Source organism: Vicugna pacos, chromosome 2, assembly GCF_048564905.1.
Source record: "Vicugna pacos chromosome 2, VicPac4, whole genome shotgun sequence".
In the NCBI taxonomy this organism is placed as follows: domain Eukaryota; kingdom Metazoa; phylum Chordata; class Mammalia; order Artiodactyla; family Camelidae; genus Vicugna; species Vicugna pacos.
In genome coordinates, this window is record NC_132988.1 from 97,960,956 (window position 1) to 98,033,044 (window position 72,089).

The window sequence follows — 72,089 nt, forward strand, 5'->3', positions numbered from 1 at the left end:
CCTTCAGGTTCAAGACGTCGCGCCCCGGCACAGCCTTCAGGCCAAAGCCGCCTCCCTCCGCAGGCCAGGCCTCCGGGGCGATGTGATGCTCCCCTGCGACTCTGGGCACGGAAAGTGGGGTGGTGGCACTGAGGAGGTTTAGCATTTTGCTTGATAGGTGGCGTGAACCACACTACTGAGAGGACTCTAGAACCCCCAGCCGCCGCGGCTGCCGCTGCCTCAGCCTCGGGCTCCTCTTCCCAGCATTCCCCCTGCCCGCCCTTTGAGAGCTCTTGAAATTCCGCGAGATCGCGCTTCCTCTCGCGTCAGCAGCGCCTCAGGCCAGATTCAGCTATTCTGGAAGCCTCTCGGAGCAGTGGTACTTCCTGGCCCGTCCTTTCCCTGTTCCTGCAGCTGCATCCGCGCTGACTCTCCGACACACCTGAGGTAACACAGCGCCCTTGGGGCTTCCCGCTGTGCCGTTTTCCTTCCTGGGAAATCCTGCCTTCAGCCCACCCTGGACCAAACCCAGGACTTCCCTGGCGACCATAATGGTTAAAAATTTAAATAGATAGGGAAATAAATAGAGAAATAAAATTTTCTGGTCATGCTGCATTAGACAGTCTAATACTTTTGACACCATTTGCTAGCTAGGATGGTATTTTTGCCATCACTTTTTGCTTTTATATGCAGTTGTAGAAAATCCATCACTAAAACTGGCTTTCCAAGGCAGAACATATGGAATCTGGAAAATGTTTATCTGGCGCGAGTTCGCCAGCGTGGTCTTGTAACTTTGAAGCGTTTGACCACATAAAATCACTGTGCTGCTCTTAGCCTTTATGTGAGTTGCAGCCACTAATTGTATACTCCTTGTCTCAGCAAAATTCGATTCCAGCATTGAATGTTTTCCCTTAATCCTGAGGCCATCAACCAACCCAAAGACTCTATGCTTCCAGTGTTGCATACTAAGAACGTCTGACTAAACTACAGCAAGAAATCCTGTGCTGTCACTTTTGCTAACAAGACACCATTTTAGACTTGCCTTTTGTCATCATCCTTATTTGACTAACAAAAGATTCAGTTTGCTTATAACTGGATTTTCATTTGAGGTAGGAGGTTTTCTGTTATTTCAGTAATTAGCAAGACTGAATTAGGCAGATGCTCTATATAACAAAGTAGCATCTTCCTTATAAATTTTAGTTATGTTTTTAATCTAAAAAAATTTATTGAAATTTTGTTAAGGATTTCATTGCATTCGGTAGTATGAACATTTTAACAATATTAATTCTTCCTATCCAAGATTATGGGATAACTTTCCTTTTATTTGTGTCATCTTCCATTGTTTCCTCAACATCTTAATAGTTTACAGTGTACAGGTCTTTCCCCTCTCTGGTTAAATTTATTCCTAAGTATTTTGTCTTTGATGCTATTGTAAATACGATTATTTTATTAATTTCTCTTTTCAGAAAGTGTGTTGTTAGTGTATAGAAACACAACTGACTTTTGTATTTTGATTTTGTATCCTGCAACTTTACTGAATTTGTTTTTGGATCAGTAAGTTCTCAGTATTTAATGTACACCATGGCTAATACTATATTAAATACTTGAAATTTGCTGAGAGTGCATCTTAACAGTTCTTATCATACACACACAAAAGTCAACTATGTGAGGTTTTGGGTGTGTTAATTAACTTGATTGTTGTTATCATTTCACAGTGTATGCATATGTCCAATCATCATGTTGTACATTTTAAATATATACAATTTTATTTGTCAATTATTCCTCAATAAACCTGTAAAAAAAATAACATTTTCCCTTAAATTGTGAACTTTTAATCATATCATAAAAAAGGGTAATTTATAATTTCCAATTGCTACTCTTTGCCCTGATATTTTCCAGCATATATAAATTAGAACATTCCTGTAATAGAAGCTCTTGAATCAGATTTTAAAGACTTCTGGGAATTGATTCTATCTGTTAAAGTTCACAAAAATTTAAAGTCTATATCACTTTAAATTATTTTGCCTCAATTATATCATTATGGCATCATATTTAGCATGAAGTAAAATGCCCAAATCTCAGATTTTGTCCTCCTGCTAAAAGAAAAGTTATTTATGAATATTTAATTGCTTGACCGTTGAAAAACAGACACACATTGCCATTTACTAGATTTGCATGGTAGGTGGTAATTCTTTTTTCTGTTAGTGCTTGGAGCTGTTTATAGACAGTAATAGAGATAAACTATTAGTAATTGCTATTATAATCAGCGATTTAATTTGATTAGATGGTGATGAAATCATAAGGGTTGATGAGCTATTTTGAGGAATTTTCATGTTGGACAAGTGGTAGTAAAGAAAAATAACTAATGAAACCTGTTTAGATGACCAAACTTAGTGCCAAATGAAGATATATTGATGAAAAAGTATTGACCTTACTTTAGAAAGAGGGAGCAGTACTAATTAATTGAGGATTGTCTGAAAATGAGCGTTAGTAAAAAGGCTTTCCAGATAAAAACCTTACCTCTATTAATGATTATTTTATATAAAAAATACTTTAACAATTCCAGATGAAAATTTAATAGACTCCATAGTAGCAATTGGAATATACATTTCAATAAATGGATTTTATACTAAGCGTTCCCAAACAGCCTGCTTCTAAGTGCTTTTACAAATTTTTCCTGTTTTTCTTCCTCTTTCAAATACAATACTGCATGCTAATTTCTAGTCTCTTCTCTCCAAAGGACTTTGAATTTGGAAAATAAAACATAAAACATAATTGGCTTTAAATGAGTGACTGCAGAGAGTTCCCAGGATTATAGAGCATGGCATGGTGCGTGGATTTAGTGATTTTTGTTTTCACTTCTCTGTGCCATTTTGAATATTTATGAGTTTGTAAGTTTAGCTCTCTCCCAAGCACTGAAGAGAACAGTTTAGTGAAAATTAATATGTTTATTCTTCTGTCATTCTACAATAGTATGGATCTATTATGTTTTCTAAATATCTCCACCTCCCAGTATTTACCCTGTTGGATAATCAGTTCTCCTTGAGTGTTGCCTGGGCCTAGCAACTCATTCCTAATGAACAGATCATGGCAAAACATGCCACTTTCATGATCATGTTACAGTTTTAAAAAAATCTGTCTTCTGTCTTGGGTTCTCACTCTTATTCTTTTCTCATTCTCTCTCTTTCTCTCAGCCAACTGCCATGTATGAGCTGCCCAGTGGAGAGGTCTACCAGGCAAAGAAATGATGGGGACCTTTCATTCACAGTCCTTGAGGAACTGAAGACAACAATCCATCAGCCCACAGAGAACTGAATCCTGCCTACAACCACGTAGGAGCCTGCAAGCAGATCCTCCCCTAAGGGAGCCTTCAGGTAAGACCACAGATCCAGCTGACACCTTGATGGCAGCCTTGTGAGACAGCTTGAGGCTAAGTCACAGTTGTATTCCTAATCCATACAAACTGAGATAATAAATGTTGTTTTCAGGTGGTGGATAATCACTATCAGAGATATTTTATTATCTTGGTCCCTTGTGATTTGAGGGTTGCATTTTCTGCTTCACCTGGTTCACAGTTCTTGATTGCATGCTAGATATTGGGTATAAAAGATAATAGTGAAGTAAATAATGTTTATCATTAGCAGACACATAACCTTGTCTCTGTCGGCCCTCTAAAGTAGGACCCAAATCAATCTCATGTGTAGTTGAGCTGGTTTTAGGATTTGTTGAAACTATAGTCAAATTTAGATTAGCTCTGTCTTCGTAAGTTGTGAATGTAGTATCAGGAGCCTCCTTTCAGAAGGGCTTGAGATCTAAGCACAGCTGAGAGAGTCTCAAAAGATGACTGACCAATCTCTTCTTCTCTCTCTTTCTTTCCATATTTATATATCTTATTGGTTTTGTTTCTCTAGAGATTCCTGATGAACACACTACCTATTATCCATGTATATTTTTATTTAAATGTTTAATTTATATTTCCCTCTACCAGAACGTAAGACTCATGAGGGCAAGGATGTTTATATGTCTTGTTCATGGCTATGCTTAATACAGGACAGAATTATAAAACAATGTTTGAGGCATTTTTGTCTTCAATAATAGAACTCATGTACATTTATTTTGAAGTTTATTCCAGTTTATCTTTTGCTTGCTACTGTGAATGATCCAATTTTATGTCAAATTTTCTACTGCATTGCTCTTAGCATATAAAGTGTACAAGTGGTTTAGAAACGTATTGAGTCACATGGAAAACTAATAAGGGTAGGAAGTGCATATTACCAACAAACATGCTCAAACACCGTTCTGAATATTTGACATATATAACTGTATGTAATTCTCACAATGTTCCCATTTCACAAGTGAATAAATTGAAGTAACTTGCCCAAGATTATACAGTTGCTAGGATGTAGAGAAAAGACTTGAAGCTGGACAGTCAGGCTTTGCAGTCCATGGTTTTACCACTATGCTGTACATGCTATGACTAAATGTCTTGTGACCTCTCTGTGAGAATAAATTCCATTAGCAAGCAGGGCACAAATCCAAGCTTGTTTTCTTATCTGTTATTGTCCAAAGTTATAGAAATTGTTTGATATTTAATTAAAGCATGTATCTGGATAAGTGCTTGCTATGTACACAGGTGGCACATAAACCTGTCTTACTCCAGCTGCTATAACAAAATACCATTGACCGCATGTTATAAACAACAGTCATTTATTTCTCATTCTTTTGGAGGCTGGGAGGCTGATCAAGATGCTAGCAGATCTGATATCTGGTGAGTGTCTGCTTCCTGGTTTGCAGATAGCTGTTTTCATGTTGTATTCCCACATAGGCAGAGAGAACAGAGAGAAAATGAACTTTTTCTTTTCTCTTTTTATAAGAGCACTAATCTCATTCTTCAGGACTTCACTCTCATTACTAACTACCTCCCAAAGGCATCACCTCTGAATATCACCACATTGTGGGTTAGGGTTTCAACAGATGATTTTGAGAGGGATACAAACATCCAGGCCATAGCACCTTCACTGACTTCTAGTGGGCTGATGTTCTGTCAGGCCAGTTACTCTTTAGACCTTCAAGTTATTAAAGTAATATCATTGCTTTGTCTGGTTTCCAAAGTGTGTACATCTTTTCTTATTTATCCTGTATTTAACAGATATTTTTAAGTGCCTTTTATAAACCAGGCATCATTCTACGTGTAGAAATATAAAATACTTTAGAAACATAAAACATCATTCCTCAGGCACTTATCCCAGAATAAAACCAAAAGCTATTTGCTATCCTCATCCTAAAAAGCCTACCTAAAGTAAGTGAACTTTAGAAAGCTAGCTGAAAGGACATGTTTTCTACGTATTCTTCTAAATAATCTAAGTTCTACCCCATTTCAAGGTTGACTCTAGGAGGTACACGTACTTGGTTGTTATCCTTATAACATTTCTAGTTGACAATTAACTAAAAAACACTTTCAGAGTATGTGCTTGACTTGTCAGTTATTGCTTAAGGAGAAAGTTATATAAATCCATCTGTATTTTATATGTAATGTTTTTAAGAACATGCCTATTACTTCACTCAGAGTCTTTCAAGTACGTTAGAGTGCAGTAAAAATATAGAGATGTTTACGTTGTGGAAAGAGCATTAGTTTTGGAGTTAAGTATATGAGGGTACACTTGTAAATCTGTATCAAAAATATAAAAATAATTTCATTATTTAGTAATTCTTCCAGTAATTTTTGAAAGAAAAAACTTTAAAATGAACAGAGTTTATGAACACAAAGAACATTATATGTAAATTGGACAATTGGAAACAATATAAACATTAGCAATATTGGAATAAACAAAGGAATATGAACCATAATATGAAATACCATGCAGCTAGAAAAATCTTATGGAACATTTATAGCATAATGAAAATGCAGGATGTAAAATATATATTGTTTTGATTTTGAAAAAAAAGAAAAAAGTCATTTCAAAAGATGTGGGATTAAAAAATAAACATATAATTGCTTCATGTACATTATTTCATTTGAATTTAAAACAATTCAGTTGTAGATGAATTATTCCTACAACAAAGCAAGAGAAATGTTGTTTTCAGTTGTTAATCAACTTTCTCAGTGCAAGAGGGCTAATACAAAATTTTGATAAATTGACCTCAATTCAGTAGTAGTCCTAGTCAACAGTTCATCATGGAAAGACTATGCCCAAGTCAATGAGTGTCTGCTTTGGAAAATTCTTCCTAACTTCAGTAAAATGAGTATGATATGTCTATATTATACTTTCTCACTTATGTATGTTTATCTTTTATCTGAGGGTAAAAATTTCTCTTTGCCTTGAGTATAGATTTTTGTTGTTTTCACTTTCTTTTTGATGTGCTCTCATTTGTAGACTATGCATTGCTTGAGTTCAGAATTAATGTGCAAATCTTGTAGGCACTTGGTTAAACTAATGCTTTTTCATATACATAGTTACAAGACCATTTCACAAATAAAGGAGAACTTTACTAAACTTTCTATAGAAACTGGAATTGCAAGAGCAAACAACTTTATTAGCTACAGCTTTGTTATGGAAGACAGAAATGAGTTAATTTCTCCCTTGAAATATTCTGAAAATATACAACACTTTACATGGGCAAAAAAAGAGAGAAAATTTATACCTCTGACTGGCTTAAAAAATATACAATGTCATATACACAGTATGGAAATTGAATTAAATATTGAAATTGGAGTCCTGAGTAGAATGAAATTTAAATTAAATCAGTTTCAGCTTGATAAAGTTTGTGTTTTCCTAAAATTGGTTACTGTAGACTCTTGGAACTTCATAATAATTTGTTAGGAGTGTTGGTTTATAAATTTTTCTCCCCTGCCGTACTATAGACTTCTTAAGGGCCAAGATCCTATTTTTCTAATTTTTGTATCCTTTGTAATTGTATAAACCTGACACCTGGGAGGATTTGAATGAGTTTTAAGAAGAAAGGAATCAATGCAGACTAGCTGTAGTAAAAATTTAATAACTGATGATGGGACTGTTGATACAAAATGGTGAGAGTATTTTACATTTGTAAGACTTCGTTTTGTTTTTCTCCCCACTGTTGGATACAGAGTGAAACTGTATTCCTGTATTTCCAAAATTATTCTTTATAGAAAACTAGAAATTATTATGAAGCCAGCATATAACTTCTATAGTTTTAGAAAGTATGCCTCTTTTGATAAGTCTGATTTTATATCTCCCTTTGGTGTTAATGCAGGGAATATGCTTTGTGTAATTGAAAAATTTTGCTCTTTGACCTTCTAATTTAAAATCACACTCTATCTGATGCTGAGGGAGGGCTCAAATGAAGAGTCAACATGCTGTAATTGAATATGTACAGGTCTGAAAATAGTAATAAGACCTAAGGTCCTGACATAGACTTAGCAAAATCACAGTTTTACTATTTTATTTTGTATCTAATTTCTTTTTTAGTATTCATTGCAACCTTCAAGAAAATCATTGGGATAGGATAGGTAGCTACACAGTTGTTTAAATCATTTATTCACCAAATGCTAATTTCTTTATGTATGCAGCACTGTGCTAGCACACACATTAAAGTGTAATCTTGGAATTTCATTAGATGACTTTGATGCCTTTTTTTAGGATAGAAGAATATTGGCATACAATGTTAATTTGAGAAAATTTCATTGTTTAAAAATTAATTTGCTGAAGAAGAGTGGTAATTAGATCACTCACAAGTTAAAGAGAAGGAAAAAATAAATATTATTTGATAATATTGTCAGTGGAACTAACTAGTATCTGAGAATGCAAGGGATTAGCTTCATTGGAAAGATAAAGATAAAAGCATGGGAGTCAGAAAGATGGGGTAGCAGAGAAAAAGGAAAGATGGAAAGATAGGCATGGAAAGAGAAAGAGAGGGGCTGAGTATGTGAAGAAAGGGGACCTAGCATCACCACTCTGATTTTGAGATCTTCTAAATCTATCAAGCCAGTGATTAATATTTCCTTCCACCTCCACCACTACCTCCCCCATGAGGGATAAAGCACTTTAAATCTCTGATTATAAACCAGGGTTAAATTTTAATGTCAAAATTAGATTTCAGTTTTTTTTTTTTGTTTTTAATGAGAAGTTCTAGAAGCCAGCAAATATCAACTCCTCTGAAGTCATAGAAGACATCTCTGAATGACCTACTTTCCCACTGAGCCAGAATATGGCCTATGTATCCAAAGCATGAAGCCTTAAATAATCGCAGCCAACAGGCAATAGATGATCTTTGAGGTTAAACTTCTTTTTCACCCTGCAGTTAACAATCTGAAGTAATTATTTACCTTTCATTCATGTCAGCCATTGCCCTATTCTGTAAATACTTACAGTTTACTGCAGGAGACAATACAAAATAATACATAAATAAGATGTCAGGTTGTATAAATGCCATGGAAGAAAATAAAGCAGAAGAAAGCCTATGAGGAGTTTAGAAAGTGGGAGAAGTTGCTGTTACGTATGTTGAAAGATTCATTGATGAGTCCCAAATAAAGAAAGAGTCAGGGGAAATATATCAAGTAGAGAGATTGGGAAATGAAAATATTTGAGGAGAGAGCACACTTGGTACATGCTAAAGGGACAACAAGAAGGCCAGTGTGCCTTTTCCTCTCCTTGAGACAGGAAGTCATTGTAGGGTTTTGATCAATGAGTGACATTATATGACATGTAGTTGAAAGACTCCTGGTTATACAGTTGAGAACATATTTTAAGGACACAGAGAGGGATGAAGAACAGTTTGGAGGCTATTGTAAATATCCAGGCAAACGATAGAGGGGCTATAGTTGTTTAAATCTGGGTGGAGCAGTATATAGTGATGAGCGGACAAAGTTTAAAGATAGAAACAACATTTTTTGGTGATGGATTTGATGTGGAATGTGAGTGAGAAAGAAGAGTCTAGGATAAAAATTCAAGATTTTAGGCCTATCTGGAAGATAAAGTTGCATCAAATTAAAATGAAGAATACGAGAAGAAGCACATTTAGGAAAGTGTACAGACAGTATAGGCTAAGGTATGCTGTGATAACAAACAACTCCAAACTCAGGTGCTAAAAAGCAATGAAAATCCATTGACAGCTATGATAAATGTCCAGAGAAAATTAACAACAAAAGCTTTGTATGTCAGAACCCCTGAGGGGCCCAGGCTGACCAAGACTCCATGTTGACATGTGATTTAACAATCACCATGGCATAGGTCAGGAAACACATTGAATCATGCACTAAATCATAAAGCTTCTTCCCAGAAGTAAAACTCATAACTTAGGCTCAATACTTCATTTGCCAAAGCAGGTGACATGCCCACATTTGTATTTTAAAAGGGGCTAGAGATACACGTTTACCATGTGCATGAAAGGTGTAGACTACACATATTTAGTGAATAACATTGGGAGTTCTTCAGAAGATATTTAAATATAAGTGTACCAAGTTTATAAGTCCGGTTAGATATCCAGCTAACAATACGAAATACAGAGTTGCCTAGATGAGTTTAGGGGAGTGATCTGGATCAGAATTAAGTATTTAAAGCCATAGTCTTGGGAATCAAATATACATAGAGAAGAGTACTAGGCCAAAGCCATGAAACACAAAGACGAGTGGTCAGGACGGTGAAGGAGAAAAAGTGAAAAAACTGAAAAAAGTGTATCCACTGAGAAAGGTAGGAGGGAAACCAAGAGAAAATGTTGTTCCAGAAGCCAAGGGAATAAAATAATTCAGGAATGAGTGAGTAATCATTTATGCTTAATGCTGATAATAATGAAATTGAACTCCACCACTGGACTTAGTACTATGGAGGTTATTGATAACTTTAAAAGAGAATTTTTCTGTAAAGTGGTAATAAAAAAATGCTCAGTTGCATCAGGCTAAGAGAAAATTTCAAAAAAGGATATTGTGACAGTGATTTTAAGAGTTTTGATATAAAAGAAGAAATATCTAGAGAAGGGTTAGGGTCAATGAGAGTTTTTTCTCTCTTTTCTAAGATGAGTGATTTTTAAATATGTTTTTATGCTGATGAAAATGACACAGCAGAGAGGGAAAAACGATGATGCAAAAGAATATTTCACACTTCTTTAAGAGTGAAGTGGAAATTGCATGCTTCTTATTGAACTAATTCTGAAGTTTTAATGCCTTCAGCAATCACACTGTTTTTCTCTCCATTTTTCTTTTTGTGTCATGTAGAAAGAAGGAAAAAAGTATCATTAGGTCAAGAGGAATCTGAGATCTGTTGGATATTATTGCAACAGTAGATTAAAGAGTAGACTCTTAGAAACATTCCTTAAAATAGTTATCGTAAGAGTTATTTGAACAAATGGAAGCACTTTGCATGCCAATCAGTGAGAATTTTTTGTCATATTCCAGGGATAGAAGTAATTGGGCTGACAATAAAACAGAATTAAGGTGACTTAGGAAGGAAATTTTGAGTCAAATTCTGGAAATAGACTACATTGTAATTTCCAGCTAGCTGAGATTTTTCAGAAAGGGATGATATTGTGCCACTGTTGTATATTTGCTCTACCAGATGCTGTGTCTACCCTGCCCAGCTAAGCAGACTGACTCTTATGGAAGTATCACCTGAACACTCTGGCCAGTGGGGCTAATAATAGATGCCAGCCTAGATATTAGTGAGCAGAATAGAGAGGTTGCCACTCTCTCACTGTTTCAGAAACCTTCTAAGCTTCAGCAACCCTCCAGAGTTCCAGCTTTCACCAGGTTCTAAGTAACACCAGTCCCTCCCCTGGCCCATTCAATCCTTTCTATTCCTATTGATTCCTGGGGCCTTAGCATCTCTTCTTGGTTCCTTCAGACTTGTTCTTACTTCCTAAATAGTTCCTTTATTGAAATCTTCTCATTTGAATTATTTGAGTGTGGTTCAGTGTAAATTCAGGTATGATACCTTCAAATATTTTAGAGAGTATATTGTATACTTGACATATATGTTATACTCAGTCACTGCTATTATTGATTTTATGCTCATATTGCTCCTAAGTTGGCCAATGAAGCCCATTCAAGTCGGCGTCTATCTTCTTTTGGCATGTACTCTCAAGTTTTTGAGTTCTTTCTCTCTGGTACAATAATACATTTTGGGTTCACTATGTTTTTTCCCTGCCTTGGTACTGGAAATGACCATTTCTCTAAGGATCTTGGTTCCTTGTAGTAGGAGATATTTTAAAATGAATCAATGTGCTAAATGTGCTCCTTTTTTTGGAGTCATTGATTTTTTGACCCTTTCTCTGCTCTTAGCACTTAGGAAATATACACATTTATGAATTGTAAATTAATACTAACACTTCTGATTCTAATCCAACACAGCAGGATTCTTTTTGCCTGTCTCCTTTCATATTTATTATTCCTTTTTAAAAGAAACTTACATTAATAAAATTGATTTTATGTCTGCTGAGTTTACCTGATGAGCTAGCATAAGTCATGTTCTTCTGTTTTGAAACCACTGGAAATGAGATGCTTTCTCATATCATAGGTAAGCACTCTTAATTCTAGAAATATATCTCATGTTAAAAAGTCTTGCATGGTGAAAGTACAAATTTTATTTATGGAATGATCACATACTGAATTTTATGATAGACTAACGAAATATACATTTCCTAAGGAAGGCTACTGAGTCAGCCTTTATAAAAAGCAGTTTGAAGACTAATGTAATCGAGGTAAGGGATAATTAGGCTCAGTATGCTTAAATCAAGGTAGAGTAATAAATGGGAAGAAGTGGATATATTTGAAGATAGAATCAACAGATTAGTTATGGATGCAATGATGAATATTTGATAATAAAAGAAAGAGAAGGGTCTAGGATAATTTTAGTATTTTACCTGTAAAGGACTTGAAGAATGAAGTTTCACTAAATTAAAATGAAAAAGACTGGAGAAAGAGCACATTTAGTCAGGACAGACTTAAGTTATCCTGTGGTAGTGTAATAAACTGTTCCAAAATTCCAAAAGCTAAAAGCAACAAAGATTTATTTCCTGTGATGGCTCTCCATATGCCTTCAGAGTCCTTGCTAGATAGGATATTCTTATAATCCCTTTTAACAAGTAAGAAATTTTTTCATCTCTAGGTTTAATCTTCCCTATCCACCTGGGGAATTAGAGTAAACCCACCCATTGCTTAGCAAACACTCCTTATATTTCTTAAAATTAGCATAACTGAGAATTAGTGACCTCAAACTACAGTTTTGTGGCTCTTATATTTGTTTTGCAAAGTTCTATTTTTTTTATCACTATGAAATTTTTGCTTTTACTTTTCAGTGTACTTTCCTTTATAATCAACTTTTGATTCTTACAGACTAGAAAGTACGAGATAAACATGTTTATTAAAATAGGCAATATATGTCTCTAGGCTCTGAATAGATCCTTCTTCTATGAGGTAAATTTATGACCTATGTAATAGCTATTTGACTTAGATGCTTTAATGGATGCATTTTTCTTTTAAGTAATTAAATTTCCAGGTAACAAGAACATAGGTGTCATTAGCAGTAGGAAGAAGAGAATGAGGCAAAGAAACATTCAGCATAACATAAGAAGAATCAAGATAGACTAACTTTCTATTGCTGTATAGTAATTTACCACAATTTAATAGCTTAAAACAGCAGACATTTATGAACTCAAAGTTTTGTAGGGCAGAAATCCTTCATGACATTACTGGGTTCTCTGCTCACCAGGTTGAAATCAAGCTGAGCGCCTGTCTGGAGGCTCTGGGGTGAAATTCAGAATCCAAGCTCATTCTTGTTAGCAGAATTCAGTTTCTTGCGTTTAAAGGACTGGGTGGCTCCAATTTCCTTGTTAATCTTCAGCCAGAAGTCACTCTTAACTCCTAGGGGCTGTCTGCATTCCCTGCCATGTGGCACCCAAAATCTTCAAGCCAGCAAAAGCACATCAGATCCTTCTTGGACTTTGAATTTCTGATTTCCTCCATCTCTGACCTCTAGACCTACATTAAAGGGATCAGATGATTAGGTCAGGCTCACATGCATAATCTCTCTATCTTAAAACTTTGGAACATTAATTATATCTGAAAAATCCCTTTTGCCATAGAAGGGAACATAATCACAGGGAGTGGTATCTCTTGATATTCTTAGGTTCCATCCACACAAGAGGAAGAGAGTATACAAAGCCAAGTGTAGTTTGGGATTACCTTGGAACTCTGCTCCCCCCTGTAAGTGTTCTTAAAAATATTAAATAATCTTTGTATTCTACATAAAATAGCTATAGAATATAAATGAAATGATTGTTTAGATTTGGGCAAGTGATTTTTAGGTAAGAAATCCTTGAGAATAAAATTTCATATAAATTGTCCTAAAGTTTAAAGAAAAAAAAATGAGGCATTAAGAATAAAAATGCATAAAACAAAAGAATGCTCTGAAATAAAAAGGATAACCACTAAGATTGGCATATTTATGAGCAAAGCTACTCAAATCAAAGTTGGAAGTCCATGCATTGATTGTTAAAATGAATAAAGGAATGATTGGAGTCCATTAGCTTATTAATTAATCAAAGTCCATTGTGTCTCAAAAGGTTAAAATTGAACAATGTTCTAATAAGAATTTTTAAGAGTTTTATCCTATGACAAAATCTGAAGACAGAGCTTTTTTCTAGGGGAAAATGTCAGGAATTATGATTAGATCAAGAGGGGGCCTCTTAAAATAGTTTCAGAGTAAATTGCTTCAACCTGCATTTCTTCCCAGTGACCAGTTGGTACTTGACAATGATAGGGTTAGGAAATTAAACAAACAAAAGGAAATTAAAAATATCAGTGTCACAGATGTGTGGTTTCAAGAGGCCAGTCTAAGCCTTTATAAATCATCAGTGTAAGATTGAGTTATTTTTCTGGGAAATATCTTAGGTCAAAATTGCATAATGTAGCTCCTATAAATACCCACAGAATATTTACTTCTCTATTGCTTTATACTCAGCTCTTAACTTCTAAAGGGGAAATAGTATACCCTTACAATGGACGCCTTCCTAAATGTCCGGAAGCTTCAGCTCTGTGCACAGTAACCACAAGAAGGAAGCATCCCCATTAACCACTCAATCTGATTATTAACCTCGAAAAATAAACACAGGTTGGAAAGCTTATTTCCCCCTAAGAAAGGGACATAGAAATCAATAATGACTTAGATTCTATTTGTGAACTAAAATGCTCAAGCTGCTGAATAAAATGTGCCACGATGTGACAGTGTTAAAAAAAAAAAAGCATTTACTGGAAAGACTTGCAAAAAAACTAGAATTACTTTTGATGGACTTTGGCATTTTTAAGATGACAATACATGTCAGCAAGGACCTGGAACAAAGAATAACAGAAATGATGAAAATATTTTCTTAGTATTTACTGAATGTAGCCATAAACTCTCTCTTAGATGCTTTCACATGCTCCCTCATATGATAGAAACCAGAGTTTTAAGGCTTAATGGTGTAAGCAGTGGGATCAGTACTTTAATAATTTAATTTCTATTCTTGTAGCAATTTGGACAAGTGAAATATTCTCTATGTGCATCCCTTATTTTACCTGGAAAATAGAAATACTCTAATTACCTACTTTATAGTATTACTATGTCAGTAAATTAGATGAAGCTGTAAAGTACTTAGAACAGTACTCAACTTGTAAGTATAGATGATGATGATGATGATGACCTTATTTTATCCTCAAAAGCCCATGGCACCTGGCTTCCTGTCCAGGATGTACAGAGCTGGAGCATGGCTCCCAGGCTCTAAACAACCGTCAAATTCATGACTTTTGCTAAACCCAAGAGAGAGTTGAAGTTGCAGAGCCAGCAACTGCCACATAATCATTTACTGCAGGGAGAGAGAAGACAGAAGCATGCTTTCACTTGAGATAAACACAGCTGGGCACCAACAAAGAGAGTGCAGCTAGAAGAAGGGACAATTTGAATGCCAAGTATTGGCAGATGAGATAGTCTGAAAGTCTGAGGACTATGGATTTTGGGGGTATCTACACCTATCTCAGGGTCTTTCTCCACAAACCCCACCAAACATTCATAGAAAAGACTGAAAAAAGTCCTGAGAAATTTCTATTGCAGTGCAGAACTGAGGGAGGTTAACAGCAGGGGCCATGTAAGAGGGGCAGGAAACTTCATCCAGATCCATCTTCTCCTGTTCATTCGAAGAAATGGGGTTCAATCATCACTGCTGCCCTTAGTTGAAAACTGATTGTAGCTAGGAGAGGAAATTTGCAGAGAAAACTCTACTCCTGGGGCAGGGCAGGGTTACATGCTGGACTCACAACTGTCGTGGCAGAAAAACAGCAGAACTGAAAAACTAGACTCTTACAATGCAGGGACATGACGTATGCCCAAGAATAAGGCTTAATACAAATAAATTTTCACCCCCTACCACCAAGCTAAGAAGTTTTTTTTTTCTAATTTACTATACTGTTATTTTATTTTTTATTTTTTTAAACATTTTTTATTGATTTATATAAGAAGTTTTGAATAATAAGTAACCTAAGACTATTACTGAGAAATGGACAAAAGAAAAACAACATGCAAGACAATCAAATAGAATAACATCTTTAAAGTGCCAAAAAGGGAGGGGGAAAAAAAAACTACCACACCAAAATAATCTACTAAGCAAAAATATGTTTCAAAAATGAGACTTTCTCAAACAAAAGCTAAGGAAATTAAAAGAGTTAAAGCATGTTTTTCAACTAGAAATAATATAGTAGACTTAAACATGGAACCCTGCAAAGAAATGAATAACATTGAAAATGATGTAAAGGAAAGGAAAGTTCATTACTGTGGGTTTATTTTTTTTTAATTTAAAGCTCTTAAAGATAATTGCCTAATGCAAAAAAAAATCAGCAATATGCTGTGTGTTAGCATATCTAAAAGTGACAGTAAAAATCAGATGAGTTGGAATTGGGAAACATTGTGGTCAGGTTCCTAACTACACAGAAAGTGATATAATACCATTTGAACTTGGACTCTAATTTAAAATACACATTATAAACTTTAGTACAATGACTTTTTGACGAGATTGTATAGCAGCTTTATACAAATATTAGCCAAATGTTAGAAACAAAGCTGATGTACTTCAACCAGTGAATGGGTACACAAACTGTAGTACATTCATATAATGAAATACATGAAATACTACTTAGCAACAAAAAGGAATATCTATTTATTGCAGAACTTAAACTTTGATAAATATTTTAAGCATTGAACTTCATTCCCTTCAAAAAGGCTTTTAATTTCATATATCTACTAAAAAAGAAAGTACTCTTAATCCATCTTTCCTTTATTATATTTTTAAAGAAAAATACAAATCTTTGAATTTCTTTCTATGAGCATATTTTTATAGAGCTTGATATATAATTTTGTACTATGATATTTCTTGCAAATGTTGTAATGCAAGTTAGTGTGTATATATATGTATATAGTATATATACATAAAATACACTATATGTATATCTATATGTATATATAATACAGGTTAGTGTGTGTATACACATGTATACAGTTGATCCTTGAACAATACGGGTTTGAACTACACAGGTCCATTTATGTGTGGGTTTTTTTAAATAAATATATTGTCAACCTTCTGTATTCATGGATTTTGGATCAATGAATTCAGCCAACTGCAGATCTAAATTTTCATCTGTTGTTGGTTGAGTCTATTGACATGGATACAGAAGGCCAACTGCATTCATTGTACTATGTCAGTTTATGTTAGAACTTGAGCATCTGTGGATTTTGGTATACTATAGGACTCTTGGAACCAATCTGCAGTGGATACCAAAGGATGACTGTACAGTAATAAAATATTCATTACTAGGTTGTAACTTTCTTGGGAAGAGAACTTATATTTTGTATTTTTTTTGTATTTATTTTTTAATGGAAGTATTGGAGATCAAACCTAGGACCTTATGCATGCTAAGCACTCCACCACCGAGCTATTACCCTCCCCCTGTATTTGTATTATTGTTTGTCTTTCCTTAGTTCAGTTCTTATCAACAAAGCTAAATAGAAAAAGGGGCAGAAGTGAGACTATAGAATCACAACTTTGATAGTAGAAAGAATCTTTAAGATATTAAGATTAAAATCTTTTAAGATTAAAGTTTCTTTAAGAATATGAATATCCAGAAATCTTTAAGAATATTTAAAATTCTCAACTATAATCACTTTATTCACAGAAAAGGGAACAGACTATCCAGGTGATATGAGAATGACCACTAAAATCTAGGCATTTTGACTCCTAAATCTATACAATGTTCTCCTCAGTACACATTGCTTGCTCTTATAAGGTAAATTACCTAGATCTGGTCCACATATTGTTGAAAAACTCTTAAGACCAAATTCTGAATTTACTGCAGAGGTGGTAGCAAATCCTTTTTTAATGATGCATTTTCTTTCGTACTTTTATTAAGGGTAATGTTTGCATCATATACATATATATGTAGGTTTCCTGTTGTCCTGAGAGTAGAAATGAACTAGCTTTCGAAAGAATATGTAGTTCCCTTTCTCCCATAGTTAAGTGCCTACATTTCATTAAAAATTATGCTCCAGGTGAACTGTTAGGTATCAACTTGTGACCTTGATAATAGCCAGGCATTTATGGAGAGCTATAATCTATGGAACAGACTTCCCTCTACTTAAAAGCTGCTTGAATGTAGTTTTCAGTAGATATACTTGCTTCTGAAGAGACTTTAAAGACTTCACATATGTTAATTATAGCAATCAAGACTCATAAAACCTGGAATTTTACAACTTTTCAGAGAGCCTCTGGGAATAAAATATCTTCCAATTCAGTGGGCAAGTTAAATCCATTTATGTTTCCTGCCTTCTTTTGGCAGCCTCCCCTTTTGTATTCTTACAAATCTGCAAATTTAGAAAAACACAAAAGAAAGAAAAAATCTAATCTCTACTATTATCAGGAAAAACATAGTCCAATATTATCCTACCATTGTAAACTCTTCTATTGCCAAAAAGCTCCCTGTGTTTATTTGTAAAAAGATTGTATTTTCTAGAGTGAAAAGAGAAAACTTGTCAACATTACCAGAATTTGTTATAGATACAGCCAAACCCCCCAACCCCACACACACAGGGAAGCTACTTTTATGTTTCAAGTATCAGTGCTTGCAACCTTTTAGACTATCCTCATTTTTAATTGGAGAGAATTTAATTGTAGAGAAAGAAAAACAAATAAGGAGATGAAAAACTAATGCAAACAAAAAATTGCAGAACCACATATAAAAATAGTACACTGATCCACAACTTGCAGACACCTGTCTAGGAAGTCAACCCTCTTATATACAAGAAACAACACAGGAAGTTAGCCTGCTGTAAGTTATACTTATAGGAAGTCAGACTGCTATCTTTAGGAACAATCTGAGGAGATAAATAATAACTTCCATAACAATTAGCCCAAAATGGCCAGGACTTGATTAATAACTGACAGCTTCTTTAATTTTTGTCCCTGCTTCCAATTGAGGACAAACCAAGGAAAATCAAATGTGTGACCCTTTATCAGTCACATAGGATGCCTCATTTCTAGTTAGCACACCTACAGTTTCCATCTACTAAATCTCTGATCAGGGCATACCTGAAGGCTTCCTTTTTTACTTTAAAGCTTCCCTACGCCTCTGCCTCTCTTCAAGTGCCAAAACACAAGTGGCAGTGTCTGACTCCCTTGCTAAAGCAAGTTCTGAATGAATAGCCTTTGTTTTTCTTATTTGGTTGGTCTTCTTTTATTTCCTTAGAGCAAAAAAGCAACAAAAAGCTCTGTTTCACAATCTCTAAAATGCTTGAATTTCCTCGTATTTCAAATATCTACTTCCATGGGTAAACCTCATCTTTTTCATTGCTTTTTCTAATGTAAACTAGTAGAAATTATTTCACTTTGGGGGTATTTTGGTAGTTTATCTAAGTAATAAATTATGTATCTGTACATTTATTAGTATTCTTGTTGCTGGTAGATGCAGCCAGTGTCCAGGTTCCTGTCCCATTCCAGAAAGAATTCAGAGACAAAATGCAGAGGTTAAGAAAGAAAAGTGAGGATTTATTAAGGGATGGATAGTACACTCTCAAGGGGAGAGCCGGCAGGCTCAGGGGAGCAGCTGCCCTGAGTTTCTTTGGCAAGTTGGTTACATAAAGTATAAAAATGAATAGGTGGAATATTCATTGGGGAGGGAAGGGTTTGGGGTCCTATTCCCTGATTTTCACCCCAATTCCACCTTCCCAAAGGGAGGAGGGATTTTTATCTTTATTTAGTCTGGATGGAAAGTGTCATGGTATCGGTGCATGATGGTACTTCTAATCTGAAAGGCTAGTTTTATTGAGATAAGGGCATAATGAACAAAAGGTTACATTTGAACACTGGAGATCCCTGCCTTCTCCTACCTTTCTTTGTTGGCCTCCAGGACACTTGTCACCCCAAAATGTATGAACGCTTATCAGGCCAGAGATTCCTGCTTTTCTTTCTCTGCCCAGGGACCTCTGATGCTTACCTGATGTGGGTTTCCTGCATTTGGCCTGTACCCCCTCCTTTCTGCCCAATTCCTGCCATTTGGCCTGTGTCTCCCTTTCTCTGCTCATATCTAGCTATCTGCCTGCTCTAACATTCTGATTCTGAATGCATTTTCACTTATAAAATCTATAATTTTTAAATGTTTTTCATTGAAAATCTAAGGTAAAATTATTACTATTATATGGGCGTATGTGTGTATTTCTGTATATATGGGTGTGTGTAGAAAAATACATATTAAATTTTGATATATTAAAATATATATAATTCAGTGAAACACAATATGTTTTATTAAACACTAAAATTTTATCTTCTTTCTGTATGTTTATTATTTAAGTAATCGTATAACCAATAACTGGTAACATGATTTTCAAAATGTGTATTAAACTTAATTTTCTTTAGGGATCATTAGTAATTTAAAATTGACTATGAGTTATTCAACTATTAGAATATTAGTCAACAAGTATTTTAGCCCTGCCTTTGTCAACTGAAAAATATGTACAATATGAGAGTTGTAAGTAAAGTTTTTATTTGGGGCAAAATAGCCCAGGAGACAGTGTCTCAGATAGCTCTGAGGAACTGTTCTGGAGAGGCGGAGGGGAAACTCAGAAGAGGGGTAAGGCAATCAAGCACACATTTTGGGAGAAGCTTGCTGCTAGTCACAAGGAGCAGGTGTCTCTATTAATGATTTTAGTGCTTTTCTAGATATGAGAAATGCAAGAATTTGGGTTCATAAAATCTGAAAATATCTAACTATCTGAAGGCCTGTTCTGCCAGTTTTTTTCCCAGAGCACAGATTGTACTTCATTCCAGATCTCTGCCCTGAACTCCTTTCAGGGTATGTTGAAGGTCAGCAACAGCAGTGGCTAATGATTTAATCCTTGTAGAGGCAGATGACAAGTGCCAGTTTTTAGTTGGCACTGTTATTTTTTTCTTACATTTTAAAGGAATAAATAAAGTCAGATTTTCCATATGTTACTCTTTCATGAACTATATCTTTTTATAGATCTTGAACAATCTATTTAGAATTGTTCTGGTTTTGTTTTTTAATGTGAGAGCTTTGGCAGATTTATAATAGAAATTTTTCATAAATTTATCTTACAATAATCAAAGGACATTCGTGAAACAAAATCCATGTAATCATGAGTAGGCAAAGAGAATGTAGGACTATCTAAACTCAAATGTTACGTGGATTCTTATTCTATATGTCAGGCGAATTTATGCCATTTTCCTCAGCTGCTATCTTGTTATATAATCTCAGCATAGTTTCCGATGTTTATCTTTTAGTTCAACTCTTTGTACAAGCCAGAGAGATGTGAGCATCTGCATATCAGGAATCTTATTGTATTGGTCTCTGTGTGTATTCACATCCTATTTTGCAAAGCTTACTACTTAACATGCAATAATTTCAAACTATACAATATTTCAGGCTTATCATTACAGTTTATAATGACATTATGTGACACTAGACAAGGTTTTAAACCTGTCTAAACCTAAGTTTTCTCATTTGTAAACTAAGCAATGTCAATAGTATCTGCTTTATAGGATAAATCTTAGAATTAAGTTGAACAATTTTTATAACATGCTTGGATTGGGATCTGGCATGGAATATCTGCTCAATAAACATTAACTATTTACCTACCAACATTTTGTCAAATAAATGACTTTCATGATCATTGGACCAAAATAACTGCCTCTGAAAGAGTTAAAGCATTTTCTGCAGTGTCTCTTTTATGCTGTTCATATGATTTCTATAAAGAGACACGTTTCTTCTCCTAAACAGAACACTAGGAGCTCCTGAGGAAAATCTCATTGGGTGGTATCTAGTCAGACTCAGCTGGAATTCCTGTCCTGGAAGAGATAGTCATTTATCCATATCCTTTCATAAATACATTATTTTGACTTTATTGAGTTCCTCAGCATACAAACTCTGGGACTTTAGACTCAAAGTTGAAAGATATTTGAGATCTTTTATACATACTATTCCTTCCTTCTGGACATCTGCTTCCCCCTCTTCTTGATATGACTGTCCTTTTCTTAATCTTAGTGTTTCAGATTAAATGATCTCCTCCTCAGTGATTGCTATGTCTGAGGGAAGTATTATCCACCTCCAGTCTAGTTCCTTCTCCAGTATTTCCATGGCACCACTTAGTTTTCTCTACTGGATCCACTACACACTGCCATTCTTTTAGTCAGTCATTTCCCTCCTTTTTCATTGTTCCTTTGTTATTGTTGTCGTTTTATTTACCTAATTTATTCAGTAGGCTGTGTGATCTATGAAGGATGAGATTTCATCTGTCCTGTCTCCTCCTAACTGTAATGTCTGGGGCATAACAGGTGCTCAACTAATATGTGGAATGACTTTACACTGGAGAATCTGGAACTTGTTTGCATAATTCTACTCCTCAAATTAGAAAAGTAAGCAAGAATGGAAAGGGCTAAGGCTAGGGAAGAGTAATAGTGTCAGGAATATAAGGTTTTCCTTCTCTTTATCTATACAAAAGTGTTTAAGCAGCTTTCAGTAAGAATATGAATATTATATATTATTTATATGCATACATGTATATATACATGTATGTATATAAGACAAACTTATGATTACCAAAGGGGGAAAGGTGGGGAGGGATAAATTAGGACTTTGGGATACACACTACTATATGTAAAATAGATAAAAAGCAAGGACCTACTGTATGACACATGGAACTATATTCAATACCTTATAATAACCTATAATGGAAAAGAATCTGAAAAGTAATATATGTGTATAACTGAATCACTTTGCTGTATACCTGAAACATTATAAATCAACTATACTTCAATTTAAAAAAAAATTTAAAAAAGACATTACAAAACAGTTTTTAAAACTGATTAGGATTTCAAAATGTAGAATAGATAAACAAGATTATAATGTACAGCACAGGGAAATATATACAAGATATTATGGTAGCTCACAGAGAAAAAAATGTGTGACAATGAATATATATATGTTCATGTATAACTGAAAAAGTGTGCTCTTCACTGGAATTTGATGCAACATTGTAAAATGATTATAACTCAAAAAAATGTTAAAAAGATTAAACATAGAGGAGAAAAAAACTGAATAGAAGTATTATTGGACTAACTGAACTAGGAAAGTTAGTACCTGGTCTTAGTATAACCAATATACATTTATTTGTTGTTTGTTAGTTTTTTTCTACTTTTCAGATTCTGCTTTCTTGCTGTGACAATGTTAAATCCAAGAACAATGGCTTACTTATTTGACATCTCCACAATGCCTTGTGTAATGCTTTTCTGATAAGAATTGCTAACCAAATGAAATCTATGTAAAATTGAGACTGTGCTGTGCTCTTTACACTACTACCATATAGACCACTACCTTATCTCTCTTTAAATCCTAATCAATTTACTGAGGCTCATGTCTATAGTTACCGTAGTAAGTAAAAAATAAAATCATATTGAAAGAAATATAAAACCTAATTTAAGCTTTTAGATTTCTCATCCAGATAAACTGAAACAATAAATGCATGTTTTTTTAAGTTTGAGAGTAATGTGTTATGCACCAATATGTACCTAATACAGGTATGCATCAAAATTATTCATTTACTTATTCAAAAATATATTAATTGTACAAGTTCCTATCAAAAAATAGTCAAGGGGTAACAAAATGTAAGATGTGGTAGCTATTGACCTGTTGACATCTCATACTCTAATAGGTAGGTAACACATATGAGCAGATGCATTGTAATAAGTTAGACAGTGATATTTCTTTAAATATTTTAAGATTCAGGGCTATGAGAACATAAAGGAGATGATTTTGATGTTGAACTGTATACTTTCTTCCCCCTCAAAAAAGATATATTCTAACCCCCACTACCTCCGAATGTGATCTTTTAACACATAACTTTGTTGCAGATGTAATTAGTTAAGCTGAGATGAGGTCCTATTAGAGTAGGGTGGGCTCCTAATCCAGTATGATTGGTGTCCTTATAAAGAAGATAGCCATGTGAGAACAGACGCACACAGAATGCAGTGTGATGACAGAGATACAGACTGGAGTTACGCAGTTACAACCAAGGGTTGTCAAGGATCGATGGAAAACCAGCAGAAGCTAGGAAGAGGCAAGCAAGGAGGCCCTGTGGGTTTCAGGTCCATGGCTCTGCTGACACCTTGATTTCAAACTTCCAGCTTTCAAAACTATGAGACAATAAATTTCTGTTGTCATTAGCCATCTAGTTTTTGGTAATTTGTTACCGCAGTTACAGGAAACTAATACACAAGGCTTTGGATTCAGACCACCAGGGTTTTAATCCTGGCTTCACATACTAATCTCAAGATCTTGGGCAAGTTATTGAAACTCACCTAGTTTGTGATGCTTTGTTGTGGCCGCCCTAAGAGAATAATACAGAGAGGGAGATTTTTCCTTGCGTCTCATTAAGATTTCACATCCCCATTTCAGGAGCACAGGACTCAGAGCATTGATACACTTCGTGGAGATTCCAGAATCAGCCCAGGAATCTCAGTTCCAAAGGCTACGTGTTGTATGTTTTGAAACATATGACTAAATTTCTTTTTGCCTCAGTTTTCACATCTCTAGAATAAACATTAAGATTTTATAATTCAGAGTTTTATCACAGGATTAATTGAGATAATGCAGATGAAGTTTTAGAAATGGTGCTGTGTGCATTGAGTGCTCAATAGAAGTTAAATGCAAATATTCTCCTTGGAACTAAACGGTCTCATCACACATAGATTTGGCTGTAGCTGAGAAAGCAGAAGAGACTTGTTTTCCACTGGTATTTAAGTATGGGTGGCCTAGCTGGTCTCTTGACACTAGGCCACTTCAGAGTTTCTTGTGTTACTCGCATTAGAGATGATGGTTGAGTGAGTTAAATTCCTATGGAATTATGGTTTCTTTCCTAGAAGCCTCTTTTGCAGCAGCAGTTAAATCTTCTAAATGTCTAGTGCACAGTGAAGAAGGCAGGTGTGCCATAGAGCGTTATCTTTTCCTAGGACCACTCTGCTTATAGTGTGTCCCATTCATCTCAGTTGATTAGCCAGTCCTGCCTCTGAAGGATGGAAATGGCTCAAAAATAATACTAGCACTCTTTAGGACACCTAATGTGACATTCTGCTGACTGTGTAGCTAGGGCAAATAGGAGAGGGCCAGGAAGAGAGGGCAGACAAAAATACTGTACTCCCCAGACACAGTGAGTTACGGCTTCAAAAGGAGGAGAGGAGTCGAGCAGTGTTAGGAAAACAACAGTGGCTGTCGGACCCACCTTGCCTGAAGGCAGGAGATTTTTTGATCACAAAAAACAAGGATGAAGTGAGCCTGTAATAGAGAGCCCCGGACTATGCTAGTTTGGGGAAATAATTGCTGCCTCTGAAAACTAAAGTCTTGGGTAAATGCCATGTGGGAAGGATTATAACCAAAAGGACTGCTTTACAGCCCACAGCCGACTCTCCAATCACAGTCACCATGGGAAATGTATCCTGAGGCAAATATTACCTAAAATCTCTGCCCGTGACCTGGGTAAAGAACTTAGTCTATACTCATTCCATTTACAGATGAAACAAGTAGTGTGGATTTCTTTACAAGATCAGATTTTTTAAAGAGTACAATTTGATATCAATATTTTTTCCCACAAAAAAAGGAGAAAAGAGCAAAACAATACCCTTATGGAAAGTTTAAAAAAATGCAAAGTGGAATAGGGAACAACTGATTAAGTACACACACAACTAGCTGAGAGTCTCAGGACTAACAGTGGGTACAAACCACTGCATTGACATGCTGATACACTATTTAATGGTGTAGTAAAATTCTTAAGTTAGACATTCAAAAGTATCATTAAACTGCTAATATTTTATTTCAATTCTTGTTTTGGTATTTCCTGAAAGTTATTTCATTATTGTTTCTGTGGCTATTGTCTTCAGTGATTTGGATTTTTGCCAGTCTGCCACTGCCAGTCCCTTTGGTTTTTCATGTATAGAAATTGTAGAGAAACTGAAAGAATTTGAGCTACATACATGCTAATCATAGAACAGAATTCAGGACTTTTAAAATTTTAAGTACATTTCTTATTGCCATATAGCATGCGTGAAGAAATATGTAGCTTTAAATGAATTTTCACAAAGTAACTAGCATCCAGACGGAGCACTGGAACATTGCCACACCCCACGAAGTGTCTGCATCCTGCTCCCAGACACGGCTTCTCCCTAGATAGCCACTCTCCATACTTCTAACACTGTAGGTAACCTTCTCGTCTCTTCCTGCTTTAAGTAAATGGAATCATATTGTGTGCATCTTTTTGTGGCTACCTTTTTCAGTTCAATAGTATGTTTGTAAAATCAATCAATACTAGTGGGCATGGCAATAGTTGTTTATTCTCATGGCTATATAGTTCATCATTATTTGAATATACCACTATTTAGTTATTGTACTACTATTGAAAAAAATTTGGATTATATCCATTTTGAATATTATACCTGGTATAATTTTAACAATTTGCATATGACTTTTGGTAAAACTGTATAGACACTTCCATTTAGTATATACCAAAAGGACAATAATTATTCTAACATCATTTTATGTATATATTCAGTCTTAGTAATAAAAAATACGTATTTTGACTTAATTCTCTGATATAAACAAATATCCTTATGATACTGTAAAAATAATAAACAGAAACCTCCAGTAGAGTAGGGAAGCCAGACAGGGGAAATCTCACAGCCATGGCAATAGCAGAGCCCAACAGAAACAGTACTCCTCTTCTGTTTTCTAGTATGACGTCAGTTACAGGTTTCCACATTTTAAAGGAACATGGGAAAATACAAGAAATCATAAGGAAAAAATAATGAGAAAGGGGTAAAAAAAAAAAAGGACTCACAATTAAGGAATAATTTCTTTTTTCAAAAAAAGTTAATCATTATTTTTTAAAGTTAGGAAATAACCTGTTTTGTCAATAAAATGTTAGGAAATAACCTGTTTTGTCAATAAAATGTAGCTTCCTATCTTTTGAATTTTTTTATTGTGGTAAAATACAAATAACATAAAAGTTATTTGGACTGTTTTTCAGTGTACAATTTAGTGGCATTAAACACGTTTACATTATTGTGGAACTGTCACTACTATCACGCTTACTTAAAGAAAAATAAATCTTGGGAAACAACACTGGACTTAAATCCAAAAAAGCTTTCCAATAAATTGTGTCCTGTAACTTAAAAATTTTACCTTATTTTATGCTAGAAGATGGTCATTGACTATACAAGATATTCTTAATTGAATGGATAAAGTTATTTTTTAAGTACCATTACCAAATCTGAGGTCTTTGATTATTTTAATTTAAAGAGAATTCTGTAATAATGTAAATTCCTCTGTCATTCCTAGGTGCTTGTAGGTATCATCTTTCCTATCATCTTTAAACCTTATTTTAATTATCTATTTTCTATTAATTTTTTGGAAGAATATTTTGGCATATAACCTTACTTTAAACAGTCATTGTTGACAGTAAAATGATTAAGAAAGTTAGGAAAGCAATTCCCCATTGCCATTATATTGGTTTTAATTGCTCATTTATTCTGTCAATATTTTAAGTAGAGTTAACATCATCATTTGCTTAATCAATTAGTGCACCTTATTCTTAATTTTTTTCTGTCCATTTCTCAAATTACTATTAGTGCTAGGAACTAGCATTTAATAGTTTCTAAAAGCAGAGAAAAAGCCATTTTTATTTTTAAGAAATTTTATTATGTCTCATTTTGTTTGTCTTGAATACTTAAAACTTTACCTAGACTTGAAAACTGAAAGAAGAATTGAGAGAATTGGATAAATATTTTTTTTAAACATACACACATACACACAAAATTAGGGGTGAAATTAATATACCTCATGGGTTGTTGAGGATAGTGATAAATATCTCGAGCATTTCTAACCATCACAGTTTATAGCCATTCAAAAATCTCTACAGCAATCCTATAAACTGGATATTCTCATCTTTATTTTTTGGGTGCAGAAACAAAGGCTCAAAGAATTAAAGTGAATTGCCAGTACCCTTTGGTTGTGAAAGGGACAGGTAATATTTAATCCATTTATCTGATTATGTAGTCCATTCTCTTTGTAAACAAAAAAAAAATCTGTGAAATGGAGCAGAATAACAAAGTAAAATTATGTGAAAAGGAGAGCTTGTTCAGTTGTATAATTCATAGTGTATGTAAGAAAATAGATAAGCTGGTTATGTGTGCCAGCACACATATCTTGCTATATGTAACAATATGCTTTATTAGCATTTTATTGTAGATAATTGTTTTGTGCTTTGTTCTGTTTTTTTTTTCCCTTTACATAAATGCATTCATCAGTTGCAGTTGGATAAAAACACAATTTCTTGTCTGTTCTGTCACCATTAATTGTCAGGTGATTTTTATTAAAATATGGACTCTCCTTAATTCCAGAGTAAAAGGAACAGATATTATGTTAACCTAGCAGTTTAGACTAGGCCCACTCTGAACAAAAACCCTATGTAGGCTTTTAACTTACAAATTTTTCAGGTACTTAGAGAGATAAGGCAAGAGTAGAAGAAGAACAGCAAATGAGTTGAAGACTGGAGGTCTTGACCCCAGAACTGGTGGATCTCTAGAGACTAGAAAAGAGGTCAGTAGAAACATGGTTGAGTGGTAGAAGCATGAACTGTGCTTGACTGTAGTACTCTGAGAGATGCGAAAACTCTTTCATGATTACCTTTTATATATTTTTGACTTTAGAAAAATTTTTTCAAGTCCTTTTTAAGAGTTTGACTCCCAATTTTAGTGGACCATATGGATTGAACCTTGAAAGGAGATCAATACTTACAGTAACTAAAACCCTGGGCCCTTTTCCAGTTTTCTTCACCATTTTAGTTCCAAGATTCTGGTACAACTGAAGTGAGGAAGAGAAAGCATTCAACATAACTCACATAAATTCCTTGCCAACTTTACTAAGTGAAGTCCTTTAATAGAATTTAATTTGCTGTTTTTAAAAATACATAAATATCACATTGTTTATACACCCTTATAATTAAGAAGCTTAGGAACAAAACTGCACAAAATTTATTGAATATTTTACTATAAAAGCATGTAGAGTGGCAAAATTAAAAGAGCAACTACAATGATATAAATTGAACTTGCGCTTGACTTTCAGTCAAGCGCAATTTCAATTACTTTACAGACAGATTAGCTACTTGCATTGAAGCCTGAGAAGGTAAAAATTCTGGCGGGGATACTAGAAGGGTGACAGTTAGCCCCATGAGCCAGAGAAATGTGCTACAGATTGTATATATTCTACTCACTACCATTATGTCAAAGATAATAAGTGATGTTACTTATAAAATACGAGGTCCCATCTGCTAAAACCCTTTTGTACATGACATGTTGTCAATTTCCTGTAAGATCATTTTCTAACATAAATTTATATCCCTCTAAGATAAGTGTGCCCTTTCCCATTTCACAGACTGAGGGAAACACTATTCAAAGAAGTTCCCACCTTTCCACTACTGTTATTAATTCAAATGTCTACTGTCGTTAGTCCAAATACTCCATTTTAATGTCTGAATGCTTGTCGTATATATCCTATTGCATTCATCACTTATAGTTTGCCAGTGGAGTGTTTGACTTCTTTTTCTAGATTTTCACTTTGTTAGTAAATGAATAGCTCCAGTTTGGTCTGTCTCCTCTGGGCACTGACTTTATTGTTTACTGTAGCAGATTCAACCTGGTTAGCAATAAGAACAGCTTTCTATACAGTTAGTTCTAATCCAGTGGTAACATTTGCACAGCATAGTTCTCCATGAGCTGCTTACATCCCATCAGACTTTTTTTTCCCATGTTGGCATATGATTGAGGTAGAGCAATATCTACTTATGGAGTTTTTCTGTATAGTTACTGATTCTGAGTATTTCAGTTGTGGTTTTTTTTTTTTTCTTGGTATGGTCTTACATGATTTATTATAACCTTGTAAAAATGTAAGTAATACTAATAAACTTGTAAAGGAAGGTATTTTCCCTTTGAGGATAATACTTCTCTAGATGAGTATGTAAATAAAAATTTGAGTAAGGAAAATTATAATTTGTTCCTTGAGTGCTACTATGTATTGCCCACTTGTGTTAATGGCTAAATGCATGGCAGGATTTACATGGTGAAATAAAGAAAGATGTGGTACATTCAGTCAAAATACTGGAGGTTGAGGTTGTAATTGTGATGAATGAGGATTTTCAGGGAATCTGTCCTCTTTCTCTAAAAAAAAAATGGAAGAGAAAGACTCATCAATTATACTCATCAGTTCTATCCACCCACTGCCTTTATAACACAACTCAGAGTTCTCCGGGGAGTAAAGAAGAGAAAAACCCAGACAGAGGAATACCAGTAGAAGTGAACATATGCCACATGTTCTGCTTAGTGTGTCAGAAGCAAAAGGTCTTTTTTAAAATGCGTGGATTTAAAGGCATAAATAAGCAGGTCTATGGAAATATCATAGGCTAACACTGAGCACTTAAAAATAAGAGCATTGAGTAAGTACAGGCATAGCTCCTAAGAATACCTTGCAATTAATATAATTGCGCTGATACAACAGAATGAAGATCAACACGGAAAGGGAGCAGCACAAGAAACTGAAGAAGTCAGGGAACCAAATAAGAAATAGATGGAGGTAGCATGCTGTGTCTGGACTATATTGAAGTGGAACCATAGGCTTAGAATTTGAACTCTGCTTTTCCCCATTTTTAGAGATGAAAGATAACTATGAATAGATATAATACATTACATCTTCTAGGAATTTCTTTTCACCTTTATTCCAGCCTCCTACCTTCTTCAGAGCACATTGATACATATCTTAAACTTCACCTCAGACAAAATATGTTAATATAATCATTATCACATCTTTCTAAATGAGGGAGCATAAGGGGCACGAGGCATAAAATAAATTAAACTTTTTCTGCTAGTCTGTCCACCAGCACTGAAAAATGTAATGCCTGTATGTTTTTTTCATGTTCTTAACTAGAGAAAAAAAAAGGTATGAGAGATTTATTGCCCATTTATCTTTGGAAAGAGTCCAAGGACGGTTTTTGTTCCCTGTCTTGGAGAAAGGAGCTTAACTGTAATTTTCTTAATTACGTGAGGTGCCACAAGTGAAAAGGTGGCAGCACTAGCTCAGTCCCCTGTGGGAGCATCAGCATCTGTGAGAGTTTGCACAATTCTTGAATTAGTAAGTTTCTCAACAGGGGGGAGCTGTGCTTGTTATGCTATTTTGGATCTGAGAAAATGTTTCACATTTGCCAGTGGCATTCTGAAAATGCCTTACCAATCACCTAAGCATTGTTCTGTAATTTTAAGATGTGCTGAAAGAATGTCGACAAGGTAGATTTTAGAAAAGTAGATTTGACAATGGAATTCAAATTAGAGGAGTTTAACCCCCCTTTTTTGCTCACTGTACCACAGTTTTTATAAATGTTCTTAAAAGGAGATATGTAGTTAACTCCATATATAACATTTGAAAATACACTGTGGGGGTTGCTGGTATTTTTTTTAAATAACTTTTTAATAATAATAAGGAAAGAAAGATATATTTTCTTTTCTATTCTCTTATAAAATGATTCATCTGTTACTATGTAGAGCTTTAAACTACAAGATAAAGGCACAGAAACTTGGATAAGCCTATATTCAGTTCAAAAGAAAAAAAAAAGAAGAAAGAAACAAAGAGGCAGTTAAGCATTTATCTTTCCATTCATTGTCAAACTGCAGCACATACAAAATTCTACTTTAAACTTTAAGTAATACTCAGAGAAAAAAGTATGTATGTTTTATATATATATACACATATGTGTGTATTTTGGTTTGCTATATGTTGTTTTGTGAAGTACAGGAAAGTTGAACATGCTTACAGGTTTGGGAAGGTGACACTAGAAAGGGAATGATTGAAAATTATGGAAAGTTAGGTGAAAACTGATGAGCCATGTGCTCTGAGGAGGCGGAGAGGAAAGGTACATCAGTTTAAGTTGTTTTTTGATGCAGAAAGTAGAAAACATGTTTATTGGTTTTAATGGGTTAAACATGGGTTAAACAAATAGGGATTTATTTTTCTTAATGTAACAAGAATTCTTGAAAGTCCTTCCCACTTGACAAGAAAATGGCTGCTGAATCTCCAGCCATCATATTGACATTGAAGGCAGGAAGGAGACAGCCACATCTGAACTCCTGCCCTCTTCTTCAGGGAATGCAATAACTTTCCCAGAGACTTCTCCAGCTTCAAAGGAAGTGACATTAATCAGAAGTGGTCCTGTGTATGGACACCATTCATGAGGGTTAAAAATGGTGGGAAGGGGCATTTGTGAAAATTGGCTTTGGACAGTCATGATTATTGTCCTGGCCTTGCCACAAAATCAAGGTTATGTTAGCAAGAAAGAAGGAAGGGAGAATAAGGAATAAAAAAATCACCGAATCCTAATTGAATGATGTAAGTTTGAGGAAATGTGGAAATGATAGACTGGAATAACTGATGAAAACCTTTTCCATGCAGATAGGAAATAAGGAGAAATATTAGGTGTAAAATTTGATCTATTTATCAGTGAAGACATAGTTTTTGAGATAATACATATCTTTTTATCTTCATTTTTTTTAAAGTATAAGGGAGTGACAATGATTTGTAAGATACAGAAAAAGAACAATCAGGAGAAAAAATGGATATATTGTGTTTGGGAGAAATGTACACAACTTAATTCTTAATGTTAGCATGAAATCAGTTACAGGCATTAGATTTTCTTCAGTAGTTGCACATCTGGGTTGACAAATTTTTGTCTCTCCTCCAGTTCTACAATATCCTCTCAACACATGTGAAAGAACATAGGATTTCTTAAGTTTATAAAGATTTCCAACATTTTTTTTGAAGATGATATGCTATTGATTTTCTGCAAATGTTATAATTTTAGGACACAGTTTCTCAACCTCAGCAGTACTGATATTTTGGTCAGATAATTCTTTGTTGTTGGAAGGGTCCCATGCATTAGAGAAAGTTTAGCACCATCTTGGTCTTCTAGCAGCATCTCTGGCTTCTACCCACAGGGTGCCAGGAGCAATTCCATCCCTCTCGCTCCCCCTCTACCTGTCCCAGCTGTGACGACCAAAAATATCTCCAGATATTGCCAAATGTCCTCTGAAGAACAAAAATGCCTTAGGTTGAGACCACTGTTCTAATATATTCTGGACCATTAACAGAGGGATCATCTGGATGCTTGACATAACTGGAGACTCTGGGGCTCTGCTGTGATTCCCTGCTTTGGGATATGAATTTTTAACAAGATCCCCAAGGAATTTATCTGCACACTGAAGACTTTGATGCACTGATCTATAACATGACAATAGACCTTTAACTTCTCCTCTCTCAACCAGACTCCAGCATCTCTGGTTCATTTGACAGAATGCTGCCAGCGTAATCCACTAGTAACTCCTTGTTGCTCCTTATTGCCGACAGAATAAAAATGAAACTGTTTCCTCTACCTGTCTTTTGAGACTGTCCATGGTCAAGATCCCAAATAAGCTTTTAATATAATTTCATAAATATCCCGTTCAAAAATTTGACATTCCAGTAAAATTCTATGTACCAATACCTTGCATATTCTGAAACTTTCTATTGAAATAGTATCCAAAGTTGAAAGCAACCTAACAGAAGTCCAACCTTTTCCTCAAAACCTTCCATTTGCTTCATACTTAAACTCTTCTTCCTATATTCCGTATGTATGTGGTAGATGATAAAACTGAGTATTGAAGGCAAATAGACCAGGATAATATGTGCCACTTAATATGGGGTGTTTGGCTAGGTAATTAATAAGCTTCTCTAAGCCTCAGTTGCCACATTTATAAGTTGGGTTTACTATGAGTACATTCACTGAGAGTTGTTTTGACAATTAAATGAGATAATGCATACAAGGAGGGATTGGCACGTAGAAAGCATGGAGCAAATAACAGTCGTTGCCATTATTAATGATAATGATAAAAATAATAAAATAATTCATACACTATTAAAAAGTAAACAACACAAATATGTAAAGTAAAAAGTAATTATTTTTATATTGTCCCAATGTTCCTTTCAACAGCAAAAACCACTATTAAATATTAATATTAACTACCACGTACATATTAATTTAGAAGTGTCTAATTCATTTTTGTATCTCTACACATTATTTATACTAGTATTTCTGGCAAGCAGGGTAAGCTATTAATAAATGAATGAATTTAAATACATGTCTTAATTTTACTACCATGTAATTAGAGCCTGGAAGTCAGAATTTATGTCTCATTGCTTTCTATTTCTCCACAGCAACAAAAACAGTGCCTGAGCATAGTAGAAGCTCAATAAATATCTGTTAACTACACACGTGATTGACTAATTGGTAAACTGTGGAGAAATATTTAAATTAATGGAAGTGCTCAAAACCCAGAGGGAAACTCCATCCTGGAAAAATCAGACTATTTATGTTTATTTCTCACTCTCTACTCCTTCCAATGATGAGAAAAACGTTTTTACTACAACTAGGTAGTTTATGTTACAAACTTGACAAAATATTTTTCCGTAGCCATCTGCTTTCCCATTTACCACAAATGGAAACTTAATATTCTAGCATAAACAGTCATCTTGAAGAGAACTATTTGCATCCCCAAATGCTCTTCTCCTGTTACAGATTCCAAGTAAATCACCTTCCTCTCAAAGATGCACATGCTATAGGTAATATGTCCTGATTATTTTCATCACCAAGAATCACTTGCTATTTGCCAGATGATAGGATACTGTTTAACTTTTCCCAGTTGGAAATATCAGTCAGCACTTGCTTTTGCATTATGTGAAAATACATGACTTTTTATTAAAGATATAATTCTGAGGTCTGCTTCAAAGTGCATTATCATTTTCATTTTTTAAAAGCTAACGTCATGGTTGTTCTCAAGAATCACTGATGGAACCTTTTAGATGCTATGGAATCGTTGTTCTAAAGAATTGCTGATGGAACATTTTAGGATGCTTTTAAGATGTTAAAAAATGCTCATAATTATTCTACTTATCTCAGAAAATAAGCTACTTCCTTTAGTTGTGTTTAGCACCTGTATTCAGAGCATTATATTCTTTCTGGGCATTAAATAAATTATATTTGTAGAGATATGAAGAGTTTTAGCCTCATCAGAACGGATGATTTCCATGGAAAATATGCTGCAACTCCTTGGTTTCATCTTTAAAACAAAGACGGCTGTTTTCTTTTCAGGAAGTAATACCTAAGACCAGTTGTGTCAGAAAAAGATAAAACAGAAGCATTTTCTTCCTCATTTCCCCATGTCAACTCCAAAACGAATTCTGCCAATTGTAATGTTTTTTGTTTTTAACTTTTCCTTAAACTCTGCATATTTGCCTGTTTTCCTGTTCAATTTCTCTACTTTGAAACACTTTCTTCCTTTGGCTTCCAGGGCAGCATCTACTCCCAGGTTCTGCTTACATTATTGGATGTTGCTCCTTTTCTTTCTTTGTCCTCCCCTTACCTCTCTCCCCTCACAGCACCCTGGGGCTTAGTCCTAAAATCACATCTTTTCTCTCTCTGTACTCACTCCCTTTGTGAACACACATAGTCAGTCACAGCACTCAACTTTGTATCTTGAGCTCTGCTCTGAACTCCAGATCCTTAAATACAACTTCCTACTCTGCTTCCCTACCAGAGTTACTGGTAAGGGGCTCAAATTGAACATGTCAAAAACTGAGCTCATGATCTTCTTCCCTAATCCCCCTTCTCCCGTGGTCCTTCCAACTTCAGTTAATGATAAACCATCTTTCTATGTGCTACAACCAAATTCTAGTAATCATTGTTAACTATTTCTTTCACATCCCAAATTAAATCCATTATTTTCACTGAAGACTCTTCTTCAAATATCTCTCTCTCTACTTCAGCCATGTTTTCATTAGTACCACAGTTATCACTCAGGTCCAGATCTCCATCATTCTTGCTAATGTTATTATCACAGTAGACTCCTTACTAATTTCATTTCTCTGCCTCCTTTCATTTCTATCTATCCTCAGTGGAGCAGCTAGAGTAATCTTGTTTCAAAGAGGAGGTCATGTCAAGATTATGCCACATCTCTGCTTACAACCCAACAATGACTCTCATCTCACACTGAGTAGATAACCTGGAATGTTCTTTCTCCAGATATCCACATAGCTAGGTTCCTCCCTTCTTCAGGTCTTTTCGGAGAAAATTTGCCTGACCATGCAATTTAATGTTACAACTCTCTTTACATGCCTGACTTATTTGTCTCCATAGCACTTATCACTATCTAATATACTTCATCAGTGTTTCTCAAAGTATGATGGCCAGACTGGCAGCATTATCCTCACGTGAGAATTTGTCAGAAATGAAACTTCTTAGCCCTCAGTACCTACCTACTGAGTCAGAAATGTGGTGAATAGAGGCCAGCAATCTGTTTTAACAACCTTTCACATGATTCTGATGCATGCTATAAGGTTTGAGAACTATTTATTTTGTTCACTTATTTTGTTATATATATTGTATTATAGTTTATTTTATTCTGTAATATATATATTCTCCTCCAAAAGTATAAATATCATGAAGAAAGGAATGATTTTTTTTTTTACTTCTGCTTCCAAAGCATTTGGAATAGTGGCAAGTTCACAGTGTGTGCTACAAAACTATTATTGAAATAATAAGTATAGGATTTCACACTTCAATGTCCCTACTCTTGTTATTCCCTCTGCCTATAACCTCCTTCTTTCACCCTTTGCCTTATTAAGTCTGGCTGTTTGTCTAACCTTAACTCATGTAGCATCTCTACTCTCCTTTAAACTCTACCTCTCCTTGCCCCCTGCAGCTCAGTTTTTATTAAGCACTTACCTGTTTGCCTGGAAAAGAGTTTATGTCATTTTTCACCACATCATGTATATACTAAAGTTACCTATTTGAATGCCCACCTTCTCTACTACAAAATGAATTACTTGAGGGTAAATTTCCTTCCTGCATACCTAGACCTTCCATAGTACAGAATATAAAATAAGTCCTCAATCAATATTTCTTAAATTATTAAATTGCATTTGGAAGATTGTTACCAAGGTGATGCAACCATTGAAGACAATTCAGATTAATTTAAGAATAACATCTTGGTTGTTGACAGGATACAGGCTGTCCAGGAAACCCAAGGACAAGGAGGAAGCCAGGCTTCATGAGGGTCCAGGGTCAAGAAGCAGAAAGCCTCTCTGAAATAAGACAGCCACTTCCTCTGTGTTCATTAAACTGGGCTTTCATGTTCTCCACAGACAGATGTCCTGTCTTCCATCTGAGTGGAATACAGACATACGCATGCACATATATAACCGTATAAGTCACTGAATAAAGTTATATATGAGATAAGATTCTACAACAGTGTTAATACTGTTAGACTGAATACACAGTCACTGAAACAAATGTAAGATAATTTTTTTATAATTTTAGCATGGATACAAGTATACATAAACTAATTGCATATAGTAGAACTTATATGGTTTGAAATTTTCTAGTAACAAGACAAGTCTGATTAGATGCATATATCTAACTAGTGTAAGAGTAAAAAGTAAAAAAATATTGTTTCCTTTTCCTCTGCATCTAATACTTGAAGGTAAGATATTGGTCATACAATTCTGATTTTCTTTGGGGTAAAAGAAAAATCTAACTCCACCTGCATACTTCATAATCATGCAAATGTAGGAAAAATAGACCTCTAATCCTGGTAAACTGTGTAGGTGCAAAGGAAGAACCATAATCTACAGATAATTTTCAGTTCACAGGGTATTTCTGTGCAGCTCAGCTTCCTGGTGGTGGAGTTAATGCAGGTCAATGATGACTCTACATCAAGTACTTACACTAGATAACGAGGGCCATTCTTTATAACACCAGCACATCTGGTATGAAGAAAGCAAGTCAATAATCAATTGTTAACTTCTTTCTTCTTGTACTCATGCAGTCCTAGTCCTCCCTTTTGGGCAGAGTACAGAGATCAGAAGCAGATTGCAGACCATGCTTGCTTTTCTGGATGTGTAAGGCAATATTTTGCTAGCAGCTTCCCTAGAACAAAGAGAAGGATCAAGTAAAAGATTTCAAAATATATCTACTAAATTACTTTTCAGATCCAATGCCTGATTAAAGTAATGATTACATAGAATAGATAAACAAGATTACACTGTATAGCACAGGGAAATATACACAAAATGTTATGATAACTCACAGAGAAAAAATGTGACAATGAGTGTGTATATGTCCATGAATGACTGAAAAATTGTGCTGAACACTGGAATTTGACACAACATTGTAAAATGATTATAAATCAATAAAAAATGTTAAAAAAATAAAAACTGCTGTAAAAGCACTAAGAATAGCATCAAGATTTATGCAGAGCATAATGCTTATTTAAGGCATCCACAGACAGAGACTGCAAGACAACAGTGACGGTGAAGAGAGTATGAACCCTTCATTGCATTAAGGAATGATGTCAGGAGATTTAAATTGTGTAGAGAGAGAATTGTAATGAAAATTAAAATGTACGTACAGTAAAAAAATGGCCTTAAATGAGAAAAAAAAAAGTAATGATTACATTTGGAAGACTAAATTTTTCTAAATTTCTAGTTGAGTAGTCTGGCCCTCCATGGTGTAATCTCAATAAATAATACTGAACATGCACATCTGGAACAAAGCATGTTTCTTGAGTAATTCTTTTCTTGTCTTAAGTTATCTAGATTTACTTGTCTTTGAGCTCCCTGAGACCAGGGGCTATGTCATAATTTATCTTCCATGCAGAGGCTAGCCCGGCACCTAGCACGCAATAGGTTCATGGTGAATGTCACTTGAGTGAAATCATCCGTTGTGCTATTGATTTGCACTTACAGAATTGATTGCATAAAAGATACTCTCTATACATGATAAACAATAGGAGGAAGATACAATTTTGTGGCTTTTCTGGAATAGGCTTAAAGTCAGCCATTTCCCTACTTTTGTTTTTTTTTTCTAAAGAGAATAATAAAAAATAAAATAATGATAGATTGTTCACTTACCTGTCAGTTTTTCTGACACTTTTCTGAGATCATTTAAGTCTAATGCAATTCTTTTATTTCCTTTATAGATTCTGATGTTTTTAATAGAAAAAAAGACTCTCTTGAAGTCTATTTGGAGTTTTCTGCTTTCTCTTAGCTTCTTTGATGTATTTCAAGAAACACAGCACTTAAAAAATGCATTGTGTCCTCATCCACATCCACCCCCGTTCCCCCACCACCGTCGAAGAAAGAAAAAAAGGAGTGTAGGGCTGATATATTTAGTTCTTATTTCTCCTTTTTATACTCCTTTTCACAGCCTCTCTGCTGTAGTCAGTCGGTCATCTCACACATGTTAGGACTATGAAAATCATTCTTACTACAGCAAAACCACTGAAGAAACATAGTTCACAGCCTGATGAACTCTCTTTGTGCTTGTGAATATGCCTTATTCACTGAATTTTTCAGCAGAAAACAGTGAAACACGTGACACAAAGTGTCAGGCCTAACACTGCTCCATGCAGACTGCTTCTCTTCATGTAAAACTAACGTACTCACCTTTGGCATAACAACATGCATTGGGAAAAATCAGTATGGTTTGTATGGATAAAAAGGTTATACTGTATATTTTATTCTTCTGAACATTTTAAAAACACTACTTTCAAGGCTGTATCCAGTATGAGGAAACTAATGTATGCTTAGTGTTTCTATTTATGAGGCGCTAAATGTGCGTTTGTCAATATAACAGGAGGTGAGGTTGTATTACGTAGTGCTATTAACATAGCGTTAAAACTCAAGTTAGCTTGGGCACTGAAGTAAATTTGTTTGGTTCAAGTAACTGAAAAATCCAAGGTATTTTGGCTTCATTGCTGGATTCAAGGCTCAAATAATATCTTTAGGGATCCTTTCATTTAAATTCCTTAAATAGACTCTCTTCCAATGGTGGACATGATGGTGGGCCGTGACTTTCATCCTGACATTGTAATGACCCTGTGCAAAGAGAATCTTCTTAAGGCTTAGGCAGAAAAGCCCCCATGGGACTTGGCTCGGACAATTTGTGTAACATGCCTAATTAGTAATTAGTTCATAAACTAATTGCTGTGCCAGGAAGGTTGGGTAATATTGCTGGGCAGACCTGGGTCATGAGCCCTTGTGGGTCACTTCCAGTAAATTGACATGTGTTTCCCAGAAGAGGGATTTGTATCCAGACAAGGAGTAAGAGTATCCAGGACAAGCAGTAGCACTAAGTGTGGCTAACAGATAATACGATGCCTGTTTTAAAGATGAGAAAACCAAGACTAACTTTTTATAGCTAAGCTTAGATCACGCTGTCATCTGATATCCCAGTAAATAACAGAAGAGAACAGAGGCCTTCTCAGCAGCTGAGATTTGAATGTGTTCTTTCTTATGCGTGTTTGTTTTTTCATAATCCAAAATCCAGTAAGATTTATATCTCAGTTACCTGACGAATTTCTTCAGTGCTTTGTCCACATAAAAATTCAGCCTTAGCTATGGCGCTGTGCTACCAGTGAAAGAAGCACAGAAAACACCTGGGACCTGCACCTGTGCCAAAGACTATGCAGGGAAGAGCATTAAGTGAACCTGGTAAATGCAAATAACCAATAGCTATAATTTAGATCTCACATTTAATATATTTCTTTTCTTAAAAACTAATTTAACCCATTCTTCCTTGGTCACACAATCTTGGGATTAAAAAATGGAATAATATTAACAGTAATAAGCAGTCTTTTTCTGATTCTTACTTCCCATCTGTTCCCTGATCCCCAAAAATGTTATTGCATATTAAATTTTAATCAGCTGAAGGAAGTAATGTTTGTATTTCAAGTACCCCCAACTAATACTGCTGTGAGGTCCCTTCCTTCTCTCCTGGACTGCTCTGTTGGTGCGTGTATTTGCTTTCATTGCTGGTGAAGATTTGTGGCAGCACCTTCACTGTCAGGAGCTGATACCTATCCTGAGGCATGAACCATGGGAGACTTTGCTCCAACTTCAGATATAGAATGCCACTCCTGTAATGGGTTCTGTCTTTTGCACTTACTGAGAAATATTACCACAGTCTATTTCCTTTTGCTACCGTCATACAAGGTATCGGGTTTCATGTCTGCTGCTGGTCCCTTGAATTTGTCCACATGTGAACATTTCATTGAATTCATTACCTTCTAATACATGGAAACCCTACTGATGAAATCAGGAAAAATTTTTTCCAAGGTTGCTATCACGCTGATGTCACCATTTTCTTTGGATATCCCTAAAAGTAATAGTGTATTTAATGGTAGATAAGTTATTTCCCCAACTTCTGGAATAATCTCTTACATTAATTCTCAAATTCCAATGGAGATATTTCTGTATGAAAGATGTCTTTCAAAATGCTACATATAACACCCTTCATCCCAAATCCCATTTACTCCCCCAAGACTCAAAGTCCCTGAAGACTCTGTTAGATATACAAATCTAAATTCTCATGATTTTTCCTCTCCTTTTAATACAAGTTATCTTCCTCAATCAATCCTCTTTTCTCGGCAGTCAGTCAACCAGTCCTGAATAACACTCTGTGCATGCAGTATGCCAGAGCTGGGACAGGCACTACTGCTATGATGCTTCCTTTGAACCCAAATCTTAGCTGGGAAGGCAGCAGCATAATTGAGTTTTACTCAGTCTGAGAATTTGGTGTGCATAATATCAATTCATTTTCAGAGTAACTATGTAAGGGAATTTTTAAAACAACTTTATAATTGCTTAAGGCTTTTAATATGTTTTAGCTTATGGGTTCTGTTTTAGTCTTTGTGACCAAGGAAAAGTAAAATATTGTTTATATTATTCATATATTGACTATTCAATTGATAGGCAACAAAGTTTAAAAAGCCCACATGTTAATTCTTGAAGCCAAAATCAATGTTTTTGTTTTCTTTTCTTCTTTTTTCCCTTTTAATTGCAAGGGAAATAGGTGGTTGATTCTTTGCAATAATTGAAAAATATTTTATTTGATTTCCAAATTTTAAATGCTAATATAAGGCTAGTCCAAGGAAATGAGTGACTTATAGGCTAGTAATTATGCATCTTGTATGGATATACAGTATTTTGTATCTTGTATGTAGCAAGATGAAGTCTAAATTTATTGTAGTTCTAGGAAATTTTAAAAAGTAAAGGTTTAAGAAAGGAGATTCAGAGATTCATAAAAGACAATTGCCACCAGTGATTTTAGGTCAAGTGACAAAGTATGTAAAGACTCAAGAGTACTGAGTGCTGGAGAACCCTGACTGATAACAATTGTTCTTAATTTTGGGCCATCGGTTATAGAAATAACAAACAGTTATGGATTTACCATGTTTATTTCCTAATATTCCTGCAGGAATATTAGATTTATGACTTCCAAATGGATTTTTGAGTTTATTATTTGTATAGGGAAAGATACATGATTTTAGTTTCTTAGGCAAGCTATATTAGTACTACTGCTCAGTTTCTTCTTTAGGAAGCATTCCTCTTTTACCTAGGTGTAGTGAGTATACTCTGAAGTGACCCTCAATAACTCATACCCTTGTGTAATCCCTTCTCTGGTGTGAGTGTGATCTTGACTTACTTCTAGTCAAGAGAATATGGCAAAGGTGGTGGGATGTCACTCAGATGATAAGATTATGTTATATGGCAAAAGTGATGGGGTAGTCACAACCATGATTATGTTTCCTTAGATAAGATTTTGTCCTAGCAGACCATAAGCATAAACTCTCTTTCTGGTCTTGAAGATACAAGCTGCCATGTTGTGAGAGGGCCTGTGAGAGGGGCACATGGCATGAAAATGTGGGCAGCCTCCAGGAACAGAGAGCCAGATGACAGCCAGCAAGAAAGTGGGCACCTCACTCAGTCCTACAACCACAAGGAGATGAATTCTGCCAGTAACTACATGAGTTTAAGAGAGGATGTCAAATTCCAGAAAGAAATGCAGCTTTGCTATATCTATACCTGTATCACTTCTCTGAGACCCTGAGCACCGAAGCCTGCTAAAAATAAGGCCCAGCCTCCTGATTCCTAGATATCGTAAGATAATGAATATATGTTGTTTTAAAATCCTGTTTCTGTTAGTTTGTTATACAGCAATGGAAAGTTAACACAATAGATAAGTAAAGCCAGTTGTAAGTAATGCTGGGCTGTGACAGGCTTCCCCACCAGGAAGGCCTGCCCCTTTGGGATTTAAGACATGGAGAAGTGGTGAGGACATGCTTTTGTGGTGATGTGATAGAGTCTGTTCCGTGTTTGATGTTTGCTGACAGCCTGCAGCTTTCACTCAGCCCTTTCCCCTACTGCCTTTCGTCCAGCGAGGCAGGCCAGTATGGAAGCCCAGGCGCTCCATCCTTTGGTCTGTCAGGACCATGCCTGCCCTGACCTGTGTGTGCACGCAGGAAATCTCACCCCAGCCCTAGCCCTTACTTCAATAGAAGCCAAAGCCAGTCCCTCTTCCTGGCTCTCAGGTCATTGAAGGAACTGCCTAGGAGCCTTCCCTGCTCTCTCCATAAAACTTCATTGTGTCAGCACTTTTTTTCATAAACTCTGTGAGTGTGTGTGTGTGTGTATGTATGTGCACATGGATGTGTTCATCCAAGCAATATTTGCTTCAGAATTAAAACATTTTTGTTTTTTTCCCATATTTGTGCATTTCATCTCCATTTTTTAACCAAAAACTTGTGTGTACCATACTCTATGCTCAGCTAACTCTCCCATATTTATGCATTTCATCTCCATTTTTTAAAGATTATGTCCAGGCAAGAGACTCCTGTGGTAAGGATTTCACGCATACTGCTTAATCAGTGGAAAGATCTTTCACTGTCCTTCTGATCAAATCCTACCCAAAGGGATGGTTTTGACCAGAGGAGTATATCTTCTAAGCTCTGGGCTATATTCAAAAAGATAAATCAAAAAACAACTAGCTTCTAAAGTTACTCTTGAAATGAGTATCATAACTATTTGTTAGCAGTCTAGCAGAGCAAAAAATAAGATACCAAATAAAGTGTGAAAAATAGTTTTAAAATTCTCATATCCCAGATTTAGCAGCTTCTGTTAAATATACCCAAAGGGAGTTTACATGAAATCCTAATATATTTTAAATAGCATTTTTGAGACTGTTAGTCTTGATAAAACTTAAATATGATATTCTATACATCCCTTATAGGCGAATACATATTTCTTTGTCTTTGTGTATGTGTGCGTGTGTGTGTGATAAGTTAAGTTAGCTCAGCATAGAGCATGGTACACACAAGTTTTTGGTTTGGTTTTTATGTCGTAAGTGTTGATCCTGAACTGAACTAAAATCTGTCGTTTATTTTTCTGTGCAAACAGTATGTTATATGCTCACTTTATAAAACATGAACTTTCAAAAGGCTCCTCCCAACTCTCCTTCTAAAGTAGGTGTGATGTTTTTATGTTTCCCTATTGTTACATGAGTGCACTCCTCAAAAGCAAAAAAAAAAAAAAAAAAAAAATCCACTTTGACTAAAGGCTGGTCCTCAGATAGATGGTTGACTATGGTCCTGCTTGGCAGTGCTTACCTGGCAGCTCTATAATAGTGAAAGCTCTCTACAAATGTCTAAGATTTTGTAAACTGTCACAACTCAGTATTAGGCTTTCATACTCCTCCAATGGTGTTTTGCATCGTCAGATTACAAAACTATATCCTTAGGCCTATAACAAATAATCTCTTTTGAAAGCTTCTTCTCTTTCTCTGCTTGTTCTTAAAATGTTGCATTTTCCTCAGATTTTCTTCTTTGGAAAGAAATCCTAGTGTCTCTTGGGGATTTTTTTCCCATTCAGGGTTTCTACCACCACCACCATGTAGGTATACTGCAAACATTCCCCTCCAAGTCAGACTTCTCTTCTAATTTCAACCCCATATAAAGACATTTTGACATGGAAGTAAAACAACAACAACAACAATAACAACAACAACAACAACAAGTATATATAATACTTTACTGGTTTATACCTATGTAAATATTTCCACTTAATAAAGAGTTTTAAGAATAAAGGACATAGTTTTCAAGGCTGTAGGTATGGTAGTGTATAATAAAATTGTAATTTTTTTCAGAGTGTTGCTGAAATAGAAGGGTTTTTTTGGTAGTATGTATTTTTACAATCAATAGAAAATAAACTTCAACTTTTTTATATGGTCTCTTTATTTTTTTACATTAAAAGGTTGGGAATCAATAATGAAGGATCATGTATTTTTATTAAAAAAAATACAAGTGCAGATATAAAAAAACTTACTTCCTTGAAGCACAGGTAAGTGACATATATTATTTTTGGCTTGAGCAACATGACTTTTAACTGTCACGAAAGGAAATGAAATTTGTCTAAAACAATTTCTATTCATAAGGTCATAGTGTTTTTTATTGTGTGCTATCCTATGTGCTTATCATTTTCAATTTTATGCTTGTGTGTACTTTTGATTTTGTTTTGTTCTGTTTTTTTTTTTAGCTATTCCATAATAACTGAACTAACATGAAGGGCCTAAAATTCTTCAAACATTTTTCTCAAAGACAGACCCCCTAATTCTGCCTTTTTATGAAACAGTCCTAGAATTAACCAAACATACTTGTGTATAAGCTTTTACTAAATAGAAATCTTTTCAAAATATCATATTTTTTCTGTCCCCTTTAGTAGTTTATAAATATGGTATAATAATACTTCGCTTTTATTTTTAACTTTTTTTCCCTCCTTTTTCTGTTGAGAATGGAATACTAACTACTAATAATCTCTACCCCTACTCCATCCTTCAGTCTCCATTAATTTTCTCTTTATTATTTGCTGGTGTGGGAGCCCATGATTGGGTTAACAAATTGTAACAGATCCCAGCCACTTATCTCCTTAAAGAAAATGTGCTTAGTAACTGCCTTGAGTTTTTAGCAACTACCCGGGCCCTGGGCTATAAACGCTGGGCGTGCCTGCCCTTAGATAGTCTTCTATCCCCAAAACAGCCTTGGGCTGGAATGGTAAACAACTTATAAAAAGCTGCAGACTCAGAGGTGAGGAGGCTGGTTAGCTAATGACAGGTAGGATCCCCTGAGGGGGGCAACCTAAGACAGGCTCAGCTGCCTGAGTCCAAGAAAAATTTTGTTATGCAGCTGATTCTCATACATTCCCCCCTGATAAGCAGAAATGCTCAACAGGAGCATGATTTACCAAAAAGGGTCTTCTGACCTTGAGCCAAACACCAACAATAAACAAAGCCCTGGTACTCATTGTGATCCCACCCTGTCCTTCCCTAAATTCCTGCATTCCTCCTTTGACTGTACTCAATAAATATGGGAGCATTTGAGAGGTTCCTTGAGTTGGCTCCGGACTCCCTCTCGCTCTCTTGACTTTTTCCACAGAGTCTTGAGTAATTCATTCCGTTTCAGTGGGACTTCTGCCGGCCAGAACCCACATGCTGGGATATTTAAAACCAGGGTGATGGAGTTTGGTAAGACAATTCAAATAGGAGTCTATTAAAAGTTTCGTATGTGAAATGGTAAGGATTTCAATATAAAGCAAAGAATATGAAAAGCTATTTGCAATGTTCAAAGTCTTTGCATTCAGTTCTTATTTGGGCCTGTGTTCTAAAGGTTTGGAAAATTAGAAAAATTATATACAGATAAATGGGGTTAATTGTGTTGAATTTTTACATGAAACCTAGATTGTTTGGATTATGTTTTTATTTGCCTAAATGTACTATAATCAGCAACCAGAATTACACACACATATATAGTATACTGATATTATGGAGAAATACATATTTTGCACTAGCAATAAGAATATGGCATTTATAAGGCCATTGCTCTTTTAATTTATTATATTTGATCTTATTTTTTACCCATTCCAATATTCTTCTTTCCTTTCTGAAGTTTCAGGTTCTCTTCCCTTATCATTTCCTATCTGTTTAGAGAATTTTACTTAGCTATTTTTTAAAGGTAGATTTACTACAATAAATTCTCTTAGTTTTCCTTTGACAATTACTTTACTTCCTCTCCATTCTTGAAGAATATTTTTAGGAATTCAGGAATATTTCTACAGAATTCACAGTTGACAGTTCTTTTCTTTCACTACTTGAAAAACATTTTGCTACTTCCTTCTGGAAGATGAGAAATCTGCCATCATTCTGACTGATGTTCCACTATAATTAATGCAGCATTTCTCTCTGGTTGCTTTCAAGACATTTTGTTTGTCTTTAATTTTTTTAAGTTTAATTATGTTTTTGAGTATGAATTTATTTGAGTTTATCCTTTTGGAGGTTTGTTTGGTTTCTTTAATCTGTAGATTTTGTCCTTCCACAAGTTTGGAAAGTTTTCAGACATCATTTCTTTAAGTACTCTTTTAGTCTCACTCTGTCTCTTCTTTCAGTGTGGGAGTCCGTTGATACAAACGTATTTCATTTATTATTGTCCCCCAGGTTCTAAATACTGTTAATTTTTGTGGGGTTTCCTTTTTTGGCAGGGGGAGGGAAAAGGGGTCTGTTTTTAGAAAATCAGAAAAGCCGTTGCCTGCTTCCATGCAAGGTGGGTAGGGAAAGTAGAAAATCAGCTCTCTTCTCAGCCCTGCTACAACTGCTAGGGTAGGACATGGCAGTTTTTCCATCTGTGTTTGGCTGAAGTAGGACAGGTCTTGCCAAAAAGGGTTTCTGTTGTGAGGCCACCCTCTTCCAGGTCTTTTGGCTAGAGGCAACAGCCTTTCTTGAAGCTTTTCTTTGTCTGTGCCAGATAACAGTTCTGGGTTAGAATCTTCTAGAGCTCTCTGTCCAGGCTATAAGAGAGGATAACAAAATCCAGGGAATTCACTGTTATGCGGTTCCCCAAGTAGGGAGAACTCTAGGCAATGCACAGTGTACCTTCCTCTTTCTGCTTTTCAGTGTCCTTGTTTGTTGTGTTAGGTCTAGGGTTTTGTTTTCCTTTTTGTTTGGTTGTAAAAAAAGGACTTTTGGAGGAAAGTCCTTTTTCTCCTCCTTCTTTGGAAATATATTTTTCATCTATTGTAACATATTTTTCTATCATCACCTTACTCTACCCACTTTCTATTGATGAACATATAGCCCCCTCCCCATACTTCACTCTATCTCAGAATCTTCTCAACAACTTCTGAAAGCTTCTAAGAGTAATTCAGACATAGGTATTCTTGGCCACCATGGGACATCAGCGATTTTCCCTTCTTTTGCCTTTCTCCCATCAGCAGTGTCATTTATGAAGCCTTGTAAAAGTGCATCCTCCTGCTTGTGCTAATTTTGATGAGGATTCTCAAAATCACACTGTGGGAGTTAGATACTGGTTCAAAGACATTGTGCTGAAGTTCAAAAAATGTCCATCCTTTACGTTCATACCTGTTCAGGAGGTACAAGAGTAAGTCAAAATGATTTAAAGGTGGTCATTTGCACTTCTCATAGTTCCGAATGTTTTTGTGTACCACTCATACTAGGTTTAAAAAATGTCTTGTGAAAATTCATACCTACCCAGAACCTGTGAATGTGGTATTATATAGAAATGATGTCTTTGCAGATGGAATCAAGTTAAGATGAGGCCATGAGTATGTTAAGATGGTCCCTAAATCCAGTAAGGCTCATATCCTTATAATTGGAAAATTTGGACAGAGAAATACATAGAGAATACCTGAGTGAATTAATAAACTATACTTAGTTAGCTTCTGCTCTGTACTCAAGAAAGTGAGTTCTGAGTTCATACATTAATCATAGAAAACGGAAAGATAAGATAGAACATAGTAAGTAGATTGCTGTAAACCTTTTCCTTAACTTTGCCTTAGACTAGGGACATGCATTCTTGTGTTGAGAGCTATATATATCTTGCATCTAGGTTGTTTAACTTAAATTCCAGAGTTGTTCTATTATACTTACCCTTTAGCTTTAAGTTGCCATTACCTATGCTTTCCCCCTGATTGTATCATCATTTCCTATTATCCATTTTGGAGCAGACAAAAAGAAAACCATATGATGAAGCCGAGCACCTGACATTGTGGAGTTCCATCAGTTAAACTTACTAAAGAGACAGTGAATGAAAACCAGAATGTTCATGACAAGTCTGTAGGTGATTTTATCTCCATTTCCATAACTCTCACATTAATTAGTTTATACATTAAGGCTTTGCCTTAACGACAGCACATATTTCAGAGCAAGCTCAACAGCTTTCTGTGGTTGACACAGATAGCTACATTTTCTTCCTTGCAAACCTGGTCTGGGACCAAAGATACAATTAGAATGACAGCTGCATATCAGAACCAACTGTCCAGTACAAACTAGGGAGAAAGCTAAGTAAGTTTGAGGTTTAGTGTTAAGCTTTAAGAGGTCTGCTGCCTAACTGAGGACAAACTGATTTTTAAGCTGTGGGTAAGTAGAGTTGGGATGTGAGATTTGCTTATAGAATGTAAGCAGGCTGGCCCAGATAAGTGAGAGAAGCTGACAGATGCCTTGGAGAACATAGAGGGCATCATGTAGATGGCGTATATATCAAAAGCTGATATATCTATGATTGTGCTAAATATCCATCTCATATGGGTTTCCTTATATAAGAAGGCTTTTATTTGTGAAGATATTTTAGGGATACAGAGCCATTGTCCGGCTGGCAGCATGGGCCAGACTCATCCATTCTACTGTGCTTAGGCTGGTATATGAATACAAAATCTCAGAGCACACAATAAGGGGTGCTGTCTTTGGGGAATCCCTGCTGTGTTCATAGTTCAATGAATTATTTTCTTTTGCTTGAATACCCATTGCTTACTCTGAATTTGTTTTAATACATGAAGAGAGTAAGACTCAGAGACTATAAAAAACCCATGTACCTTTCATAGAAAATTCCATTTGTCAAACACGGAGAAATAAAGGACTCCACTGAATCCTTTCTAACAGAAGGTGATGGGGTTTATACGATCCAAACAGTGATGATCCTGTAGTACCCAAAACTTTGTCTTACTTGTCAAACAGGAAGAATAATCAAACTACTGACAGGTCTGTCCTTATGGTTCTCAGGAAAAATGGACACAGCTACCAGAAACGGTCTGACATATGCTATTCCAGCCCACCGAAAGTCCAACACGTCCAGCCCGCTGCACAGACTTACTCATGAAGGGAAATGTCAAGTGGAGAAGCAGAGAAAAAAAGAAACACAATCTAAATACACATATGCATAATATCCGTGCAAGTATTGGGATTTCTAGCAGGTTTCTCTTAAGTAGCACCCATTTTCCCTGCTTCAGTTCTGAAATATTTGAAACATAAAACAAGAATGGCTCATAGTAACCATAGAACTCCTCTATTATTGATTTTAGCCAGGCTGGAGGACATGACCGGGTATGTTAATCAAGTGGATCTGCAAATACTTAACTGCAGAATTAAACACACTTCCCCATCTGGACCTGCAAGTGTTGACCTTAAGGCAAGATTGTTTTTATGACAGGAAGTGAGCTAGCCTTTAAAGAAACAGGAGACTTCTGACTTCCTGAAACATCTGATCCCCAAGGGAAAGAGGGGCCAAGCTCAGCAGAGAATGCTCAGTTATTCTTCCCAAATGTATCAGTTATATAATCTCTACACAACTCCTAGGCATGCATGACAGACGGACAAAGACGCCTCGCTGGCCTGAGATGGTCTGTGTTCTGTCTATGGAATATGTGTCTCCTGGAGCTGTTCTCAGACAACCCACACTCTGTCTATGGAAGGTGTATCTCCCCAAATAAATCCAATTTCACTTAAAAACAAAAAAGAAGTAACTGTCCATGGGCTCTTCTAACCATTTATGGGAAAAAATATCAGACATAAGGATTTTCCCTCAATACATTGCTTTTTATATATACATTATTTTTGGCTCTCTGTGCCATATTTAGTTACATCTCTAAGAGCTGTATCTTAATTCATCAATTCTTCCATCCAGAGTTTATAAACACCTGTTGAATTTTATATGCTTAGAGACTAAGTTTTTCATTTGAAAGTTTTCTAATTAATTATTTTTATATCCATCTGTACTAATATAATTTCTGCCTCTACTTGCTTTCTAATTTCCTGTTCTCCTCTGTAAATATTATTCCTTTTTTCTCTTTATACTACTGTAATGCCGTTTTAGAATGCTCTGTTTTCCTTTTCATTTAGAGCAAAGTAATCTGCTTCATGTTTACAGTTTCTTTTAAACTTTGTTTTCCATCATGGGGTTTGGAATTTTGATATAAAGGCTCATCTTGAGGAGGAGCTTTTGTTTTGCTTTGTTCTACCTTTTCTTGTGTGTTTTATCCTCTAATAATTGTATGTTTGCCTCTATTGATCCCACATGGACCCTAATCCATAGCTAACTCATTTTGGTGGCTCAAGCTTCTGTTCCATTACATTATGTTACTAAAGATTTTGCAGACATATCCCTGAAACACTGGGGAGCTTGGTCTATGTTACAGCCCATTTCCATTTCTACTTTGAGGTACACAGTTACATATAAATTGTTGTCAGAGACCATTGTCAATTTTAGCTATTTTCAGGTTTCCTTCAGGGTCAGAGGAATTCCACTGTAGTCTCTAGATTAGGCGGAGATTACTCTGTACTCTCCTTCTCTTGAGGTAGATTTAATTCCAGTTCCCAAGAAGATTCACCTGATTATTCATTAGGAGCCAGGTAAACCATTGGATCTTTTTCAGTAGTTGTTGAAGATGGTGAGAGAATTACGTGGGAAATTGCTTTATTTCCTTTCCTTTAGCTGTGTTAAACCAATGACCCTGTGTATTTGGCTGCAGAGAACAGCGCCAGAAATTCTCCTGCCTTTATAAATATGTACTGATAGATGACAAACAAATATATCTGTGTGTGTGTATTTATATACACACACACACACACAAGATACATTAAAGTGACCAAAAAATTGTCTAAGTGTATAGTAGTCAAAAGGGAAAAATTTTGGACTAAACTTCACAACAAATGCTCTACTCTTTGTACCCATAGGGCTCCCCTTTTCCAGTGAACGCTTCTCTGTTGCTCCCAGAGAACAGCCTTCTATTAAGGCCTTCATGTGATTCCATGACGCTCACTCACATTGTCAGGAGTAATCTGCTTTGCAGAAGTCCACCAAAGTTAAGTGTTACTCTCATCCAAAATATCCCACCTTCCCGGAAACATCCAGAGTAATGTTTGATTACATATATGTGTACCATGGCCCAGCCAAGTTGACACATAAAATTTACCACCACAGCGCAGCGGTCATGTCAAGGCTGGACTGGGAGAGGCTCCCCTGCCAAGCTGACTCTCTGTATCCTGATGAGGCTCAAGTTCTTGGTAACTGTCAGCTGGAGACAGTCCCTTACCACAGTTCTCTTTAGAACTGTTCACAACACGGTAGCTAGTTTCTCCCAGGTCAAGTGAGGTGAGAGAGAAAACAAGAAAGGATGCCCATAATGGAAAAACAGTCTTTTTATAACCTAATTTCAGAATTGACATACCTACCATCTCTTCTGTGATATTCTGTTCTTTGGAGGTGAGTCAGTAGGTCCAATCCACATTCTAGGAGAGGGGACTACCCATGAATTTGAGCGGCAGTAAGCAGAGATTATCGGGAGCCATCTTAGAGGCTGCGCACCTCAGTGTGTGTATAATTTAAGTATGGTTATTATGTATTTTCAATGGCAGAAAAATGTTAAAAGTTCTCATTTTTTTGCAGTGATTGTTTTCAGTATCAAAAGGACAGTAAGAAAAGACACTTCCTCTGCATCGTCACCCTCAGCATTCTTATTTTAAAGTGCATATGATGTCTCATTGAGGAATCAGCAGTGTATGGCCTGAGGGCCACATTCAGCATCCTCCTGTTTTTCCTATGGCCTACTTGGTAAGAATGTTTCTTAACACTTTTAAAGTGTTTGCAAAACAAAACAGAACAAAACAAACAAACAAAAATGAAATAAAGAATAATACAAATGCAACAAAAATTACATGTGGCCAACAAAGCTTATAATATTTCCTGTCTGATCCAATAGAAAAAAAACTTGCCAACTTTGATCTGGTTTTACTTTCAGAAAGGTAATGAATAAAATACAAATTTCATTGGATATGTAATTCACCAAATTATACTTTGAAATTAATATGGAACAGTAAAGGAAAAACAATTTTCCCTTTTATATTTTATTATAAATGATACAAATTAACAAATAATCCATGATCCTATTTTTCCTACTTTTGATTTCCCTCAAAGTATATCTAAGTTATTATGAATCGTATGAGGTGGTAAATTCCAGCTTGATATCTGTGTATGGAAAGTAAAGGACAAAAAGGCTAATACAGAGAAATCCCAGGGTGAAAAACAGTAGTTGATACATGGACTGTAGTAAGAGAAGACTGGATTCATACATTCATTTCTGTAGGATGTTCATCTTTTTGACACATCACAGTGGGTGAAACCTTCCAAAATGAAGAGAGGACTCAGGTCAGTGGGTTTCTGAGAGCAGGCTTCAACAAACCCCTGCCTTTTGTCCATGGGGGAGAGAAAGAAGAGAGGAAGTGAACAAACATTATTGATTGTTTAATATTTACTGAGTAGTTTCAATCATAGGGAACCTGGAATACTTTTGAACCACCACTGTATTTAATGACAAGATTTTGAAATCCTATACCAAACTCTGCCTCCCATGCAAGCCCATCAGGCTTGGAAAGCAAACAGATCCACTGATCTTTTTATCTCTGTTGCCTCATCCTGCCATTCCTGAGGATGGAAACCTGGGGCTTGAGAGTAAACAGTGGAGATCTCTTTTTTGTTTGTTTGTAGGCTAATCAGGATTTTTTAAATCATAAGACAGAGATATGGATAGTAGTATTAGCTAGTATTTTTGGAGTCCCTATTATGTACTAGGCGTAGTTCTGTTTGATGCTAGAGCTGGGTTCCATAGTCCCCACTCTTAAAATCACCGTGTAATACTGCTTCCTACAGTAGACATGGAACAGGCGTTACTATTCATTTCTGATCTTTAAAGTAAGAATTAGGGCTCGCAGTTTCAGATTCTCATTTCATCAGTGCTGTTTCTCTTTGTTGCTCTTGTTTTTTTATGTTTCCTTCTTTTCCTAATAGTTCCTTCTGACCTTCCATTTAAAAATTGCATAGTGATTATACAGTTTATATCCCTGTATTCAGTTCAAATTAAATCCATATTTATCTTTGATTCTTTTTAAATGGTAGGATAGTATTTCAGAGCTACAGAAGTCTTGCTCTCCCTTTTCTAGAGAAGGTGTTCTGAATTTCCACATATAAAGCTAAATCATCTTGCCTTTCATATTTCATGGAAAATATTAACTCTGCTTTAATCTACTTCTCTACACACATTTATATATATATATATATATATGTAAAACATTTATTTTTTTGAAAATGTATTATTGTGCTGTATTTTTAGGGAATTATACATTTTTAAAAATCTATCATTTACTGAATATATATTATTCCCCAAGTTATAAATACTTGTTTAATTTTTCTAGCGAACATATAAAATGCCTGTTTTTCAAAGAGTAAAAGATTTTGGAAGCTAAAAAACTTTCACTTGTAAGATTGAAGACCTATTTTAACAATTACGCTATATCAATAGTAATAATAAACTTTTATATCCATTTTTTTAAAGTTGATAATATACTCTAATTCAGACAGCTTTACTTTTTGTTAGTAACTGAAGTAAGCCAGTTATTACTACATAAATCCACCTTTATGACTGAAAAAAATAAAGGCTCTGGAAAGTCTTAGTTACTTAATCAGAGTGACCTGACTAAACCTAGCAAGATTGGGGAAGGAACTTTAGTCTCTTAAGTCTCAGTCCAGTGACCTTTCCTCTGAACTGAATCATACAACAATGTTTATTCAGTGGAGAGTCTCAATTTATGCAGAAACTCAGTTTTCTTCTGCAACAGTGATGAAGTATGTATTTTGCACAGTGAATATGAGAAAAGCTGTATCTGCAAGAGGGAGAAAATTCAGTTTTCCTCAGTTTTAGGTTTCTTTGGGACCCATTAGATTCACTATAGTTTTCCTGATTTTTTTTTTTTCTTCAGGGCATGCTGAAAGCTGTTTGTAGTTAAAAATGAAGGCTCTTGAGTTGCTTGAAGGCAATCCAGGTTGAACAAGAATTTGGCTATCCTCAACAATGTCTCTTATCTTTACTTAGTAATGACATTTTTTAAAAAAGTAAAACTATTGCCCTGGGTACCCTAAAATTGATATAATTTATCCAATACAATTTTTACCATGCTCTTGTGTTATATTTTATGACACTGTGAACTCATTTGCTATGATCTGAGACACAGTTCTTCATACTGGAACAAGAAGGAAATATGAACAGAGCTTTAAGTCCATGAATTATTGGTTACCTGGAGAGGCAAGAGGCTCATGTTTGATAGAAAAATAAATGATCCTTTATCTTCTGTTGTACAGTTTGGCTAATTGGTTGTTTTATTTGTGTAAGGAAACATTTAATTAGTTCATGTATAAAATATTTTGTGAATATAACAATTAATAAGTTACTTTCCCTACCATCAAGAGCCAATAATCTAGAAAAGGCAAGCTAGTGAACAGACTTTCATAATAATAAGGATTAAATGCTGTAAACTTTATGTACAAGATGGGATAAGAAAGCCAAGGAAAGTCACCTAAACAAGTCTTGAAAGAAAAAGCATCAAGAAGACTATCTAGGAAATGATGCATAAATTAAACTTAATGTTAAGAATAAGTTAGCCCTGGAAATAAGGAGAAGTACAGGAGTAAACAATAGTAGTGCTCACTAAGTGGTCTAGCTTTCCTTTTCTTACAAGGAAAAGACTTTTGAAGTTAGATAAGGTCATGTGATTTGTTTAGCCAAGTGGATGTGGCCAATGTGAGGAAAGGTAACATGGTTTTACCCATGCACAGAGCAGTTAAGGGCCAGGATGCACTGTTGCATTATCTTACCATGATTCAGTAAAACTTGAAGACTCAATTTGGGATGGAAGCTCCTTGAGGTGGTAGAGCCTCCAACTGCCTGAGTCTTAACACTGCTGATATTTTAGTGGTTTTTCTCATTGTGGCACAGCTTATCTTAACCTTGACTGATTCATATATGATTTTTCAAGTGGTAAGTAATCCAAAACGAGGAGTTAGAGTGACAAGAAATAACACTAAGATACAGCAGAGATTAAAGTATTAAAGATTTTGTATGCTAATTTCAATGAATTTGGATTTTATCTTGTGACTAGGCACATAAGCTATATAAATGAATCAACATATTGTCAGCCTAGAGCAAGGTTTCACAACCTGGACACTGTTGGCATTTTGGGCCAGATAATTTTTTGATGAGGAACTGTCCTATGCCTTGAGAATGTTTAGCAACATACCTGGCTTATACCCACTAGGTGACAGTTGCACCTTCTCCCCGATTTGTGAAAACTAAAAATGTCTCCATATATTGCCAGATGTCCCCCAGAGGGCAAAATCAACCTCAGTTGAAATTATTGACATAGAAGAAAGGGAAAATCCATGTAAGATAAGCAACATTGAAAGCTATCATAACTGTGAAAGACCATTTACATTTCCTGAACTGGAGTATGCATAATTTTATTTGAATTTTACAAAAATGCTTTGATTATGGCATTGAAAATGGGATGGAGAAGGGCGATATTCATTGTGGAGAAACCTCCTTGTGAGGATATGGACATTATATGGTTCCTGAAGAATGCCGGAAGTTCATTCTCTTCCCTGACTGCTCTGGCTTTTATCCCATATCTGTGTGACAAAGACGTCTTAATAGAAGTTGGTTAACCTAGAATATCAAAACAGTCTGATACTCTGCATTAAATGGAATAGAAAATATATATATTATACATAAAAAATTTGGACTTTGATGTATGAATGATCCATGTAGAGAACTGGATAATTGTCTAATCCAGTGCCTAGGGCTAGTTGGAAATCTAGTACATTCTAATTAACCTTTTGTTGATGTAGCTTGTTGTAATTTAGAATGAAGTTAAGACCTGTGGATCTGGATATTAATTTTACCTCGTGTGTACTGCCTTCATGGTTTGTATCAAGATTTTTCTTTACATTTTAATTTTGTTAGGCATATAATAGTTCTAATAGCCTTCTGTTTCATATAATTATTCTAAATATTAAATAAGGTAATATTATGATTGTTAAAATCATGGCAAATTGAATGTAAATGTATTTGCTTATCTGTAAGACTCTTAGAATAAGAGATAGTTCAAAGATAATTAGATTACATTTTTTAAATACCTGAATGAAACTAAATTTGTTAGTTTTCTTATTTGCATCTTATGTTTTGCAGGTATTTGCTTTTGTACCATCAAAATACGTAGTTCTCCCCAAATTATTTCATTTAATCTGTCTGAGCTTTTTTTGCACTCCTTTCTCCTCCTTTTATAAAGATGGAGGAATACTACATGTTTTCAGGCCATTTATATATTTCTATTGGATTGCTTCAGACAGAATAAGATAACCAGAGGGAGTAACTCCTGTAAAGAACTGTAGGCTAATTCTTTCATTTTTAAAGACAGTGTTTCTATGCTTCAGTACATAAGAAAGTACTCTACTAGATTAAAATACATTTCAAAGAAAAAAGACACATATATTTGTATTTGTATTCATTGAACATTCACTGGACATATACTAGAGGTCTATCAAGACCTATCATAGGTGCTGGAGATATTAATGCAAACATTCAAACACTTTTCCCTCACTAAAATTGAAATCCAATGGATGAGATGGCTAAAAAACACAAGAATCTTCAACAAATCGTGATAAATGTAAAAGTAGAAATCTAGAATGCCATGGGAAATAAAGGGATAGAAGATACACCTACTTTAGTCTGTGTAGGGTGCCAGTGACTTGGAAGAGGTATCCCCTTATCCAGAGATTTTATAAAAGTAAGAGTGAGATAAAGAAACTGAAAGTGCTCTAGGTAAAGAGAGCAGCATAACAAAGGCCAGGTCAAAGGAATGAATGATTCTCAGGGAAATCGAAAGTAGATCATTATGTCTGGAGTGTGGAATATAAGCACAGAAATAACAATAGATTAACAGGCAGGTCAGGCAGGGATTCGCAAGGCATATGAAGACATTTTCTTTTCTCCTAAGAGAACTGGGAGCTATCAAGGCATTGAGCTACTACAGTGAACAGAACAATAAGATTAAATTAAGTGAGTGATTTGTGATGCACAGTGACGAGTGAATTGGCATCAAGGCAGGCAATTTAGTTATTACACTACTCTAACGTCAAAAAATATAGTTGCTGGTGTTTTCCTAGGTTAATGGGAGACAGAACTGTGAAATGTAGATAGAATTATGGAAGATTTATCTTGACTTGGTGGTTGATTTGATGTGTGGGATATGGGAATGGGAAGAATCAACGCACGATGTATCCAGGGTTTCCTGAATGACCTGTGTACACAGTGAGGCTGTTAAATGACATAGAGAACACCAGAGAAGAAATAAGTATGAGAGAGAATAATGAAGTTGAGTGTTAGGGTTTTATTGGAATTTCAAGCTGTATTTTCATTTGGCTATTTACGACTGGAGCTCAGGTGAGAGAAATAGCCTGAGGATATAGATCAAAAAGTCATTAGTATGTTGATTGTAATGTTAACATGTGAGATTACCTCGGCCAAGTGTATGAAGTGATAAGAGAGGTGAGTTGCAGATAGAAGAAATTCTGAAATTTAAGGTGCAGTTGAAGAACCATGCTAAAGAGACTGAGAAGATAGAAGAAAAAACCAACATACTGCTACATCTTGGAGGTCAATGTAAACAACTATACTTTGAAAAAGAAAAAATGCAAACCTGAACTTATAGATATTAATATAGTAACAACATTAGTCATGAAAGAAGTATGGTACTGCTCTTGTAGAAAGAAAGCAACTGCAAGGAAAACTTAATGACTCCCCAGTTAGAAATTACAGTGTCCCTTTACATTATATTTAGAAGTCCAAGAGAAAAGGCCTTATGAAATTTCCAGTGTTATACTCTTAAACCATCTCAATCTTAAAACATCTATCTTTCCATAGACCAAGGGTATTGTATTAATAGTATTAATAGGTTTTGAAGGGGCGAGGGGTACTTGCTTTTTCATCTTTGCAGTGGTCACATGTGTCTTATTCTTAAAAATTCCTCACTTTCACAGCATCTAGGAACATTGTACCATCATCCTTTCTGATGGGAACACATTAAAGCGGCCTTTTCCCCATTCTTCCCTGTATGTTTCTTCATAGTGAATTAACAGTTGCTCAATATGGTGCACATTTCCTTTTAATATTAATGGCCCAATAAATTGTACACAGACAATTTAAAGAGGAAGCTGTATCCTCAGAAACTTTGTAAAATGGGATGGAGGAAAGGTAGCAAAATGTAAATATAGACTGAAAAGCTCACTAATGATGTTTACTTTGTTGCTTAGCTGCTGATTTGTAGATTGGGTCATTCAAAAACAGAACTTCTGTTCGGCTTTAGAAACAGTCTTTGTGTTCCTTATTTTATTGCAGCCATGGTGTAAGAGTGGCAGTTTCACAGTAAGCATCTGGACTGATGCTATTCATCAGCAATTGTACAGTATATCATAGGAAAAATAATGTTCTGTTTCAGTGTGAATTTCAAAATGTTTTTAAATCCTTAACTGAATGTCTGTCTTACTCATACAGTATATGCATAATGACATTATTTTTCATTAATAAGGTAAGAATGAAAACATTTAAATTGAAAAATTCAAGGTAAACTTTTAAAAAGACAGCTATGTGAAAACCTGTATGTTATGCAATAGGAAAAAACAATCCGTCTCATTAGCTAGATTTCCCACTCAGCCCAGCTGGGCAATTCCAGTGATCTGGGGAGTTGAAGTGATCATGAGCCAATGATTATTCATTTGTATGAGCCGCCCAGTATAACCTGCCAGTAATAGTTACCCACATTCAGCATCTGTGCATAGACACTGATAGGGGTAATTGTGATGGCAGCCAAAATGGCAAGTCCCAGCATGTCCTGGGCTTGAACACAGCTATTCAAATGAAAGAACATTTTCAAACTGCTTGAACTAGTATAAATTCCCCAGTGAATTTGACCCATATAGTCATGGGCAGATTATGGTTCCAAAGACTGGCTCAAACCTACTCCAGATTGACTACCAATCATATTAAGAAAAGTTGTATTAAAAAAAAGTGCAAATTTCAGGCAAATAAGCATCAGACAAAATGCATGCCATTATCCTAGCAATTAGTCTTCTGGAATCATGCACACTGTCAACTTTGTTATAAAGTGGAAAAGTGTCTCATATACATATACGTGTATATATATATTTATTCATTATAAATACATTTATTGGCATTGATTATTTAATAAATGAGCTTAGAGCTTTATATAATTGTATAAATTGTTATCTATCTGTTTTATTTTAAATATTTTTATAGTAGACTTTATTACTGTAGTCTGTCCTCTATGAAGTAATGCCATTCATTCATTGATTCATTGATTCATTCTTCAAACAAATTATTTATTGAGTAATTACTCTATGCAAGGTTTAATCAGTGGCAGAAATGACTGACTGCATCTCATGCTGAATTACGTCCATTGCATGTGTCTGTCTGATTTCATTTGCACCACAGTTTAAGTCGGTGGTTTCCAAAGATATTTTCCTAAATAACATCTGGTTGCTTATTCAAAAGATACATTTCTAGGCTTTATTAGGAAAGATTCAAATTCAGTACTTCTGAAAAGCAGTCTAGCTATCTGCTTTTCTGACATGTATTCCAGATGACTGTGACATGACTATTGTGAAGATTATCTTTTCAGAGACACTGATCTCACTAATTAACTATTCTACCCAGAGAAAAGGTATTGAAGGAGAGAGAGAAATAAGATTGGAGGGAAAATAATTTATAATGATAAGATTTTGTGCATTAGAAATTACATATATATTTTTAAAAAAGAAATTACATACATTATTTCCATGCCTTCCCTGTTCTTATCACAGGTACTCACTCAAATGTGTATATTTTTGTCCTTGAATGAAAAATCTGTTTTTCATGTGTTTCAATTTATATGACATTATGTTATAGGTTGTGTTTGTTTCTTATTTATTCATTCAGCAGTAAAGATGAACATATATGTTACTTTTTATTATGTAGATAGATTATGTACCTTCAAAATCTAGGAGAAAATGTTGTAGGTGTATATAATTCATTATATAATTTGACTATTCAGATTATTGCTTTGTGTGTTTCTGGCACATTTTTGTTTGTTTCTTTCATCTCTATAGCCTTCAACATTCTTCTGCACAAACAATACTATTATGAGCATGTCCTTCTATGGAAACTTTGAGTTTCCTGGTGCAAGAATGGAACTGCTAGTTCATAAGGTATTGTATGAGTCATCTAGATGTAGCTGTATTCTTATTTGGGGAAGATGATTGATGCAAACTAGGTGCAAATCCTTATCCATTGTGCTATCATCTATAAAAGGTGGCATTTCAGAACTCCGTTAAGGGATGGATAGAACTTACATTGTTGCAAAAGAGAAAAAATGTTTCAGGAAGAGGAAAACCCATGTACAAAGGCAGGGGAAATTAAAAGTTCATGTCTTGAATCTCCAGCAGGTACAAATGCTTTTATCTAAAGGCTGCAAGTAGTTGAGGTTTCAAAAGATGCAGTTAGAGAGACAGGTTGAATTTGAGCTATGAAGAGCCTTGTAGAAATCCCTCTAAGGATTTCAGCAGGTGACCCATCACAATTTGATTTTTTTCCAGTTATTTTGTCATTCCGCTGGCCCAATTAAATCTATGCCTAGGATTAATGGGGCAGAGTTAACTGCTTTTTCACTCTTCTTAGATAGCACATTCATTATACTAGTAATCATCTGCTGATAATATGTTTGTTTTTATCAATTAAAATTAAAGAGAGAAAGGAAAATGTCACAGCTTGCTATGCTAGCCCAGATGTTCAGGTTACTACTTCTGAGTTTGAGGAAACAGCTCTCTCTCTTTAAGATTGCTTCCAAACCACTACTCTACAACCTTGACTCAAGAACACTTTTTCTTTGAGTTTTATGCTTCTGACTTTATCTTGCTATGATATGAAACCATCCAAATGACTCTTTCATAAAGATTTAGGATTAATTCTTGATTAATTACTAGTTAATTTCTTACCTAGGCTAGATCCTTGTTACTCAAATTATGGTCCACACTTGACTGCAGCATCAGCATCAAGTGAGGATTTATTAGAAATGCAGAATCTCCAGTCTCAGTCCAACCCACTGAACTGGACTTTGCATTTTAAAAGATACCTAAGGAATTCAGTCCAGTACATATTCAGGTTTTAAAAACAGGCTTTGATATGGTTAATTACCTGTGTTACTTTGATCAGTTCCATGAACCTTTTGGTCCACTTGATTTTCTCTTTCACTTTCCACCCAAATCCTTAATTTACGATACATTGAGACTTTGAATATGTGAAGTAGTAACCTCAGAAGTGAATAAACACACAAATTTGGAGCTTACTGTCCTGCTTTAACAAATCTAAGTTTCTGCAATTTATTGGGTCCTCCTGTCATTTGGATAAATTCAACACAAAGTATATTTAATCTTATTACAATAGTACTTGATTTTCAGTATAGAAAATAAGAAAAACACAAATGTAGAAAATTAATATGTAAAATTATAGAATAAACTTATAAATAAGCATATATTCTCATTACCTAAAGGCATTTTAACATATTTCTTCTATTATTGATGTTTTAAGGATGTGTATATCACACATGTCTGATAGTCTAATTTAAACTTACTATTGTACAAGTATTTTTTCCAGACCATTGTAAACTCTAAGAAGTTATAATGATTATATCTCAATCCATAAAATTCAGTCATTTTTCTGTTTTTGATACTGACATTATTTCTAATTTTTCTCAAGAAAGGTTTATATCATATAAATATATATTCAGATTTTTTTCTATGTTTCAGGTTACTGCTTTAGAGCAAATACCTGCAGATAGAATTTCAGGATAAGGAAGACATGGATATTTCAAGTGTCAATATAGATCTACTAATTATTTTACTTGGTTTATTTTCTGCCCTGTTTTGCTTATAAGCCATTTTTAATCATTACCATTTAACTCAAGCTTTTGTCCATAACCTCTGCTGCCTTTACACACAGGAGATGACAGCACATCTAATTTTCCAGAAAAAGCAGTTTCTCATCAAACATCTAAAAATCTCTAGAACTCACACTCTCCATTACCTGTATCCTCAAATATTCATATTTCTTCCCCTGTAGTCTCAAGAGATAAGCTACCCCTGCTCCTGTTCAAGATGTGGACTCTTGATGCCATTGTTTGGTGTCACCTCTGGAACCATGATCCATCCATTATATACTTTTTCTCCTCATTTTCAAAATCTTAAATAAACCATTTCATCTTTGCAAATCTGTCAGCATCTTCCCCTCTAGTCAGCATCAGGTCTTTCCTTCCTTTCACTGTCAAATATTACAAAAAAAAGAAAAAGAAAAAATAGCTGCCTCAATTTTTTTTTCCACTTCTTTCCTTTCCCATTTATTTCTCATTGTGCTTAAAATCTTACCATTGTCCCTATAGCCATTATGTAGTTAGTCTCACTGAGGTTCCATGGGTATTCTAATTGCCAAATTCGGTGATACTTGTTTTCAGTGCTCCACCTTGTTCAGGTATCTTATTTCCACTTAACACTGTGATTTGTTCCAACATTATGTAATCAGTATGCTTTCTGTCTAGAGTTGACCACTTTCTTCACTGTACCTTCACTGACTCTGAACTCTGCCTTTTTGAGAGGATTCTTTACATTGTTTTCCAATTTTGAGAGGGAGAGTTTAAAAATACCACACTGTAAGTTCTAGAATCATGACATATAGAAGTCAAGATTATAGGCAATCAGCTTCAAAAACAGGTGGAATTTTACTGTCTGAAATGAAAAAAATCACTATTATTTTCTACATTGGAAACATACTTCTCAATGTTTAAAGAAATTCAGATATAGTTTGTAACAATCATTTATTTTCTTAACTCTCTAGTTCACTTTCATATCCACTTGCTTAAATTGTAATGAGAGTAATAACAAATATTTACTGAACTCCTAAGAACAATGTTCTAGGTCCTTTGCTGAAAGCTTTCTATTTATTTCATATGATATATTTATTAATCATTTTAGCTTCACAGCACCCTTTTATTGTAAGCACTATTGCTATCTCTTCTTGATAAATGAGCAAACTGAAGCACAGAGATGTAAAGTCACTTGACCAAGGTAGGCTTTGTGTGAAGTGGTGAGGGAAGTCTTCAAGAACGGGCTTGCTGACTTCTGCTACTACTGCTGTATCTCCTTGGTTACCTAATGTAACTTTAGCACTTTTTTCATATAAATGAAGTTTACTTGAGTCTTGCTTGCTGTGTATACTTTTGTTTAAAAGAAGCAGCAACTAGAAGAGAATGGCTTTTTATTTATTTTTCCACCTCTATTAAGGTATAGTTCACAATTAAATTGTAATATATCTAGAGTATACAAGGGAATTTTTTGATACCTATATACGTTATGAAAGGATTCCCACCATCCAGTTCATAAACACATCAGTCACCTCACATATTTCCCCCTTTTTTTTTTTGGTGAGAGTACAGGTCCTACTTTCTTAGCAAATTTCAGCTATATGATACAGTATTATCAACTGCAAACTTCACATTGTACATTAGATTCTTAGACTTTAGAATTATAATTGAAACTTTATAGCCTTTTACCAACCTCTCCCTATTCCCTACATCCCAGACCCTGGCAAACAGCATCCTACTCTGTTTCTATGTGTTCTTTTTCTTTTTCTTTTTTTAAAGATTCTACATATAAGTGATAGCATACAGCAATTATCTTTCACTGACTTATTTTGATTAGCATAATGCCCTCAAGGTCCCTCTATGTTGTCGCAAATGGCAGGAATTCCTTTTTTATGTCTGAATAATTCTCCATTGCATATATATATCACATTTTCTTTATCCATCTATCTCTCCATGGGCACTTAAGTTGTTTCTGTACCTTGGCTATTATGAATAATGCTGCAATGAAGATGGGAGTACAGATGCTTTTCAAGATAGTGATTTAATTTCTTACGGAGATATTTACCTAGAACTGGGATTGCTGGATCATATGGTAGTTCTATTTTTAATTTCCTGAAGGCCTTCCATACTGTTTTCCATGTGGCTGTACCAGTTCACATTCTCACCAATAGTGAAAAAGCGTTCCCTTTTCTCCACATTCTGGCCAGCATTTGTTGTCTCTAATTTTTTTCACAATAGACATCCTAACAGTCAGTAGATAATATCTCACTGTGGATTTGATCAGCATTTCTCTGATGGTTAGTAATGTTGAGCATCTTTTCATGTATCTATTAGCCATTTGTGTGTTTTCTTTGGAAAAATGTCTATTTAGGTTCTTTGCCCATTTTTAAAATCAAATTAATGTGTGTATTTGGGGGGATTTTTTTGAGGTTTTTGGAGTTTTTTTGTTTTGTTTTTGTTTTTGGTTTGTTTGTTTTTGTGTGTGTGTGTTTTTACTATTGAGTTGTATGAGTTCCTTGTATATATTGGATACTAACCTCTTATTGGATATCATTTGGAAATATTTTCTGCCAGTCTATAGGCTTCCTTTGTATCTTGTTGATATTTCCTATACTTTATAGAAGCTTTTTAGTTTGACATAATCCCACTTGTTTATTTTTGCTTCTGTCACCTTTGTTTTTAGTGTCAAATTCATAAAATCATTGCAAGGAAATGTCTAGAAGCTTAATCCCTGTGTATTTTTCTGGAAGTCTTGTGGTTTCAGGTCTTATCTGTAAGTCTTTAATCCATTTTGAATTGATTTTTTGTGTATGATGAAAGACAGGGGGCCAAGTTCATTCTTTTGCGTGTGTTTATCCAGTTTTCCCAGCATAATTTATTAAACAGGAATCGGCTATTTACATTCAAATGTTACTTACTGTGGGATTCTGTAAGAAATTGATATTCCTATATTGACTCCTGGGGTAAAAACATATACGTTAGGAACTCAGATATTTCACTACATTACCAAATAGCTGTCTCTTTCTTCAAAGTAGCAAGTGTTTCTTACACAATGGTATTATTTTAAAGAGCAGTATGGTTACTCTGTCATGGTGACTTCATGATCTTTCCCCTGATTTGTGAGAGATTGTTTGATACCTGTACAAAATATAGGTGTAGCTGATATGTATTATGAAACTATCTTATGTCAATATAATTTCATTTCATAAATGATGCAATTAAGTGATATCTATTATGTATGTACATTTCTAATTTCACAAGAATTTTTCTCATGAGAAATGATATAATTTTAATATTTTTGTTAGAATGAATTTCATATACTTTAAAAGGACACACAATTCATTAAAATATATACATTATTAAAATGTGCCTTTTTTCCCTAAAATTCTGTTCTATTTATGAATTATTTAACCCTTTGTAATTTCTCACTTTATTTGATTCCTCCAATTATCTCTAAGATAGTTCTTCAACTTGCTAAAATAGTTAAGAAATTCTTTTAACTTTATGACTTTTAAATATTTAATGAGAGCTTTAAAGTTTAATATCCTCTATATTAAGAAGGATGTTTTTACCTTTGAAATAGTTTACAAATTGGTCTTCTTTCTTTTATAGCAGGTTTTATATTTGAATCATTAATGTACTCATTTGAGGATAATTTATTCTGGAAGGCTTTTAGATGTTAGTATCAGTTCTGCTTAACTATAAATATTTTGGATAAGTGGAGATATATGTAATTATCTCTCCCTAATAGTACAAATACGCTTTTCATGTACTACAAAGAGGTAGTCTAACTTACTTCTGAGACACATGGACCTGAGAATTACCATTTACAAGCTTTCTGACCTTGGGCATGTGTCTCTAACTCTCTAAGCCTCAATTACATCATTTGTAAATTTAGATGACAGTAACCACATGGTTACATGAAGTTTCTATGAGACAGATCTACATAGTACATAGCTAGGTCTGCACATAGAATATTCTCAACATAGATCAACTGTCTTTTTATATTTATAAGAATCCTATTTTAACTATTGAAGACAAACATTTAAAGGAAATTTAATTAGCTGATAGTAATAAACGAATGTAAGCACAAGTGCTAGTAAGAAGAGCTCTTTGAGTGGCTGATACATTGAATCATGACTGAGATGGTCAGGAGGGGAGGGCAGGTAGTTTGCCTTCCACACAGGTGGAGCCTGAGGCTGAGAAATGTTAATGGTGTTGGATGTTCATGATTTCAGTGTTCTTTCTGTCTCCCAGGACTGCCTGCTTCTGTGTTGACTTTGCTTCCCAGCAGGCTTTTTCCACCTGATGCTAAGATGAGAGCAGTACCTCCAGAGATACATGATTCTTTCTGTTTGCCAATTTGGCAACTTCCCTTTCTCTTCTAGAATATGTGTGTGTGTGTGTGTGTGTGCTCACATGCATGCCTGCATGTTCAAATATGTGTGCATGCATATGTAATTATAAATGTGTATACACATAAGTACAGTGCACATATTCATGTATGTTTGTATATATGCTTGTGTGTATGTGTTATGAATTATCTGGCTTTGCCTGAGTCTTTTGTTCACAGTGTGCATGAATCACTAATATGGATAAAGTGGTTTGTGTGCCCCAGTGGCCAGCCCTGTATCACAGAGTCACCCCTACATGCAGAGGACAAGCAGTCGTTATGACTGACATTACCATCGACACCATGTGCATAGGGATTGGGAAGATTAGGAATGGCATACATTTCCTAGAATTTTCCACTTGCTACAGTATTTGTAAATCACTAGGCACATCTCTTAAAAGCCTGTTACTGGAATTTTGGTTAGTGTGACTGTCACTTCCTAACTTTAGTCCATTCATTTTCACACTTACGGCCCTAAATGTTACCTGAGGTGGACAGTAAAAAGGCAAATTCTAATTTTTTTTTATCAAACTCATAAGAAGATGTGTTAGTATAATGTCCAAATTAAATGCCAACTTCTATAGAAAACATGTACTTTGAGAATGACCAACTTTCTTAAACTATGTGCAGAAGGTGAAATTAAGAGGTTATTTATTCATAATATGACCTGAAGTCACCTATTTCATAACATCACTCCATTTTTTGTTGCTTCATATGAAGTTGGAGTGTGACAAGATGAAGAGGAGCATAGCTAATTTGACATGAATGCAGAATCAGAATTTATCATTAGGTACCTGCTGTGTGTTGGTTATCTATTCAGGTCATTCTTTAGGACTTAAGAAAGTCAAGCTGTAATTTCCCTTAAACATGGTATTCTTGAAAGAAAAAAGAGAATTTGTCAACTTTAAAGAGAGGATAATACTAAGATGAAAACAAAAGAGCAAAAAAAAAAAAAAGGCTGCAATGCTGGAAGCCTCAAGATCTTTTAAGTTTGTAAAAAATTAGCTTTCTCATGTCTCCTAATTGTTATCATAGACTTTGACCATCTATCAATAAGGACTTGCATTTAAGAGTAGGTAGTTGGATGTATGTGTGGGAAGCTGGTTTAAATTGGGTTGTAAGGTAATGCCATTTTAAGTAAATAACAAGAGTAATCAGCTGTGCAAACAGCTTTCTAGGCTGTTTCAGGATGAGTTTTTTAGGCAAAGAATAGTATGGTAAAGGTAAATGTTACAAAGAAGTAACAATTCAGTAGGTTTCAGAACAATAGGAAAGACAACCTAATAGGAATTAGGTGATGAGGAACAAAAGGGTTCGAGATGAGGTCGATGAAGTAAGCAACTGGCAGATCATGTAGAATCTTATAGGCTAAGGGAGGGATTTTAGATTTTATTCTATGATACATGATAAAACTTTAGGAGATTTTAAGTAAAGAAGAATCATATACTCTTTTACATTTCTTAAAGTTTCCTATGCCTCCCATGTGGAAAATCAACTGAGAAGGGACACCTAGAGATAGGGAGGTGAGGGTAACTTAAATGAGTAGTAAGGATGGAGAAAATACAAAGAGCTAGGTTGTTTTTTGGAGGTAAAGCCATCTCACTGTTGGAGAGGCTATGAAGAATGAGGGGGTATAAGGAATAAGAAAAATCAAGGTGATATTTGTGTGTGTGTGCTACTGGGCAGAAGTTGGCCCCCTATCCTAGGAGAGAGAGAGATTGGAGGAGAGTAAAATGGTTCTGGTTAAGTTTGAGGTGCCTAGCAGAGCTTAAGTGGAAATATCAAGTGTTTGAGGGGATATTTAGTATGAACTCGATCTGTCCATTGATTTAGATGGCCTTCACCTCCATGAGAAAGGATTATATTACCTCAGAATGAAAGTAAAGAAGAGAAGCTGGTCCAGGAACAAGCTTTCCAGTATTTAGAAGTTGAGCAAAGAAGAGGAAGCTGACAAAGTGGACAGAGGAGGAGAAACATTTTAATGAGGAGAAAAACCAGAAGAATGTTGTCTTAGGAAAGCCAAGAGCAGTCGGCTTCCAAGGTGATGGGAGAAACAAACTGTCAGATTATGCAAAAATCATTAGTAGCCTTGAGAAGTGTACTCAGGGAGTAAAGAACATGGAGAAAAAGTCCACAGTTATTTTGAGGGTATTTTCTCTGAAGAGGGCAGGAAATTTAGTGGTAAGTGTAGGGGTCAAACAAGCAGTTTGTTGGAGGAAAGGGCATGTTTTATGTTATTCAGAGGGAGTCAGAGGAGAATAAAGATGATAATGTAAAAAGAATATGTGAGGAATGAAGCCCTTAAGAGATGAGAAGATGAAATTTCAAGCAGAAAGGAGGTATGCTGAAATGATTGTAGGATGTGTACATCCCTGAATTCATTACTTTACTATCAGGAATATAGACTTTTATAGGTCACTTTAGCATATTGAAAAAGTGAACAGTTTGTGTAGATCCTTCCTACTACAGAGAAGTTTTCTCATAGGGACTTTGAGAAATGTTTGTCTCTGCCTACTTGTTCTTATTTTTTAAATATAAAGCTTTCAATTCAAACAGTTACATTTAAGTTCACAGAATTGATAATATATAATATGATTGCTTTATAGACATGCTTTATAAAGGAAAGTAAAAAATAGAGATTATTTTCTCTTCTTATGAAAAAATTATAAGAAAGTCATGTGGTCCATCTTGATTTGTTTTTCTTAATGTGCTTTGTAAACTGGCCTAACAAACATTTTCCACAAAATATTAGCAAGCTCTGTTCCCTGTGTTACTATTTTCTATTTAAGCTGCTTAAAGTTAACTTTACTTATTTGTTTGACACATCACAATATGCCTTAAAACACACATATTCTTACTTTTACCTCAAACAATTTAGATTGCTTTCATTTTCAATGTGATATTTAGTATTGAATCTAATCAGTACTTTTTAAATTGAGGGCTTTTTTGTTATAAAATTAATGCATAGAAATTATTTTTAAAGTTTCAAACTATAAAAATAGGTATGTAATGCCTTAGGAAGCAGATCCAGAAAAATAAAAGCAAAAATGAACAAATGGGACCTAATCAAAGTTAAAACTTTTTTGCACAGCAAAGGAATCCATAGACAAAATAAAAAGACAACATACTGAATGGGAGAAAACATTTGCAAATTATATGATTGATAGGGGGTTAAAATACAAAATATGTAAACAGCTCGTGCATCTTAATATCAAAAAAATATATCCAATTTAAAAATGGGTAAAAGACCTGAATAGACATTTTTTTTCCAAAAAAGATATACAGATGGCCAATAAGCACATTAAAAAATGTACAACATCACTAATTATTAGGGAAATGCAAGTCAAAATCATAATGAGATATTACCTCACACCTGTCAGAATGGTTATCATAAAAAAATCTACAAATAACAAATGTTGGTGAGGACGTAGAGAAAAGGGAACCCTCGTACACTACTGGCGGGAATGTAAATTGGTGCAACCACTGGAACAGTATGGACGTTCCTCAAAAAACGAAAATCAGAACTACTATACTGTCCAGCAATTCCAGTCCTGAATATATATCAGAAGAAAATGAAAACACTAATTCAAAAAGATACATATATCCAATGTTCATAACAGCATTATTTATAATAGCTAATTACAGAATCAAGCTAAGTGTTCACCAACAGATGATTAGGTAAGGAAGATGTGTTACACACACACACACACACACATACGCATACACACAATGGAAGGTTACTCAGCCATAAAGAAGAATGAGATTCTGCCATTCTCAAAAATGGGATGGACCTAGGGAGTATTATGCTTAGTGAAATGTCAGAGAAAGACAAATACTATATGTTATCACTTAGATGTAGAATCTAAAGAAATAAAACAAATAAATGTATATAAAAAACAAACAGGCTTTTCACAGATACAGAGACCAAGCTAGTAGGGAGAGGGAAGGGGGACAGGGCAAGATAGGGGTATGGGATTAAGAGATACAAACTACTATCAATAAAACAAGACGGATAGATTGTACAGCACAGGGAAATGTAGCCATTATTTTGTAATAACTTTAAGTGAAATATAACCTATGAAAATTTTGAATTGTTACGTTGTACACCTAGATAAACAAGATTACACTGTATAGCACAGGGAAATATACACAAGATGTTATGATAAATCACAGAAAAAAAAAGTGACAATGAGTGTGTATATGTCCATGAATAACTGAAAAATTGTGCTGAACACTGGAATTTGACACAACACTGTAAAATGATTATGAATCAATAAAAATGTAAAAAAAATAATAATATAATATTGTAAATCAACTATACTTCAATTTAAAAAATGGGTATACAGTGAAAAGTACATCTTCTTGCCTCTATAAAACTGACTAGGGATGACTTTAATCAGTTGCTTCACTGTATTCTTCCAGAAATGTAAATATATGGCAATGTTTCTTTCATAATCCTAAGAAGTGCCCTGAAGCGCAGTTCCCCTCCTGACCTGCCCATGTCCCAGTTCTTTCTTTATACCTGTTGTGCTTCAGCTTAGATATCGAGACATAATTCTTCACTGTTTGGGGGAGGGGAATACCAAGACACAGCTGGGTACCAGGACAACAAATTCTCACCTACTAGAGTTAGAAAGCCACTGGTTACTAGTATATTGGATTTTCTTGACCCCTAGACTAAATCAGAGAATCCACAAGGCTTATAGGCTGAGAACAGAGGACTCTGAACATAGTAAGCTGGGTAACCACCAGAAAAACACTACCCATCACCAACATTGTCTTCCCATTGCCTATCAGCTACCCAGAGACATTGCACAGCCTCTCACCTAACAATAGTAATCATCAGCTCCCCTACAGGGTAGGGCCTGAATGGCTAGAGGACAAGTCATACAGAGAACTGGATGCCACATAGCCAGGTTCCCGGGTTCCACACCAACTTAACTTCCTATCACTCTGTCCCTTGCTCAGTCTGCCACAGCCACATTGGCCTTTTGCGGATTGTGCTGACATCTCTCACACTTCTGGCACTTGCTACTGTCTCAGTTTGGAGTTCTCACCTTAGATATCCACATATCCCA

General features: G+C 35.1%; 1 long non-coding RNA gene across 1 annotated transcript; it reads left to right on the top strand.

Moving 5' to 3' along the window:
• Window positions 1-336: 336 nt before the first annotated feature.
• LOC140700442 (uncharacterized) lies at window positions 337-52,359 on the top strand. The gene is made up of 3 exons (XR_012078837.1): window positions 337-426; window positions 3,174-3,353; window positions 52,216-52,359. It is a non-coding gene; the product is annotated as an uncharacterized lncRNA (long non-coding RNA).
• Window positions 52,360-72,089: the final 19,730 nt, after the last annotated feature.